Source organism: Prinia subflava (genome assembly GCF_021018805.1).
Source record: "Prinia subflava isolate CZ2003 ecotype Zambia chromosome W unlocalized genomic scaffold, Cam_Psub_1.2 scaffold_22_NEW, whole genome shotgun sequence".
Classification (NCBI taxonomy): domain Eukaryota; kingdom Metazoa; phylum Chordata; class Aves; order Passeriformes; family Cisticolidae; genus Prinia; species Prinia subflava.
The window spans coordinates 8201954-8259310 of NW_026960606.1; the positions used below are offsets into that span (position 1 = coordinate 8201954).

At 44.6% G+C, this 57357-nt stretch overlaps 1 protein-coding gene across 2 annotated transcripts; it reads right to left on the reverse strand.

The window, feature by feature from the left end:
* Positions 1-12359: 12359 nt before the first annotated feature.
* Positions 12360-56745, reverse strand: LOC134564920 (adapter SH3BGRL-like). Of its 2 annotated transcripts, XM_063424214.1 has the most exons (5): positions 56601-56745; positions 55779-55898; positions 20076-20261; positions 17381-17461; positions 12360-14430 (listed from the first exon to the last, which is right to left on the reverse strand). In XM_063424214.1, exons 1-5 carry the CDS (start codon positions 56643-56645, stop codon positions 14398-14400), a joined length of 465 nt encoding a protein of 154 aa, XP_063280284.1. In that variant the 5' UTR covers positions 56646-56745; the 3' UTR covers positions 12360-14397. The 2 variants fall into 2 exon arrangements, with proteins under 2 accessions (XP_063280284.1, XP_063280285.1); XM_063424215.1 differs by lacking the exon at positions 55779-55898.
* Positions 56746-57357: the final 612 nt, after the last annotated feature.

Consider the following 57357-nt stretch of genomic DNA (forward strand, 5'->3'; position numbering starts at 1 on the left):
CTAAAAAGACACTTTAATGACAGCAGCAAGACACAAATCATCATCCAGTGCCATCCCCTGCCATGGGCAGAGATCTACTATCCCAGGTTGCTCCAAGCCCCATCCAACCTGGCCTTGGACACTTCCAGGGATGGGGAAGCCACAGCTTCCCTGGGCAACCTGTGTCAGGGCCTCCCCACCCTCACAGAGAAGAATTTCTTCCTAATGTCCAATCTAACCCTGCCCCCTGTCAGTGGGAAATCATGTTGTGCCTTAGAAATTAGGTTTGGAGTAATTCTGGCCATATAGGTTCAACGAAGTCTGTAAAATTACCTCTCTTTACCTCCTTTTCTCCTGTATTTCATGAAAAACTTCAATTTTTATGCAGGCAAAATGAATGCTATTTTTACTCTCAACAAATTTATATAAAACCCATTTACTATTTAATAGCTGTTCAAAATTACCTGATTTTTAATCACCTTATATGAACAATTTCCGCACAGAAGGTGTGGCTGGGACTCCAGCAGAGTCACTGCCCTCAGTCTTGGCAGGCAGGAACCAGGGCAGATCAAATTCCAAGTAGTTTTAAACCTCACCAAGCTTGCAATTAGTGCCAGCTACAGCTGAAATTTTTGTGCAGCTGTTTCAACAAAACACAGAAATAACAGAGAGAGAGGATGAAATCAAGTCAGGTAATTTGTGTGGAGTGATTAAAAGCAAATCAACTTCCATTTCATACCCAGCAGCCTGATCTATGGAAGGTGTCCCTGCTGATGGAGGGGGAAGAATAAGATGAGCTTTAACATCTCTTCCAACCCAAACCAGTCTGGGATTCTCAGGTGTTTAATGCATCAATATACAAGGAAATCAATGTATTCTCTCAATTAGATCTCACCAAAATGAAATTCCCTTTTATTTACCAAAAGAAAGTCAGAACAAGATAGAACCACAATTATTTCAGAAGCTGAGCACAGATTGCAGTTAAGAGAAACAGCAAGGAAAGGATGTCACAATTTAGAGCTAAATATATACTGAAAAAGAATTTAAAAATTACTCTTATAATATCATTTGTATATGGAAAAAATAAATGTTACCACACTAAATGATAATATATGAACTACGGCTGCATGTAAACAAAGTCCCTTTTTCAACATAGGCTGTGTACTTTGTATGCACATAAACATGACACAGATATTCAGCGGTTTGAAAGGTTTTATGTTGAGATTTTTTGCTAAGCACAGTTGTTGCGGGCACTTTATTTTCCATTTCGAAGGGAATTTCACTCGAACTGCCCAACACTGCCCCTGCTTCAGAGAAACCCCACACATACCGCACCCTCAGCCGGCGCGGCTTAGCGCTGACTGACAGCTGTATTGACTAATAGAAAGGCAGGACGGGCCGGCCTCGGCCACTGAGTGGCCGTTGGTTGCCGCAGCAACGGCACGTGGCGGCGGTGGCGCTGCAGGGCCCAGGCGCCATTGCGCCTCCTCACAGCGGGGCGGGGGCGACTTGGGCAGTTCCTGGCTATGAAATGTGTGTCTGATCCACTTCACTTCGTGTAAACACACCATAACCTACTCTGAGTGCTTCGAAAGGGTTCATGTTATAAATGCCAGGACAATTTATTACCAAATTCAATAATTTGGTTTATTAAAAATTCAAATCACAAAATTTGGAATCAAATCACAGAATTTTAAGCAATTAAAAAAAACCCCACACAAACAGCGATACCTACTTGACAGAGTTTCTCCCGGGAAAAAGAGCCAAGGGTGACCCTTAGACACAGACCCTGGCCGTCTGTGTCTCTAGCTGGGTACACGAATTTGCAGTGTTCGAGGCTTGGTTTTTATACTCTTTATTCTGCCTCTGGCAATATTTCCCCATATTTCCCTTTGTTTCTTGGTTAGCTATTCAAACCCAAATTTGTCTCCGGTCGGATTGAAAAAGAGCTCCCCTCCCAAGTCCATGTGTTAATATTCAGTTTCTATGGATCCTTATAGTTGATGAATGTTCGAGATATGGGTGATATTGCTTGATGGTCTGTGAAGGTGGCTCCCGAGGTGTGAGTTGCTGATACCGGCTCATCTCAACAGGTCCCCTCCCAATACTTGAGAAGGCTGCAAAGTCTTTTGTTCTCTTCTGAATGGAGACGCCTGATTTTCAGGGTGGTCAGTTTCACCATCTGCTGCAGAAACCTCCTAAAACATAGACTTTTACCTGATATAAATTTATACAGCTTTATAATTTTCCAATTTACCATAAGAACATGAATTAATCATCTCACGTTTTTCACAGTTCAGAAAAGAACTGAGGCCACGTGGGGATTACAGTGCTGCTAACATTAGATTCATGATGTGCTGGTTTCCTTTTATTAAGGATTTTGAAATACTGAGCAAATTAAAATGAAGAAATGGCCAAGTTCCTGATGATATCTTCAATAAGCCAACCTGTGAGAGAAGGAATTATAGTATATGTTATGAACGAATTCCCAGTGGGTATGAGGGCTCAAAAAAAAGCTGCCCGTGTTTGCTGCTGTGGCCCTGGGAGGGGGGCAGAGCTGTGTCTCTGGAGCACCAGCCGCCGGGCAGCCATGGCCATGCCGTGCAGCCCTGATGGGCGCAGCCGCTGCTGGCAGGAGCCACGGCCGGGCTCTGGGCAGAGTGGATGGGGGGGAGCACTGGAACCCCCAGCGTTTCCCTGTTGGGAGGGGTTGTGCCATCCCTGTCCTAGCTAGCCCCATAGCGAGACAGCCGCACCATCCCCCCAGAGGAAAATGCAGAGCATCCATTAGCATATTAGAGCTCTGAGCACTCAGAATGCAACCCCCCCTCCTCCCAATTTGTGCCGTGTGATAAATGCCAATAACTCACTTTTTGAAATTTATGAAAATGTAATAAGGAATAAAAATTGGTTACAAAAAAATAGTAATACAAATGTAATAATAATAATAATTCAACAAATTTTCAGAGTCAGGACAAATAATGAGACAATAAGAGCAAAGAAGGTAGCCCGGGACTACCGTCCCCCCTCCCTCCCAGACAAAGGCTGCGAAGGAGAAGGGCAACTTAGAGAGAAATTTTTCTCTTTTCTGCAACCTCCTTATTACTATGCATGTTTTCCCTGGCGTCTGCAAGTCTGGTTTAAGTCTTTTAAGAGGTTGCTTCTGTTGATAAGGGAGCCATAAATTCTTCTTCACTAGAGGATTTCTTGTAACTGTTATCTCTACGAAAAACTTCCTGGTCATCTTTTCTTTCTCTTGAGCTAAAGAAAATACCTTACGCACAAATTTTCTACTAAGACTTAATGTTAAAAACTACATTTACTATATTATTTAAATGTTAATATTGCATAACTTTTCTACCTAGCATATTACATATAGTAAATATCTGCGTAGAGCCACACACAATACGCCTTTTTCACATGCCGTCACCCTGCCTTTTAGAAAAATGGGGGTTTTTCTTTTTTGCAGAGAAACCCCATAGCTGGGGTGAGGCTGCTGTCCCTCAAAAGAGGCTGGCCCCTTCCAGGCTACAGGTAACCCCCACACCCCAGCAAGTTAGAGGATGGAGGAGGGAAGCTGCCCTGAAGGAAAGCTGCCCTGTGACATTCTCCTACCTCATTAAAATGTGAAAAGGAGCGGCTCCTGTCTAAATGGCCATGTCATTGTTCACTGTAACTACCTTTTCCAGCAGGGATACCGTATGCTGCGTATGCTGCATGGGACAAATGCATATGCATTTGTAAATGCAAATAAAACCAACCCGGTGAATCCTGGGAGAGTTTTTTAGAGGAACTGCACCCCAAGATGAAAAACTAGATGCATCAGAGGAGAATTAGAGAGTGCCCTGGCCAAGGAAGGAGTGGACGCACCCCCTGGCCTGGTTTGAAGATTCACCATGACCTATGAGGAGTCTGAATGGAATGGGAACCGGCCAGCTTAAGCGACAGAGACAGACAACAGTAAACTCTCAAGGTTTTTCCCTGAGGGTAAAGAGCTGACTCTGCACTCCAGTGAGAGACCCCTCACTGCTCTGCCCTCTGATGGTTGACCAGAGAGAGCGTCTAGCTGTTCCCATGGAGACAAGGACTCACCACCCACTGGGGGCAGCTGTGTGAAGATCCGCAACAGTACCTGTTCCGTCGGATCACCACAGCAGTGTGAAAAACTCCAGTTGGACTCTGCAATCCTGCTGATGACTTTAATAATGAGCTGATCACTTTAATAAAGAGCTGAATATTAATAAAGGCATATGCCCTGTTCTTTTCAGTATATAAGAATTACATATTGCTATACTGTGTATGTGTATAAATATTTATAAATATATATACAATAATAGAAATAATTACTATATATTCATGTTACAAGATATACAGGGCCAAGTCTGTTACTTCATGAATACAACACATATTTTGTACTAAATATATGTATTTTCCACTAAATATATGTTTTTTGCATACTCAGTACTGTTAGAAATGAGACGCTTGGCCAATTTATCAAGCAGCAATTCAATTTAATACTTGATTAATTAGCATGATAAAGTGTGAGCAAAGACAGCGCGCTGGGTACAGTGGAAGGATTTTCCCTTCCGACTGCACACCGATTGCTGGACTTGCCAGTATTTAATTGACTATATTCATACATATTCATAAGCTTATCTCAGCAGTTTCTATTTCCAATATTTAACATCATCATTCAATACCTATTGTGGTCTATTTTAAATTTCAATATTCCAGGATGTACATCCAGGATATGTATTCCAGGTGGTGGGGTCCAGCTTCCAGATGTGGGGTCCAGCTTCTATTTTCCAGGTCTATCAGTCTTTGATAGTGATGTTCAGTTTTCCTTTTTCAGGAACCATAAATCAGCGAGCTGAAGTCTTTCCTTCCATATCCAGGATGGTTTTTTTACCATTTTGTGAGAAAGCCTTTTTACGTTCTAAAACTACAGTTTAAAATTCTTTAATAAAAAACAAGCTTCTAAAGTTATAATTCAAAGACACTTATTACAGAATAGCTTGAGATTTATAATAGGTAATTGCAAGCAAAGTTTGCTCAAAAACCTCCTTCCATGCTTTACTCGGTTGTTTATTAGAACTCATCTTTATAACTGTCCCATGGCCATGTTCTACAATTACAATTACACAGATTCTTTTTATTTCCCTGACACGAAACACAACTTTGTATTTCACAGTCCCCACTCTGCTTGTATAAATTTTCCTTTATCTTACTTATTCGTGTCTGGGTTTCGAATCTGGCCAAAACTTCAGAAACTTTTCTTTCTCTATCTTTTTCTTCAAATTCATTATTTTAGATATTTTAGATGTTTTAGATGTTTTCTCAGAATGCCCAAATTCCCCTGTAGCTAGTTCAGGGTCTACCGGCATTACAGCGACTTGCATACCTTGAATCACAGAGTGGATAAGCCGAATAAAACATGGAATTAAACAAGGTAAAAACAACAACCCAGTCAATGAACACAATATTATAAATCCTATTTTCTTCTACCAAGCCCCTCCTCCAAACAACTGGTCTCACCATGAAGCTTGAAGGATAGAATTCCATTGTTGAACAGGCATTTGTTTGTTACTTAAATATCCCTCAGGTTTTTGTGGCCACCACCAATTTTAGAGAAATTTGTGGTATACATTTTCCTGCAAGGGGTTTCCCCTACCCTTGTCCTAAAAGCTTTCTCTTTCTTGGCTATGCATTCTTGGCCCATCACTACATTTGTCAATACCCATCCTTTTAGCCGTTCCTCAGGTTTTGTAATTCCTGTTCGGTTCCACTTTAAAATTTTTGCTACTTCTAACCCTTCTCCTTTCCAAGGCCATTGCTCTGTCATTTGGGTCCCACCACAAATCCTAAACTCCTTGTCATCTAAAACTCTCTTCCTTGCTCTTCACAAACACTTAACTGACTTTCATCATAACCACCTTTGTTTATATGGGTGTGACCAGCAAAGGATATGTTGTGACTCCTCTCCATTTCACCGACTGGTGACATTGGTGACACTTGTCAATTGCCGTGGCAGTGCTTACACACATGATCAGGTATATAATGAGAGGTCCAGTATGACATGCCTTTCCACTCCTCCAACCTATTGGGTTGCTGCCAACAGTTGGGATTTTCATCTTCTTGGTGGCAAAGGCAGAGGTCAATCTGGTCTTGCCCTCTATTCTTACCTGTGAATTGTTGCCAGGCCCACTGAAGCTTAGCTCTGTGCCACTCCCTTACTTCAATTTGGTATCTGTCTGGTATCCAGTTGTTGTAATCACACTCAATTCTTTCCAATTTTGCTTTTGTTTCTTCCTGCAGGTCAATCCTAGCTCATGTCCCATGAAGCCAGGTCCCCCACCAATCTTTATCACCCACTCTGATTTATCCTTTTTCTACTGCAGCCTTTAGCATTCTATCTGTCTCTTTCTCTATCCCATCTCTACAATTCCAGCAAAGGGTACTAGGGATCCTCGCCCCCACTAAGTTTGTATACCACAATTTCTGACACTCAATGTACCTGAAACAACCCCAGGGAAAACATTTACAGTTCTGGGTAGGACATTTCACTTGTCTTGGAAGGTTATGATTCTGAAGCCTCAGGTACAAGAGTTTCTGAAACATGTGTCAATCCTTTTTAAGTCCTATTTTCAGTTCTCTAGGAGCAGAAGTGATTTTCCACTGAGGCTCGGCCGGTGCCTCTGTCAGTGTCCCACTGGTCCTTTAATCCGTGATGCGTGGGTCCAGCCTTTCTCTGCAGTTCGGATGGCTGTATCAGTGGTTAAGAGGGTTAAATATGGGCCTTCCCATTTAGGAGATAAGGTCTCCTCTTTGCAGCTTTTAACCAGCACTCAATCACCTGGTTTTATTTTATGTATGCTAAACCTTAGAGGGGTAGATTGAGCCAATATTCCTTTTTTTCTTTTAGCTCTAATACATGTTGTCCAATTGTTTGGATATATTTCTGAATAGTCACATCTTCAACTATTACTGATGTTTGGGGTATCTCCCGGGAATATGGCATTCCATAAAGCATTTCATATGCTGATAGCCCAGTATCTGCATTAGGAAGTGTTCTTATATTAAGCAATGCTAAAGGTAAACATTTTACCCAGGACATTTTTGTTTCAATCATTAATTTGGTTAAATGCTGCTTTATAGTTTGGTTCATCCTTTCTACCCTCCCAGAGCTCTGAGGGTGCCAAAGGGTATGGTATTCCTAGGAAATACCCATGGCTTGTGTTACCCCTTTGATGATGCTAGAGGTAAAATGGGAGCCTTGATCAGAATCAATGACTCAAATAACCCTAAATCGGGGAATAATTTGTTCTAATAGTATTTTAATTACAAATTTGGCAGTGGCTCTTACAGCTGGGTAAGCTTCTACCCAGTGAGTTAGATGATCTACTACTACTAACAGATACTTCTACCTACTGACTTTTGGAAGCTCAGTATAATCCACCTGAACTCTTTCAAAAGGTTCATAGGATATTTTCTTACCCCCCGCTGGGGTTTGCCTCATTACCTTTTTGTTGACCTTCTGACAAGTAACACACCCCTGCGTTACTTGCTTTGCTATTTCAAAAATCCAAATACACTCATAATATTTTAAAAAATGATCACACAAGGCTCTGGTTCTTCAATGAGTATGCTGATGTAATTGGCTCAAAATCTTTTGTGCATCAGCTTTGGGCAAAATTTCCCTCCTATCTAAGAGTACTCATTTTCCTTGTTCTTTCTTAGTATCTAATTTCTTTATAGCTTCTTCCTTTTGGGAGCTATAAAATTTTTTTGCAGTTCTCTTTGAACTTTTGTTATAGTATTCAACTGAATTGTTTCTTTCAATTCAAAAGCTGCCTCTTTTTGCAGCTTGGTCAGCTATGTTATTTCCTCTTGCTAAATAGCTTGTGCTTCTTTGATGACCTTTTACATGTGTAACAGCTATTTTTTCTGGTCCTTTTAATGATTCAAGCACTTTGAATATTAATTCTTGATGGATCAACCATTTCCCTTGGGTATTGATCAAACTTCTCTCTTTCCAAATCTTCCTAAAAGTATGTACAATTCCAGAAGTATACTTTGTATAAATAGTCTCCACTTTGTCTTTTAACAGTTCTAAAGCCCGGTATAATGCATATAACTCACAGGCTTGTGCGGACCTGCTGGAACTTAACCTTCTCCTCTCTACTGTGACGTTTCCTCTCTCCACAATTGCATATCCTGACCTCTGCTTCCTTTCTAACACCTTGGAGGAGCCATGGATGAAATATTTCTCCCCTTCAGATAATTCTATTTCAGTTAAATCGAGTCTTACTTTAGTTTGTAATTCAATTAGCTCTACACAACCACCAATCAGTTCTCCAGTTAACTTCTCATATAAAAATTTTGCTTTTTGACTATACCTTTTTAATTTTGTACAAAAGAATCACCAAGCAAATACCTTAATAGCCTTAACAGCTGTCTTATCTCTCGCTTTGTTCTGGGGGAAGGTAAGACGAGTATGCCCGATACTCATTCGGGGTCCAGTTTCTCTGTTCCATTATTTAACTAATGACCCAAATATTTCATTTTTGCTTCTGCAAATTGCAACTTGGACTTTGAAGCTTTCAAACCTCTTTTTTTTTTTTTCCCAAGAAGTTTAATAGCTTAATTGTGGCTTCTCTTGGGCCCCAGGAATTGATCTAGTCTATCAGACATCCCCATTTCCTTTTTAAAAGCTCTCACATCCCCAGTGTTCAGTGGTACTGATACATATCCAATAGCTGCCCCCCCCCCCTTGGTATCTTACTATCTTACTATCGGTACCTCTCTTAATGGATACAACTGGCCTCTCGTTCTCATCATCACTGTCTTTGCACTTTTCTGCTCGAGCCCTCTCCTTGCTTCTTGCTCTATGTGCAGGTGGTGAATCTGGAGGAGGAGACAGAGCCATAGGGGCTTGAGGTGCTGGGTTAGGTACTTCTGGTGGAGCAGCTGGAGCCATAGGGGCTTGAGGTGCAGGGGGTGCTGGATTAGGCACCTCTGGTGGGGCAGCTGGTTGTGGTAGATAAGGGGGAGGGAGGTTGTGTAAGTGGTCCCATGGATTCTTCTCCTTTTTGGTTTTTAAAGCATACAGGGAAGAAGGCCAGGACCCATGCCATAAAGCAGCATAATTGCTTTCTCCTTGGTTAATCGGGTCCTTTTTATTTACACAGGCATTCAGGGCCTGACAGATCCACCCCTCAGATGACCCGTACATTGGCCAGTACAAATAATCGGGTTGTATCATTTCTTTAGTCCATTCCATCATACAGTATTGTATCATTTTCTCTTTACTTTTTCCTTTCCTGGATTCACATTCATCCTAAAATTTTAACATTAACCCCAGGGGACTGTCCTGTGGTAAAAAGCTCCCTCTTTTCCCAGTACCTTTAGTACTTCTATTTTCCTGTTGGTTTACACCAACCCCTGGGTCCTTGCCTTGGCATTGACCCATCCTAAGAAACGGGCATTCCCCCACATGCCTCGACCACCCTCTTTCTGACTTCAGTAATGAAAGGCCTTCCTATTTTCTCACTTGTCTAGGATTTCTTTATTAAAAAGTCCCTTCAACCAGTACTGCTTCCCGCCTCTGATTTACTATGAAGAAATCCTCCCCAACTATTGCTGCATCCCACCCCAGACCTTTTATATGAAAGAATTCCCTTTTACCTCTACTCGCTTCGTTCCTTCACCTGCCGCTCCCCTTGTGGGGAAAACAGAACCAAGGTTAGAAGAACTCCACAATCACTTCGTGGCCAGGCCACGTCTCACAAACACACCACTCGCACTTTCACACGTGTGTACCTGTTCTTAGCCCACCTAACCAAGCCATACTTACAGCCTCCTTTTCTCTCCTGGGTCTCTGCATGAGTTATTACAGGTGAATTTTACTGCAGTCTTATGCGGGAGCTCAAAGTCCTTTGCTCACAATTTACCTCAAGGATCTCCTTTTCCTTGAAAGATTCCCCAGTCACTCAGGGCCAACTAAGGCAAGAGCCTCCAAGGTGGAGCGCCTCCCCAAGATCAGGGGCCTCCCCCAATGGATTAGAGATGCCTGCATTCTCCAACAAATTGTTAGAAATGAGACGCCTGACATGGCCACTATATCAAGCAGCAATTCAATTTAATAATTGATTAATTAGCATGGTAAAGTGTGAGCAAAGACAGCATGCTGGGTACAGTGGAAGGATTTTCCCTTCCAACTGCACCCAGCGCGCTGTCTTTGCTCACACTTTACCATGCTGATTAATTATTAAATTGAATTGCTGCTTGATATATTGACAGTGTCAAGCATCTCATTTCTAACAGTACTCACCACTGTGCTTACCTGTAGTAATCCAACTATTTCTACTTTGTCACCTCAACTTTTAAAATCATTTTGCTTTTCCATAAGTTTACCAATGCAGTCCAAAATTTTCAATAATAAACTTCAAAACTGTCTTAATGAACCTTTCAATCCAAAACATTTTACCAAGATCACAGACTATGGGTAAGTCACAGAATATTTCTGCAGGAAACCAAATAAAAGGCAAGGACTTGGGAATGATTTATTTGTGCCATGGGATTAGGATCTGAGCAATCTGGTGTAGGGAAAGTTGTCACACATTGTATGCACATGTGTAGATTGGTTTTTAAAGATTTTGAGAAACTATTTTCTTTGAGCTTGACATTAATGAATAACAACAGGGTTTTTAAGATTTTTTAATAAACTGTCTTGGTTTGAAAGACAGATATCTGCTAGGAAGGGGGCAGGACTTCTCTAGAGATGGAGAATTCAAATCCCCTCCCTCTAAATTATTCTAATTTAGAAAATTAAAGGGGCTTTCAGGCAGAGGTATGGGGATAGGAATAACAGTTCTTTACTAGTATATATGACAAAGCAAACAAACAACAACAACTACAGCATTAATAATAAACAGAATCAAGAACGTTGAGGGCTTTCTTTCACAAAAAGCCCGGGGCAGTTTGATCTTGGTGCCCCTGCAGGACTCTGAGAGGCTGAGCTGGAACGGTGGAAAGTCCTGGGCTGGTGGATGAGTTGAGGAGCTCTGCGCTGGTAGCTGGAATGGCAGGGGGTGTCCCGGCAGGGCTGCGCAGTGCAGGGCTACAGAGTAGCAGGAGAGCCTCAAAGCTCCGAAGAAGCAGCAGCGGTGGGGGGAGGGCTGGAGAAAACGAGCTCAGGATTCCCAGGTACACAAGCAGATGATGGTAGATTTCCCAGGATGAGGCAGAGGCAGAGTGATGGCCGTGAACTCTTCCTGCAGCGAGGGGCGCTCGAGTTATTTCTCCCCTCTGAGGGACATTCCCAGAGACTTAAAAACAATAGGTGTAGCCTTGTGCTTCCATGTCCTTCAACTACTCTCTTTGTTCTGGCTAAGTACGGTCATTAGGGTTTCTTAGAAACCTATGGGAAAAAACTCTGTAAGTGAAAAAGAAGCAACTCTAACCCTTAACATAAACCAAGGAAAGAAGTGATTTTTCTGAGTTGCACAAGTGGACTGGATACCCAGGGGAAGTAAATGGGATTCAACTTAGAAATGGCATTCATGGCCATTTTCCCATCCTATGGGCCAGTTCTAAGATTCTACAGAAGGACAAGTGTGAGGGACAAGCAATAATCCCCTTGAGAAGTCATCCTGTGCCTGATGGTGCTTGGCTGTGCTTTAGCTGCTCCAAAGCAGCTTATCCTGTAAAAATTACCAACCACTCTTTAAAAGATCAGGTTACTGGTTTCCTCCAGAGGATGTGAACTGAAGTCTGGAATTTGGGCAGATCCCAGAGCAGGTCAGAGGCAGAGAATGTCATTTCTGTAACTCTACAGATCTTCCAGCTGGCGCAGAACTTCAGCCCATGAAGCAGGAAGGACGTACCTGCTGATCTATCCGGCAAATAGGGAAGGTGTAAATGAAGTTTTAGTTTAAAATTTATCCTGCACTGCCCTGTGGCAACACAAATATAAAATAGCACAGTTCCCTGGTGTGAGCAGCATAAAGCTGATTAATTACAGTTTGTAAATGAGCAGGGGAGGGGTGGGTGAGCTCTGAGTGTGGGAGCAGCTGCTGTGTCCCAGCCACTTCCGACCTGTCCCTGCCCTGGGGAATGAGTGGGAAAGCAGGATAATGAGGGAAATAACGCAAACCTTGACACACTATTTTGGGTAGGTGTATTCTAAATTAAATCCCATTTAGTAATTAAATTCCATTAGCTGCAACAGGTGAGAGATCCAACCCAGCAGACTTCACCCGCAGCAGCAGATCCCTGATGTTCACCTTGTATAAATCCTGAACTTTTAAAAAGCAGTATTTTCATCTGAAAATTTCACTTCTTTCAGCTTCAAACTGTGAACAAAACATGTAAACAAGTAATGGAGTGAGAAAGTGTTCCAAAACAACTTTATTGGAATGATACAGGAATGGTTAACATACAGGTTAAATCCTCAATGCCTGCTTTCTCCATAGGAAAAAAAAAAAAGAAAGAAAAGAATCAATTCAGTTCTTGCACCCATGGAAACAGAAAACCAGCAGAGAGGTAACAGATTCCTAGCACTCCTAAAGTCATGCAAGAGATCTGCATCAAAAAACTCAAGATTTGCACACACAACAAAGATATTTTTGGTATTTTCAGTTTGTGTCGGTTCCTTGTTCCCTGGACAAAGGAATAATTCAGCCTGGCTCACCAGAGCTGCCTTAGGAATGCTGATAGTTTGAATGCTCCCATATGGCAAGAGGGGGACAGACAAGGGCAGTGACTTTGCTTTCTTAAACTTGGCAATTTTCTTGACCGTTGAGAGGGATTGACCTAGTTTCAGAATGTTTTGGGTCGCTGAACTGACAGAATTTGGCAGCAACTTTTAATTACAGCTCCTCCAAAATAATGGCTGTAATTCACCAAACTTGTACCGGAAACACAGCAAACTGGTGTGCATATGGAGACTTGTGTGTCACATCCCACTTTCCTTACCACACTTCCTTTAGTATTCCATAGTTCCCAAAAACGTGAGCAGGAATTTAGACACAGAGAAGGATTCAGCCAATATTAAGAAAGAAAAACAACCTCGTTCCGAAAGATGAAATCATAGTGAACAACCAAAATCTGGTGCTGGATTTAAAACATAACCAAACTTCCATCCCCAAAAGGTCTTAAATTTCACAGAATTGCAGTAATTCCTGACAAAAGCTGTTAATAAAAAAGCACAGTTTTGTGTGTGTTAATCTTTAAGGTAAGGCAGCATCCATTCATCCCTCTGCCTCCTGATGCTGTGCTGCTTTTGTAAGCACAAGCTTCCAACTGCTTCCCAGGCTCCCAAAATGATAAACCAGGAATTAAAATACGGCCTGGAATTACAGGCTCCCTCATGAGCACTGGGAGAACACACAGGTTAATATTGCATGTGGTAAAGTCACCCACACAAGACACTGAGAGATTTGCAATTCCTGTAATAGCTCTATGATATGGCAATAAGAATGGAAATGAAGATTTTAAACCTTAAAAAAAAGAAATCTTGCTTAATTACAATAACTTTTGCTATTCAAACATTTATTTCCTCATTTGAAAAAAAACTATATGAACCTAATAGCTACTTGAGCATGCAGCGAAATGTTTAATGCTCCAAGCAGTGTGCACTGGTATTTTTGTAGAGAAATACCTTAAAGGCTTTCACCCTTACACAGGTAGGGAAAGGCCATTTATAGCTGTTTTGGCTTGTTTGCAACATCGAATCTTGCCCTAGATGTGTCATCGCTCCTGCTTAGGCAGCTGTGAGGGACCCATGTCCATTGCCCTTTTTGTCCTAAGAGCCCACACAGATCACTTAAATGAGAAATACATGGGGTTTGTTGGGGGTTTTATCACCTGTATAGTGTGTAGCAATACAAACCTTAAATATCCATTCTACAGAAGACAAACAACTTTCCAAAGTGACTACAATGGTTAAACTACACGGTACCACCTACAAATTCATTTGAAACCAGGAAAGACACTGAAAATTTACTGTGTAACTCAGCAACATTTTTGAGGCAACTCAGGCACTAAATTAGTATCTGATGAGGTTTTAGATACTGTTTTCCATAGTTTAAATAGTTGGATCTTTAGGTAACACCCATCTGCATTTTTAGTACTAAAATAGTTTCTTTAAGTTTACACAAAATGGACAAATTGCCAGGACAGTTTAAACTAAATGTAACTCATTCATGTCTGCTTTGGCTTCCATCAGAATCCACTCCCGCTCCCTACCCTGAAATCCTCATTTCCATCCTTTGTTCAATTTGTGTTAGGGATAGTGAATGCTGCAAGCACCAATCAAATGTTAGAAATCACATCTACATTTCTTGAAGCAGAGGCAGCTGGACTATTTTATAAAAAGCTGTGGAAATTCCCTTTACAGACATTTAAGGCAGTTGAAATTCATGCTTGTTGCTTGGCCAGTGCTTCAGCCTCCTGAAACAGCAAAAAAGAATTACACGTTAGTAGTTTCTCAGTGTGTTTCCAAAGGCACACTATAAAACAATAACTTGCATTTTTCAATCTTCTTTCAGCCTTTGTAAGGTGATCACAAATAGGAACAGAATGACAACAGAAGAAATGCAAAAGGAATTTCCTTTTGGTTTCTCCAAGTATACTTTTGACTGCAGATTAATTTAATTACCTGCTAGCAGCACCATGACCTACAAGAAGATGAATGAGAGATGAATTCCCAGAGCCCTCAGTGCAGCAACTCAGCAGGGACAGCCTGGTTTATTTGAAAGGACAAAGTTCAACATATGCCATGATGTGTTGGAGTAATTTGCTTTTGTGACTGCACAGAAATACTCAAGATAACATATTCAATATCATTGTTACCATGAGCCAGCATTGCTAAACAAACAAAACACACGAGGAGAAAGGACTAAGAGGGGAATTTCCAAGAAGTCTGTATGATTTTTTTAGGAGGAGACACAGTGGGTGACCCCAGACTGCAGGGCAGGAAGTCCCAGGTGTATCTCCTGTATCTTGGATGTGGTGGCTCACTCTAGTTTTCCTGGCTAACTTCCCTCATCCTGCCTTTGAACTCAGGGTGTGGGAAGAGCCTGGCTTGGAGCTGCCATGCTCCTGGCCTGTGCTCTACTCTGCTGGCCTGTCACGGGTCAGAGAGCAGGGTCGGGATGTCACCAGGGTTCGGGTGTCACCGTGCACCACAGGCCTTGCACAAGGGTATCCCAGCCATCTGCAGTACAAAAGGCAGGTGAGCAATGAAAGGAAGATCAAAAAGAGCTACAAAGCCTGGAAAAAAGCAACGTGTTTGATATTCTCTAAAAGACAAGTGATTTCTTGAATGGTAAGAAAGAGGAGAAGGTTCCCTGGGCTTTGTAACAACTCCCGTAACCAGCCCAGGGCACTGCAGTGGTGGAACCTCTCTGGTTTTTGGGATTTTTTTCAAGACACAGTACTTCTCTTCAGAACAGGCAGTGCAAAGATGGAGAGGATTTCTGGTATTTCCCTCATGCCCAGGAAGGTTGATACAAGTAACCTGCTAACCTATTTTTCTTGGAGGTCAAACTCCATTTCCTTGGGCGTATGCCTGCAAGTTATCTAGGAGAGGCTCAGCTTTCCAGACTTGACACTGTCCCTCTTTCGTATTTTTTCTTATTTCTCCCTCAAGGCCCCTCACTGAGCATCCTCTCAGTCCTTAAATCCTTAATAAAGAAATAATTAAACATAGCTTTTAACTCACAAAATCTTCTCCCTTTAAAATTCACCCATATTGCTTGAAGTAGAGCTTTTAAGATAAACTGAAGGCCAGTCTTTTCCTGAGTTTGTAGATCCAAAGGACAAACCAAACCTCCAGGGCTCAGAAAATAGTTACTTGAATTTACTGTGCTCACTTCTAAGCTAGTCCTGTTTAGCATTAATATCAAACCTTTGTTTTCAGAGTCAAAGAACTTCCCAAATGTCTCCTGATGGCATTGAATGGAGGTTTCCTGCCAAGGTTGCTCCCAGCCTCCTGCCATTTTCTGCAGTTGCCATGTCATTCCCTACAGCATTATGTCCAAGCTACACACAGCTATCCTGGAAACATCAATTTCAGCACCTACAAATCTGTGTACCCTCCTCAGCAGCCCGCAACTGACATGACTGGACATCCTAATTGTGGGAGGGATTCCCAAAGTCAGCCACAGAGCAGGATGCAGGGTCACTTCTGCAAAGGTTGTTTACCATCATCAGCCCAACACAACATGGAAATTCAGCAGAGTACAGCTGTGTTCTATCCCTCCTGCTTAAAATTCACCTTTTCCTCAGGTGAGGACAGAATTGGAGCATCCCTTAGGACAGAAGCAGAGCTCCTGCCAGCCATGCTGGCTGCTCCTGCCAGCCGGCAGGTCTGGGAAGCAGTGACGTTCCCAACGTTACTGAGACAGGTGACCTGATTTGTTATGACAGCAGCTACTCTCTGGTACCACTGCACTTCCCAGGGGAAAGGCACAAGCTTCCCTACATCCCACAGTCTCAGGATTGCTTCCTGGTTCCTTGGCTCCATCCTGCACACTCTGCTGAGCAGTGCAGTGTGGATGTTCCAAGGAACTTCACCAGGACTGTGGTGCTGAGTGCAGCTGGTCTGATGCCAGCAGCGGTAACGCTGGGGTGCAGATCCCAGTCACTGCTCTGTGCAGCTTTGTACGAGGCGGTTTTTCCTCATCACACCATCCCAGTGGAGCTACTGCAGGAAATTTGGCTCCCAAAACTGCTTTAGTCTGCCCCACAACCTGCAGTGCTCACTGCTCATGGGTCACCATGCACCTTTAAAATTAGGTCTCTTAGTGATGTGCACAGCACGACCTTCAACTCGTACACGAGTAAAAGCTGAAAGGGAGCAGCGTGTTTCTCCATTAGAACAGGAAAGCTGGAAGTGACCTGGAGGATCCTGCTGCTGTCAAGTGAAACGTATAAAGCAGGCTTGTCTTATCCTATCAAAATCAAAAGGAGAATTCCAGTCCATTGCATCCACAAAGCAGCAGACCAGTTTGTAATTGGCAAAGGAAAATAAGCTTTGGATAACAAGCCAGAGGAAAAAAATACTCTGAAGCAAGACCATGTTATTTCAGAAACAGTGGGTTTGATTTCAAGAGATTTTCTAGTAGAAAAATCTCATCAAAATTTCACATGAATGAATTTTTTTTACTGAATTGAAAACATTCTTCGATTTTGGGATAATTTTTTTCATCTAGGTTTCTTATGCATTCTTCAGTGCAAATATTAACTACTCTCTTTGAAACTGAAACCTGAGAGCCTCTCGAGACTATCTCCCAGGGAGGTTGATGGGGGCAATGACAGCACATGTACCAGATCCTATTCTGAGCAGAGAAGGAGGAAGTGAAAGCCACATGCTCACTGTGAGGAGGTGCTCACCTACCTTTGACCCAGGAGGTGCAGTCAAGCCCAGGAACGCGTACACGGCGTTGTTCTCCCGCGCCTCAAAGAAAGCACTGTAGTCCTTCACCATGCCAGGAGGGAGAGGGAATAAAAGACAGAGGAGTGAATTGTCAGAAATAATCTCAACTCAGTTTGAGGTGTCACCCAACCCTCACCAAGCAAACTGCTTCCTGTGGCTGAATGCAAAATCCAGCATCAGCTCAGGTTCGTGGTATTAGCACTAAGAGCACACAAACTGGTCTGGCTGGAAAGGGACAAGCTGGGAATTCCTTCTAGGTCCCAAGGAGATGTTGCTGTAAGGTGCTCTAGCCTCTCTCAAAAGGAAAGACTCCACACAAGGCAGGTGTTGTCACTGGTCTGGTGTGGACGTTCCTCCTGAAGCAGCTGAGCCTGGCTGGACCTTGTCATCAGAAACCCTGATGTTCCCAGATGTCATTGCTGATTCCTGATAGGGACGGCAATTGTGCAACTATGGAGTCCAGCTCTTAAATCTGTCAGAAGTTCAACTGAAACTCTTACACTGAGAGTGCACCTTTCCCATCACCATTTCCCACCAAGGATTAGTCTGTGCAAGTGAAGGCAATGGGGTGGCACTGTTCACTCACAGTGCACTACAAATGCCCTAAACACACAGCCACTTCCCAGGAAAATTAAGGTAATAAAATAAATAATTAAAAAGAAATACCAGTTGCCAAACCCCAACTAAAGGAACCCAGTAGTTTTGTGCAAGCTCACTGTTGTCCAAGTTACCATACAATTCCCTCACTCCGACTTCTGAACTCAGCAGGGATCAGTCCAATGACTTTCCTGCTCTCCATTTTTAATTGATGCACATTACCAGCCTCCTCCAGCTTTCCTGGGCAATGTTTAGATGCAGGAGTCCTGGCTGGGAAGCCCAAGGCAGGCAGCAGCTTGGTCTCAGGCTGGAGTCAGGGAGAGCTGTTTTAGGGCATGCTGCTCTGTATTCCTGACTGTCTGGGAGGCAAAAGCCTTAGGAACAGCAACTAAGGGGGGCAGCTCTAAGGAGAGGTTGATGCAGCTAGAACAGAACAAAGTACAGGGACCAGAAGATTCCAGCTGTCTGGACTTCAAGGATATCCAATTATTGCTCCATTTGCACATGAAGCATTCATGTGCTGGTTTGGTAAAAATGTGTGTGATTATGGTAAATCCTCCCTGCAGCCCTTCTGTTGACAGGAATGGGGCTGCTTAATAACAAAGGGATTGTTTATCTTGCTGGTACACAGTCCATGAACCTGCTCTGCAGCATCTCCCAGGACAGGAATTCCTGGGCCTGAGGAGCAGAGCTCATGCCAGCCCACACAGCATCTCCAGTTCCAGCCTCTCTGCTGTGCACAGGCCGGGAAGGCAAATTTGCTCTTTGCTCTGCCAGTTGTGCTGCATCAGATGGAACAAACAGGGGACTTCATGCTTGAGAGGCATCAGATAAAGATAGAAGAGGTTCAGATTCTGGGCACAGAATTAACTTTTACCTTCCTGAAAGTTGAACTGTAGCAGCTCGAATCCAGCAACACAAACTGACCGAATTTCAAAAGTTCAACGTGACATCAACCAAAATTTGGGGATGAAATAAACCCATAGCAAGAACCTTGTAACCAGCCTCTTCTCAGATAACTACTGATCTTTATGTTTGTTACTCCAGACCAACCTTTTTCCATGTCACAACCAGTCAGTAAAATTTTGAGAGCCAAGTGGCACAACAGCTCACTGTGGATATTATTTCAAGTTCTGCTTATATTACAAGCAAGAAAAATTCTTGGCACATTGAGAATAGTTTCTTTCAGTAGACACAGATTTGTCTCACAAAGGTCCAGAACTGGCAGGTCTTGACTTACAGACTGTGCAGTTCAGAACCAGACTTCAAAAGGACCAGAGGAATGCACACTGTGAGCTCTGTTCAGAAGATACTAAGTTTTAAAAATAAAACTAACAGTTAATCTAGTAATCACTCAAGCATGACCTGCTGGGTACAAGTACTGCGAGGCAACTTACTTTTGATCAAGTATTAAAATAATTACAGTAGGATTTGTGTTCGCAACACGAGTTTTAATCTGTCCAAGGCCCTGGAGTAAGTGAAGCACAGCAGCCTTCCTTGTGCAAGCAGCACACAGAGCTGATCCAAGAAGGATCAGGAAACTGATTTATGATCATGGCAGACATCAATTCATATGATCTGGGATTCATACCTACTGGCAAACCCCACAGGGGCAGAACACATCTCTGAACTTGCTATAGAACATAAGGTTGGTGTAAAAGGGCCAGATTTCTGTGAGGTGTTAGTTCACAATCATGGAGAAAATGAGGATTAAAAAAACCTGGGGATTTTTAAAACCATAAAATGGGAAAAAACCCACAGGAAAAGAAAATTATATGTACTGCAAGGTAGGATCCAAATCAAGAGGTCTACATTTTAATCTCTCCAATGGTGTGACTAGAATATTCAAGAATCAATTATTACTAAAAGCCCAAGATGGGGAGAAACGTCTAACATCTCCTACAGCCCTCCCAGTTTGGGCAACTGCAGCTGAGCAAGCCCTGCCTGGCTGTTCACCGCAGTGAAGCACAGCGGTGACAGTGAGGAAGAGGAGTGGGATGAGCACAGGGAGAGATGAAGGTGAGGGGGATGAGCACAGGAGAGCTGGAGCAGCCCTTACCCCGAGGTAGCGGCTGTCGTTGAAGAGCCGGGGGGGCAGGGGGTTCCCGCTCGCTGGCCGACTGTCCTCAGGGACATTCTCCCGCATCCATTTCCGGTTCTCCTCACTAGCTGCGATGTCCTTCTCCTCAAATTCAATTTTGTTGGCTTCCAAGAAGCCTAACACATCTTGCTGCTGCTTTTTAATCTGTCACAAAGGAGGGAGAGAGGGAGATAAGGCAAATGAAATCAGTGAAATAATTTTTGATGCCGCTCTGGGATTCAATGCAGAAACCAGGGGGTGCAAACCAGGTTGAAAGTGGGAGTGGTAAGAAACTTCTTAGAATCAAAAATTATCTTCTGAAGAGTCAGAGCTGAGCCTTGACTTGGCTCCTACAAAACTGAACAGGCGCTGTCCCAACACAAATGTGAGTGTTGTGTACCTTAAAGGTGCCCACCCAAAAGCAGAAGTGTGAGCAGGGCCCTTGTGCTGGAGAGATTCTACAGTTAACTCAGAGGAACGTTGTTTTTTCAGGTGCCGTGGAGTTTGCTGGAGGCACATGAGGTACAAACTGCTTCCTTGTGCCCTTGGAAGCACAGGCTGAACCCCCCATTCCTTCTTGAAGTCCAGACTTTTGTCCACCTTGGTGACAAAAGAGACCTCATCAAGCATTTTTGGTTCACGCTTTGCACACAAACCCCTCTCTCGCTGTGTCCTGGGTGTCAGCAGGGCAGGTACAGTCTCTGGAGAGCTGTGACCCCACATCCCCATCCTAACTCGTGTCAGGGAAGCTGGGTGAGGTCCCACACCTGATGCCTCCCCATCCTTGTGCACTCACACAGCACCCAAGGGAAAAGCAGGATCTGTGTGGCAAGCATGGTGCTGGCTCTGTACGCAGGGAAGGAGGTTTTTATTACTGTCATTAAGAATTACTGATTTCATGACACAGAGATGTTCTGCTTATGCTCTGCTCTCCCTCTGCATGACTTTACCACCACAAAGAAGATTATAACCATGCACATCCTAGCAAACAATTAAAAAAATGGAGTTTAATGGGAAATTTGTTTTCTTCAAATTACCCTCTTCACTGCAAGGCCAGTCCAAAGCCTGGCTTTAGCATAATGAGCTGGGTTCCGCAGGAGCAGCATTTCACAGATGTTGCTGGTGCTAACTCAGGTCAGCCGCAGCTGCCGGAGCAGCCGCTCCATATACGGCCACAGGCAAACCCGGAGCTTCTGGGGTCAGGGACAGCCAGCCCAGAGCCAAATATGGAGCCCGTGCCCCAGCCTGCACAGCCCCACACCCAAGGGCACCCAGCCGGGCCGGGAACGCCAGGAGCAGCAGGGAGTATGAGGAGAGCGCTGCCCTGAGGGATGTGAGCTGGGGAACAGAGCCCGGCAAATCCAAAAGGGAATCTTCAAGCACTCCCTGACTCGGTCTGGAGCTGCTCTATCCATGGCAGGTTCAAGCAGAGCTCGGGAGGGGTGCATCCAGCTCAGCACAGCACAAAGGGACCGACCCTACTCTCCAGACAGAGGGAAATGTACTCCCAGCTCCAGCAGGGAAACTGCCTGCTGAGAAGTCAGTGTAATTCCTCTGACCACATCAGCAAAAGAGGCGCTGGACTCACTGTGTGAGCACCCTGAAACACAAGGCTATTGCTAATTTTCATCACGGCTAAAAATAAATCAAACTGGAGGAGTTAATAGCGCCCCGAGGAAATAATTCATGTAGAGGCTATATAAAAACATTCTCAGCAGACTCAAAGCTCTGGGTAAGAGGTTTCCTTGCCTGCCTCTAACAACAGCAGCAGAAGCAGGGGAAGCTTTTCTCTATTGTGCTCTACAGCTCAGAGGGGAAAAAAAGGGAGCACTTCCTTCATTAACTGTTCTGCAGGGCTAAAATAAGGGAAAGGTCTTTGGAATTATAAACTCTTGTCAGTATGACCTGGTAGTAATTTTTTTTTTCCTGAACCAGTTACATTTTTAATTAACCATGTGAAAAAGGCATATTGTATATGTGGCTCTACGCAGATATTTACTATATGTAATCTGATAGATAGAAAAGTTATACTATATTAACATTAGAATAATGTAGTGAATGTAGTTTTGTAATTAACAATAAGTTATAGTACAATAGAAGCTGTGTATGTGTGTTATATTTTTTTGCTCAAGAAGAAAAATTCCTCAGCAGAGAGATAACATTCACAGAGGCCCCTAAACCTTACAGAGGCCTCTAAACCTTCTAGTGAAGAAGAATTTATGGCCTCTTATCCACAGAACCTAACTTTCTCAAGGACGTATGCTCTCATGTGTTCTTTTAATTAACAGAAAGCTTTTGTGACAAGAAACAGCTGAAAATTACTTGTTTTACGTAAGATATGAATAGTCATAAACTGAAGGCTTAAAAAAGAAGACTTCTCTTTGTTCTGGGCCCTTCTCCTTCCTAGCCTTTGTCTAGGAGGGAGGGGGGACAAAAGCCCGGGCTACCTTCTTTGCTCTTGTTGTCTCATTATTTGTCCTGTCTCTGAAAACTTTTTAAACTTTTATTATTGTATTAATATTTTTGTAACCAATTTTTTATTCTTTATTAAATATTCATAAATTTAAAAAAACGAGTGATTGGCATTTATCACAATTTGGTAGCAGAGGGATGGTTTAAAATACCCCACTGTGGGTGCTGTGAGAGGATTAGAGACCAGGAAGATGCGTCCCGCCTGCATTAGGCGGCCTCGGCTCTGTTCCTCGCAGAGTACCCCGGAAAGGGGTAAGATCCAAGGACAAAGGGAGACAATAAGGCAAAGAGAAGGGAAAGAATTCCCTAAAAACCGCGGTAACCAGCTCCTAACATCAAAGTGTGCACGAAGAATAAAGACCCAAGGACAACGGAGTGGTAAGAATTGCTGGGATTGGGGGGGGCAGCGTTTGGCGCGGAACGGGGGCTGAAAGTGTGTGACTGAGAGGCGGGCTGGGGTAACACCCAGACCTTCCAAGCGAGAGCGGAGTCCCCTATGCTGCAGTTCCGTTGTCCCGCGAGGGAGACGGCCAGTACGGGGACGAAAGTGAATGGTAAAAAGGAGTGAGAGAAACCCCCCCAGGGAAAAGGTAAAGTGTGTGAAAAAGGGGACCCTAAAAAAAAAAAAAAAACAAACAAACTTTTGCTGGGATTGAGAAATAAACCCAAGAGCACCTGGGGTTGGGAAGGGAGAACCCCCAACACTGCCAGATTGAGGGTTTTGATAACCAGCTGGATTGGAGGAAGTAATTCCGAGACATCCAGGGTTATGTTAAATTCTGCAGAATCTATGAAATAAACCCAAGAGCACCTGGGGTTGGGAAGGGAGAACCCCCAACACTGCCAGATTGAGGGTTTTGTGAAGGGCATTGATAACCAGCTGGATTGGAGGAAGCAATTCTGAGACATCCAGGGTTATGTTAAATTCTGCAGAATCTAGGAAATAAACCCAAGAGCACCTGGGGTTGGGAAGGGAGAACCCCCCAACACTGCCAGATTGAGGGTTTGTGAAGGGCATTGTCTGGCCAGGTTAAAGAGTGTAAAAGTGTGTGGAAAGTAAAAGGTACCTTGTAGTTGTGATTGTTTTGTTGTGTGTGAGAGTAAGTGAAAAATAGAGTGGAGTGAATGTGGATGAATGAAAGTATAGAAAGTGTAGATTTTTATTTTTTTAAGCTGTATTATAGTTCCTTAGAGAAGGTAAATTGTATTAAGAAATAGTGTGGGAGAAAGGAGGTAAGTAGTTTTTGTGGGGGAAAAAGGGAAGGTAAACAGAGACAGGGATGGGTAGAATAGAGAAAATTTTGAAAGAAAAGGGATAGAAGTCCAGTGGGGAGAAATCATCAACAGAGATACCACCCTAAGATCGTCCCCTGGGAGCTGCATTGCCGGCTCCGGTGTTGGTGCCTGTCTCAGTCCCTGTGCTTGCCCCAGGTTCTGGCTTGTCGCTTGTTTCTGCCCCAGTTTCCATCCCAGGCAAGAGTCCGCTGTTCGCAGCGGCAGCCCAGCCGGTTTCCCCCCTGCCCCCCTCGCTGTTCGCAGCGGCGGCTCAGTCGGGACCGGCACCCCCCCGGTCCCTCCGCCCGCCGCTTCGGGACCGGCTGCCGCTTCTCTGCAGCGACGGTACCCGGCCACCACCCCGGTCCCTCTCGCTATTTTCCCGCAAAGGCTTTTTCAGCCTCATTCCCAGTATTTTGTTTGTTTGCTAGTTTGTTTTGGCAGCGCTGAGCGTTGCCGCCACTGCCTTGCTTTTGTTGGAAACGGCGAGTACGGTCGCCATGAGCCACATGGGGGGTGGCCACGTGGTGGCTTAGCCGACCATGGAGGTTCCCCCCCCCCCACGGCGGCGGTGGCAGCAGAGCAGCTGGTTCCCTCTCCCTCCTCCCCCCCAGCAGCGGCGGTGAATCCCCCTCCGCTTGCGGCGCGGGGGGGGGGGGGGGGGGGGGGCTTTTCCCTCTCCCCTCCCCCCCTCAGCGGCGGCGAGCCCCCCTCCGCTTGCGGCACGGCGGCGGCAGGGCGGCTGGTTCCTTCTCCTCCCCCCCAGCGGCGGCGGGTTCCCCCCCCACCCCGTTCGCGGCGGCAGCGGAGCGGCTGGCTCCCTCTCCTCCCCTCCTCCCCTTAGCGGCGGCGGGGTTCTCCCCGCGTTCGCGGTAGCGGCGGGGCGGCTGGCTCCCCCTCCTCCCTTCCCTCCCGGCGGCGGTTCCTCCGCTGTCGGCGTGTGGCGGGCTGGTCCGGTCCCTAGCTCCTCAGTAGCGATTCCAGCTCCGGTGGTGCTGGGCGACTGCCGGAGGCGGCTGGACCCGCCAGCATGGGCCATGCGGAAAGCGCGGCCGCATGGAGGAGACCGGAAATTGCTTCCCCTTCGGGAATTCCGGTGGCAGCCCACTCCCTGTTGGGGAAGCCGTTCCCTTGGAAACCGCAGTCAATGCAGATCATCTCAGGAAGAAAGGGAGAGGGGCGGCCGCACAGCCGTGCCATGGAAGAGGGGCTGCCCGGTGGACGCGGCGCCGCCGAGCCGCGCGTGGGATGCGCAGCTCCCTGCCTGCCCCTCCTCCAGCTCGCTTATCAGCGCCCGCAGCTGCCCTTTTCCTTATGACCGAATGACTCGGGTCATAGAAGTTTTAAAGATTTTTTCAGTGTTTCTCATGCGCTGGCCTTCAGTTTCTTTTAAATCGGTAGCCTGTAAAATTCAGACAGCGTGCATGTGTTCTGGGATGTTTTAGGAAGGACTTGTTTTTTTTGAGAGGAAAGGAGACAATGTCTGAAGCTGTGCTTTTTTAAATGACTGCTGCTTGATGTGCTAACATTTTTTTTTTCAAGCGTTTTTCACTTGGTGAGAGAGAGCTTGGCCATGTGAAGTCAGTGTTTAGTGCTTTTTAAGTGTCTCTTCTACAGTTGATGAATGAATGTGTGTGAAAGTTGAAGGAGGAGGAGTGAAGAAAGAGAAGTATTAGTGTTCACTAGATTATTTGCTTAGTCTATGTTATATTTTAGAAGATGCAGACAGGAGGAAGAGTTGGAATTTGTGGAAGGTACAAAAGCAAGAAGAATTTGTTTGGTAGATATTTCAGAGAGGCATGGTGTAAGTAAAGATGTGATGGAGTGCAGGAGCAAGAAAAGACTTTTGCCTGTCATCAGGGATGTGGTGATATAGAAAGATACCAGAATTTAGATAGGAGATGTTTAGTTAGTCCCAGGAACAAGGAGTAATTTGTTAAGATGAGAATTACAAGTGAAATTAGAAATAAGAGTGGCTCCAAAAGATGAAATAATTTGGCAGACCAGGAAGCTAAGGTGCAGCAGAGAATGAAGCTAAAAGGGTCATGTTAATATTAACTCCAAATAAGGAAAATTGAAAATTCCAGAATTTAGTGAAACAGAGGAAAAAGAATTGAAGGAGATAAGAGGTAAACCAGATGAATCAAAGAAACAGAAACTTCTTGAAAGAAGGCAATTACTTAATAAAGTACTTACTAGAAAAATATTAGAAGACATGCATCAGAAAACTCACTGAGGTACCCAAGCTTTGTGTGATTATTTCCTAAGAAACTATGAATACATTGGGATTTGTAGGATAACAGAGAAGATAACTGAAAGATGTATAACTTGTCAAAAGATAAAATAAAAAGATAATGAGGAGAACTACACTGGAAGGTAAGGAATTAGCCTTTAGACCATTTCAAAGTATCCAAGTAGATTTTACAGAACTTCCTCAAGTTCAACGATGGAAATATATATTGGTAATAACAGACCATTTAACTCATTGAGTGGAGGCAGTTCCCACTGCCAAGGCTACTGCTAATGTGGTAAGTAAAACCCTTTTGAAACAAATTATTCCAAGATATGAGATGGTTAATAAAATAGATTCAGACAGAGGAACACACTTTACATCAAAAGTGTTACAACAATTAATTCAAGCTTTGGGGACCCCAGGCCCAGCAGCTCTGGCTCTGTAGGAAAACCCTAGCAGAAGCTGTGAGGCAGCTGCACCAGGACCCCCCTGACCTTAGGCCCCTCTGGGCATTGGAGTCCGGGAAGAGAATGAACTCTTTGTCCCCAAGAAAGAAACCCCAGAAGCCCCAGGGTGTCCTTGGGGAAGTGTTCCTGAGTTTTGCTTCTGTTTGTTATTAATGCTGGGGTTGGTGTTGTTTGTTAACCTGTGTATATACACCAAAAAGGAACTGTTATTACTGTCCCCAGATCTTCGCCTGAGAGGCCCCTAATTTTCAAAATTACAATAATTCAGAGGGAGAGAGTTTGAATTCTTCATTACAAGGGTGGCTCCAGCTTTTCTGTGGCAGATACCTGTCTTTCAGACTAAGACAGGACCATTTTTTTAGTTATCCTATAAAACTTAGGTGTGATATTTATAACAGTATTTTAGCATTGTGCAGCTTGTATTCCAAGATTTTGTTAAAACCTATGATCAATTTAATATGCTGCCATTTCTGTCAGCTATATAGTGCACACACAGATAGATTATGTTGTGCCAAAATGCAATTCAAAGGAATTATAAATTGCACCATATCAAAATTGTTGTGATTAATATCTCTAACTCCAAAATGAGAAAGTCCTTTTCAGGTATTGCTGACTGAGGCGGCGATCCAGATCAGGGAATGAAGATGAATTCACCAGCAGAGCAAAAGGACCTGTGGAAAAGCCTAAGGAGTGGACAATATCACCAGAACCGAGTGATACAAAATTAACTCTTAAACGGGAATGAGTAGTAATGAACTGGGGAGATCCACATGATCCAGGAAACATACGCAGGATCACACCTGACTGGAAACTTAGACTGAGTTTTGCATCAGTGGTTTCAAATACCACCTGAGAAAACTTTAAGACACCTCCAGTACCCTCCATGGGGAGGATACTGCCACCGCAGACAGGAAGATCAGAAATGTTTCGGACAGAAAACCCCTGTAATTTTTGGCCTTAGCCTGTGATTTATATAAAGAGGAGGGTGAATTACAACCTCATATATTGCCAAGCCAAATACCCTGTTTGATTCACCCAAATACTGGACATGCTGGTTGGTTTAAATGTGTTTGAGCTGTGGGAAAAATTGGTACTGTAGTTCACACAAACGACACTCTCGTTGTATGAAGTGTAGAGTGTCACCTGAGCCCCCTATCCAAGCAGAACTTGGAGCTACTGAAATAATAACTTAGTTGTGTGGTTGGGAGTTATTAGTGCCTCTTGAATGGGAGATAGCTGAGAAAAAGTGGGAGACCACCATTAAAGAGTGTCAGAAACGATTTGCCTGGAAATTAGTCAAGAGAAAGTGACAATAGACGAGAGGGCAAGACCAGATTGGCCTCTATAATCGCCACCGAGAAGATCACATACACCTGCTGTGGGCTGCAACCCCATAGGCATGGGAGGTGGGAGTATAAGCCATACTGGACCTCTCCTTTTTCTGTCACTCATTCTCTGTTTCTTCATTTTTGAAATATTAACCAGGCCATGCTATATGGAAAGACACCGAGGCTCCTTCTTTATTTCTCATACTCATGTCAACAGTCACTGTTATAACCCTTCCAAATTGGGAAATTGCATACACAATGAGAAAAAGTATTAGATTGCTGAAAATTTAAGGGGAAGTGAATGTGCAAAAGGGGAGAAATGGATGTGTTTCACCCACATTACTAGAAGTAAAGCAAAGAATTTGGTATACAGGAAAAATCCTTATGTTAGCCTCCCAGAGATTTCTAAATTTTGGGAGAATATGGATGAGCAAAAACTGGATTATTGGAAAGCACCAGGCGGTCTGTTCTGGATATGTGGAAAAAGGCATACCCAAAACTCCCCCCACAAGTGGAAAGAGAGCTGTACTCTGGGAGTAATACAACCAGGATTTTTTCTTTTGCCTGGACCTGAAGGGGATCACTTAGGGATACTAGTTTATGAAGATCTAAAAAAAAAAACAAGAGAGACCTAATTGGAGGATTCCAAAAATGGGGAGATGATGAGTGGCCCCCTGAATGAATACTAGAAACATATGGGCCAGCCACCTGGGCACAGGACGGGAGTTGGGGATATCGAACTCCCATTTATATGTTAAATCGTATCATAAGGCTTCAGGCAGTCGTAGAAATAATAACAAACAAAACTAGTCTGGCAATGGAATTAATATCCAGGCAACAAACTCAAATCAGAGCCGCTGTGTACCAAAACAGATTAGCACTAGATTACCTATTAGCTGAAGAAGGGGGCGTTTGTGAAAAATTCAATACATCAGATTGTTGTTTATAATAGAGATGCTATCCTAGATATAGTCAATGATATCAGAAAAATCGCCCATGTACCAGTTCAGAAGTGGGAATCCGTGCTAAGTACCAGCTGGTGAGATAATGTGCTAGGAGTAGAATGGTGAAAGAAACTAGGTTTTTTCCTCTTATGTGCTACAGCTAGTTTAATATTCTTTCCTTGCTTGATCCCTTGTTTTATTAGATTAATCACTAGTGTAGTTCAAGGTATGCAATTTGTAACCTTAGATCAAAAGATGGATACAACAAAAACGGTGCAAAAGATTATGGTATTAAGGAAACAAAATAGAGTAGAAGACCCCCCTCCAAAAAGCTAGACTGATTTATGAAAAAAATGAACATAGAAGGGATGCAAGAGAGCAGTAAATATCCGCTCGAGCCAATTTATTATAACAAGAAAGAGGAGGGATTGTGAAAAAGGCATATTGTATATGTGGCTCTACGCAGATATTTACTATATGTAATCTGATAGATAGAAAAGTTATACTATATTAACATTAGAATAATGTAGTGAATGTAGTTTTGTAATTAACAATAAGTTATAGTACAATAGAAGCTGTGTATGTGTGTTATATTTTTTTGCTCAAGAAGAAAAATTCCTCAGCAGAGAGATAACATTCACAGAGGCCCCTAAACCTTACAGAGGCCTCTAAACCTTCTAGTGAAGAAGAATTTATGGCCTCTTATCCACAGAACCTAACTTTCTCAAGGACGTATGCTCTCATGTGTTCTTTTAATTAACAGAAAGCTTTTGTGACAAGAAACAGCTGAAAATTACTTGTTTTACGTAAGATATGAATAGTCATAAACTGAAGGCTTAAAAAAGAAGACTTCTCTTTGTTCTGGGCCCTTCTCCTTCCTAGCCTTTGTCTAGGAGGGAGGGGGGACAAAAGCCCGGGCTACCTTCTTTGCTCTTGTTGTCTCATTATTTGTCCTGTCTCTGAAAACTTTTTTTAAACTTTTATTATTGTATTAATATTTTTGTAACCAATTTTTTATTCTTTATTAAATATTCATAAATTTAAAAAAACGAGTGATTGGCGTTTATCACAACCATTTCCTACAATCTCTAAATTTCAGATCCAAATAGTTTTTATTACTCTCAGGTCCTTAACTTGTCCAAAATCCATTGCTTAGTGAGAACACACTTAGAGATGCCCCAAAATTATTAAGGAATTAGAGAAAACCAAGCTTTTACCCACTCTACCATTAACCTGTACACTCTTCCATGTAAAACAAGAGCTCTGAGCTGGACAAGAATCAGCATTTAGATCTCCTGAGAAGTCACTTTAATTTTTTTTAATCATTCTGACAATTAGATTGTCTTAGCCACACACATCCTCACACCCTCCCATCATCTCACAGTAGGACAGTCTCTAGGTAGTTTTTTCAGCTCCAGGAGGTACAACCACATCCCAAACTGATGACTGTGGCTCCAAGGGGTGATCACAACCCTCTCTGCCTATTTTTGAAGAGCTGGTAAAGCTGGAAATGTTTTTTTTTTTCTCCTATAAAAGGCACTGTTGTAAGGCAAGCATGAAGTTTGGTCTCTGTTGCTCTCAGGCCATCTGTAGTCAAGGGAGGTAATTCTCTAGAGAACTCTACAGAAAAGCAAGGATGGTGTTGATGCATGAGGAATATTAGTCTGTGTTAGAAATAAGATGCTTGACACAGCGAATATATCAAGCAGCAATTCAATTTAATAATTGATTAATTAGCATGGTAAAGTGTCAGCAAAGACAGCGCACTGGGTACAGTGGAAGGATTTTCCCTTCCATCTGCACACCGATTGCTGGACTTGCTGGTATTTTATTGGCTATATTCATACATATTCATAAGCTTTTCTCAGCAGTTTCTATTTCCAATTTTTAACATCACTATTCAAGACCTAGAAATTGTAAATCTATGATGGTGATGTTTGGTTCCTGTTCAATTTCTATACTCTGTTGTGGTCCATTTTAGATTTCAATATTCCAGGATGTACATCCAGGATATGTATTCCAGGTGGTGGGGTCCAGCTTCCAGATGTGGGGTCCAGCTTCTATTTTCCAGGTCTATCAATCTTTGATAGTGATGTCCAGTTTCCCTTTTTCCAGAACCATAAATCAGCGAGCTGAAATCCTTCTTTTGTATCCAGGATGTTTTTCACCCTTCTGTGAGAAAGCCTGAGACCATTCTTACTTCCTTCTTTTGTCTAAAAGCCTTTTTACATTCTAAAACTACAGTTTAAAATTCTTTAATACAAAGCAAGCTTCTAAAGTTATAATTCAAAGACACTTATTACAGAATAGCTTGAGATTTATAATAGGTAATTGCAAGCAAAAGATTTATTCAAAAACCTCCTTCCATGCTTTCCTCGGTTGTTTATTAGAACTCATCTTTATAACTGTCCCATGGCCGTGTTCCAGAACAACTACACAGATTTTGTTCATTTACCTGACACAAAACACAACTTTGTATTTCACATCTGGAACCCTAGTTTTCTCCCCAGACAAAAAAAAAGTTGGAAAATTAAGCAGCAATGTTTTCTCCCGGCTCCTCAGACAAGTCCTACAGCCACGGTGATGAGCACTTGCATAAGAGCAGTAAATGCTCCAGAGAAACAGGGCACCAACTGCTGGGCAACAGGGATACTGAGCTGCCAGATCCTGTTATTTTATGGGACTTTATTTAGAAAACTTCCTGAATTTTAGGCAGTGGAATAGTGCTGGGGGGAGGAAGGGCCAAAAATAGAGCAAGAGATCTACTGCTGCTTCAGGGTGTTTTGTCTTACTTGAAAGGGCACACGTTCTCCTCAGGACAGAGCCTGGAGATGGTTCCTGCTGCCCATGTTTGGGAAGGAGCGAGGAGCCTTTCTTCAGGATGCGCCTGTCAACACACAGCACTTGCTTCCCAGAAAACCTCTCCCAGCCGCCTGGGCAGGCATGGACAGTGGTCAGCACCTTCCCAGACCTCGCACCTCGGCCTATGTAATAACTGTTATGTCTGAAGCCATTCTGGCCCATGAAGGGCAGCTCACTGCAGTTGGCAAACATGAAAATCCTTGTTTATTCCAAGTGCTCCTGACACATTGTGCAGGGCCGAGAGCAGCAGCGGAAAGCCAGGAATGTGCCCGGAGTCAGTGCAGGAGCTGGGGAGCTGAGCAGGGCCCTGAGGCTTGGGATCAGCACTGGTGGGGCAGGAGGATTTATGGAGACACAAAAGAACAGAGAAATGCAAGATAAGGATGGATAGATGGCTGTAAGGAAGGGAAGAGGCTGGGGGCAGGAGTGGAGGGAATGAGCAAAATGGATGGATAGAAATCAGGGGAAAATCCTGGTGGGATGGAGAGAGAGGGATGGAAGAAGGGGTGGGAGCAGGTGAAGTCAGTACTGCTGGGAAGAAGGGCTGCATCCTCTGGAGTTCCCCACTGCTCTGCCTGGGAACAAGGATGCCTTCGGAACAGCCCGTCTGGCTCACAGGTGTCTTCACCCCAACCCCAAAAACAGAAACACATCCTGGTTTCTCTGCCTCAACACACACTTGGGAGAAAAACAATTCCTAAGGTGAGTGGAGATATTTTACTTGCTGATGTTCCCAAGATAATACTGAAAGGAACATTTACAAAATAAATCTATTTTCTCTGTGTTTTGGCTTTCAGGGTCTGGTACCAAGACAGAAACAGCTTTATGGCAAGTTATTGGTGGTTAAGCAAAGTCTCACCACACACTGTGATCTTGTGCTACAAAATCCACTGGGTATCAAGATTCCCTTCTTTTCCAGTTACAAGCCAATCATGAAACATTAAGCTTTCAACAGAGCACTGGCACCAAATAACATTATAAAAATGAGTGTAGAATTGTGAACAAGTATTGCCCCTCACTTGAGTACACATCAGAAATTCAATTTATTGTTCTTAGATCTAACTCCCATCAGTGATGTCAGTAACACAAGAGAAACCACATCAAAGCTGCCAAGAGTACCAACAGGTGATGTTTGCCAACAAATCAATCCATCAGAAATAAAATTTTAACCTCAAAGTGGGAATAAACTTTCCAGAAAATGCTGCAACATTTTTGATTCTCCTCCAAATCTTTACTCATTGAAAAAAAAATTTAAAATAACTCAGCTAGAAGATAATAAGCAGAAAGGAGGCAGGGATGATGCTGCAGGACCTTGGTTCAGTGAGCAGGCATTATTCCAGCCACAGCTCCAGCCAGGACTGTGCCAGCTGTTCAAGAGTCAACTTCTCCCAGCACCACCCCACTGCAGGGAAACACTAATTTTAAACACCTTTTGGAACTGGACTTCACAGAAAGGTCTATCTCATTTGGTGTACACAGGCACACACACAGCACAGTCCAGTCCACACTGCTGGCAAAGAAGGGGTTTGGGTTGGGTTTTTTCAGTCTTGGTTTTTTTTTCAGTATATAAATAAATTCCTTGTTGGACAATAAACATGTTTTGGAAATCTATTTATGGACCACTGGAACTCAAGTTTACAGTCTGAGTGCTGCTGTTTTGATCCAACAACAAACTTGCTGACTGCGGCTCTGCTATCTTGGCCCTTGGCACAGGGCTTCTCCACTACTTCTGTGGCTCCTGTGTCCCAACCTAAACACAGGGGAAAAACATAGATTTTATTAATTTCTTTCCCAATGATGGGATTAAATGGCTCATGCTTTATGGTGAGTATTTAAAAGAATTATAGAGAGATTTCTTATGATGTTCCCAGCCATCGTTATACCATCGGTTATATGGCATCAGGACAAAAGGAATGGCCTCAAGTTGCACTAGGGAAGGTTTACATTAGGAATTGGGAAAACATTTTTCATGGAAATGCTTATCAAGCATTAGAACAGGCTGCCCAGAGAAGTGGTGGAGTTACCATCCCATGGAAGTGTTCAAAAAAGGTGTGGATGTGGCACTTGAGGACATGATTTAGTGATGAACATGGGGCTGGGGCTGGGTTGATGGTTGGACTCGATGATCTCAAAGGTCTTTTCAACCATAACAATTCCATGATTCTGTGATTCTCTCCAGCTCCCGCTGCAGGTGTGTCCTGAGCTGCCTCTCCCAACCTCACAGCTGGGATCCAGCACCAGGACAACAGAGAAGCAACACCTTAGAGCAGATCTTACACATTTGATCTTACACATTTCTCAATCCAGTTTCAAGACAACACCACATTTAAAAGGAGATTTTTTTCCATTTCCAATTCCAGCCTTCTGGGTTCCAGATAAGCAAAAGCAACTACAACTTTAAAGCAGTTGTACTGTATGCCAATGATGGTTTTAAAGATGGTTTTAAAGACATTGCTTCATCCTTAGTGGGAGCAAATCTTTAAATCCCAGAAGCAGCTGCTTTGTGCAGGAAGATGAAGTCCAAACTCCAGGTGATGCTACTGGTTTGGCCAGACTTGTAGCCATCAGTTCTCCAGAAGCTTCAGTCTCCTAAAGATGGATAAGCTGAAATGTAAGCAGTGAATGGGAAAAGTGCAGTGCAAGAAATGTTCAGCAAACTCCACTGGCAGCCTGCAGCAGCAAGGTAGAAGCCCCCAGGAAGTGATTTTCCTGGGAGGAATGGGCAGTGTGAGGAATGCCAAGTGCTGCCAAGACAAATTGATTTGTCACAGGGTGTCCTGTGGACTGAGCTGTGGCCACACTACCAAAATCCACTGCCACTTTTTGGAATTAGAGTAAAAAATATTGGGTTTTTTATCTGTCTCACCTAATTTCTCAAATGACCTTGCATTCTTCAGCCTAGCAGCCCAGCCATGGATTTAAATGTCACAGATTCCTGACAGCCCCCTAAGCGCATTCTCCACCCCAGCACATGGCAGCAGGGCTCCTTTCTGAGTAGCCTCAGTCCTGGCCTCCATCACAGTTTTCCTTCTGTCTTGGTTTGAAAGACGGGTATCTGCTCGGAAGGGGGCAGGACCTCCCTAGAGATGGAGAATTCAAATCCCCTCCCTCTAAATTATTCTAATTTAGAAAATTAAAGGGGCTTTCAGGCAGAGGTATGGGGATAGGAATAACAGTTCTTTACTAGTATATATGACAAAGCAAACAAACAACAACAACTACAGCATTAATAATAAACAGAACCAGGAACCTTGAGGGCTTTCTTTCACAAAAAGCCCGGGGCAGTTTGATCTTGGTGCCCCTGCAGGACTCTGAGAGGCTGAGCTGGAACGGTGGAAAGTCCTGGGCTGGTGGATGAGATGAGGAGCTCTGCGCTGGTAGCTGGAATGGCAGGGGGTGTCCCAGCAGGGCTGGGCAGTGCAGGGCTACAGAGTAGCAGGAGAGCCTCAAAGCTCCGAAGAAGCAGCAGCGGTGGGGGGAGGGCTGGAGAAAACGAGCTCAGGATTCCCAGGTACACAAGCAGATGACGGTAGATTTCCCAGGATGAGGCAGAGGCAGAGTGATGGCCGTGAACTCTTCCCGCAGCGAGGGGCAGCTTGACTGTCTTCCCCGATGCTGAGAGCGAGACCCCCTCCCCCAGCTCTGTCTTTTTACCTTTCCCAAAGCTTGAGTTATTTCTCCCCTCTGAGGGACATTCCCAGAGACTTAAAAACAATAGGTGTAGCCTTGTGCTTCCATGTCCTTCAACTACTCCCTTTGTTCTAAGTACTGTCATTAAGGTTTCTTAGAAACTTATGGGAAAAAATTCTGTAAGTGAAAAAGAGGCAAATCTAACCCCCAACACCTTGCTTTTACTCTAATATTCCAGAAGCTATTTTCTTTGTCTACAGTGGTTTTGTTGGTTTCATTTGTATGAATAAGCCAATTTTTTTCCCCCTATATTAGCTTAAAAATCCAATGTGCAAGTTCTGGTGGTGCCACTGTAAATGTGGTCAGAGGGTGGGAAACCTGCAGGCAACTCCAGCAATGACCTGGCTTGATCAGAGCTTTGCCAGGTGTCTCCCAGAAATTCCTGTCTTACTCTTATTTCTCCCTGCCTGGTAGAACGTCTGCTTATTTTTAGTTCTGTGTAATTATTATCAGAGAACTCAAAGCACTTCTTTGTTCTGGTTATTTTAAGCAGAGCATTACATGAATGGTGCCATCGTTGTCTCTCCTGATGGATTCTGGTCTGGAGGGAATGAGACTGAGGACAAACACAGCAAAACCACCATGAACTTACAGGACCTAAATCAAACACAGGAGGCTGGAAAAGTTTGTGCTGGACTTGTGCTGCTCTTTTTTTTTTTCATTTTCCCGAAATTCAGCAGTGTCCAGATGGACTCCATATGTACCCCATATGACTCTCTCCCTGCAGGGTCCTTTGGGAAAGCCCATGGCAATATCCACATGAATCCTGCACAGCAGGGCTGGTTTGATGTGGTCAGACCCCAACAACTTAAAATTGGTTTATTTGGAAATGGTTTTTACCACCAGGCACCCACCGACCCTGGGCTGTGTCAGCATCACCAGTCCAAGACCTGGGGCAGGAGGGAACAGGCTCCAGCTCCCACTGAGAGCAACAACCACATTCCCGCTGCTCACGTATGGGTTTGGAAGACACCTTTTAAAAGCAAGAAAAGGTGAAAGGATGCAAAGGGGCCACCACTCAAGAGCAAGGCTGGGGGAAAATCCAGGCTACCAAAAGGGTTTTGCAATTTAACCTGGAGGTTACATCACCTCTGGCAGCACACATGGGCTGCCTGCAACAGGGCTTTAGCCTGGCATAAGGTACCACCCCACAGACCAGATTTTGGAACACAAGCCAAAAATATAGCTGAAACAAAGGACAAAGTCTGCACTTGCCAAAGCAAGATCACAACTTGCTCCAGAAACCATAGAAAGTTACATAAATGAAAAAGCTGATTCATGAGAACAAAAAAAAAAAAAAGCTTCTCTCATGGATTATAATGCCATTGTAGCTGCATTCATTCAATAACCCAAGGCCTAAAAACTTGTTAAATCCCACACCAACACCCAAGTCCAAAGATCCTTGTGCATGCAACAAGTTTTTTCTTGCTAGAAGAATCAAACAGGAAAGTTAATGTCACCTCCATGTACTAAAGTCCTGGGGAATCAGGATTCTCAAGGGAGCCAAGGGCGCTTAGAGACCAAACTCCCACTCACTTTTATTTACTCTGACACAGATTGCAAAGAGAATAAAATCCCAGGGGGATTTGGCATTTAGTTCCCTTGGGTTGCTTTGGGAAGTTCAGCCAGCAACACCGGCCTGGCTCCTTTGGTTGGCACAGCCCAGCACAGCTGAGCAGGTTCCTAGGTGCCACACTGCCAACTTGCTGTTGGAGTTCAAGGAATTACTTAAGAAAAAATAAGAAACCTTTTCTCTCTTGCTGCAGCAAGGAGGGTTTGAGTTCAGTGTTCCAGCAAAGTTTTTCAGTGTCACTAATTTGGTGTCAGACACGCAGTACAGCAAATTCCACCACACCTCGACTACAGTCAAATTTCAACAAGATACTAAAAGGCCACAAATAGGTCAGAACTGTCTTGCTGCAACATCCAGTGTCTGTTTAGCTATTTTCCTCCTGCAGTGGCCAAAAGCAGATTCCTTTACCCATTTGTCAAGCAGGAGGAGAAGTAACATTTCCTTATTTATATCTCCGCAGCTTCTGGCACACAGCAGCAGCAGCACTGCCTAACGAAGACCCAATGACTTTTTAATGTGTTTTAGGTTTACTTTCCATGAAGGCACCTTAAGGATCAACGTTATTATCACAGCTTAAGGCAAATTCTGCTCTTTACAAATGATACCCAAGCACTGGGGTGTGGATGCTGAAACCTAGGTCAGAGAGAGAAATCAAGCAGCAGCAAAACCTGTGGGAAACCAAGTCACATAACTTTCCCACTCTGGCCGGAGAAATTGTAAGGAAGAACCAAAACAGTCCTTGCAGGTGGTGTTTTGGTCCTTGCAGGTGTTGTTTGCCCAACTTGCTGTTTACTCGCAAGTGTGTTTGAGAGGTGTTTTTCCTGAGTGGCCAATGATGGTGAAGTGTTGGTTTGATGACCAATCATGTCTCATTCGCATCAGAACTGTCTATAAAAAGGATGATGTAAAATAAAGATCGCTCTCTTTGCCTTCTGAGACCGGAGAGTCTATGTGCCATTATTACCGCCATCCCTAATACAATAGCGACATCGGGGAAGTGTGTGGGGGTGAATCCATTCATCCTTTAGCACCTGCCTGTCAAGGACTGTTGTGGTGTTACCAGGATTCTAACAGAGAACATCTTATCAACAACACCTGAAGCCCATGTTTAAAAGTACCATTTAATAAAATTCACATTTTGTTCCAGTAAATGAAAATGGTTCTGTCAGCTGAAAATCCACCTCTTTTCCTACTGAAGCACCAAATTCAGAAGTAAATCTTTCTCTTTTTTTGGCTGCGAGGAAAAGGTGGTGGGGCACAGAAAGGACTCTCCAGGGAATGGTCACAGCCCCAAGGCTGGCAGACCTCCAGGAGTATTTGGACAATGCTCCCAGGCACAGGGGGGGATTGTTGGGGTGTCTGTGCAGGGCCAGGAGTTGGACTTGATCCTTGTGGATCCCTTCCAACTCAGGATATTCCATGATTCCATGAAAAGAAGGGTGGCACAGTGCATTCTCCTTCAACTCTCCTCCTTCCTGGCTGCTCCCCAGCACATTTTCAGTTGCTCATTCAGCATCTCCTGGCCTGTCCAGGCTCCTGACTGCACTGGAAGCATCCAGTTGTTTTGCCCAAGAGCCCAGCTCAGTCTCAAGCCTACCAGAGATGCACAAACTCCTGGGAGTATTCTGGGGGGGCTGTTCAGATCAGATGTATCCTCCTTTAGTCAGGATATCTGTGTCCTCACCACAGCCAGAAATGACATCCCTCTGCTCTCTGCTTAGATGCTTCTGTTCATTCTGTAAAAGGCTTACAGAGGGTCACTACTGCCAAGTCAGTCATTCACAAGTCAGGATACACCAAAGCTATTCCCCACAGCAATCGTGGCCTGCTCTAAGACTGCCTCCCCAAACACAGACTCTGCATGCATCCAGAGACTGCCTTCCTGTTTCTCTGGGATTTTGCCTTCCTTTTTTCCTTTTTTTAAAGTTCTGTGAAAAGTGACAGCAATGCCCAATGGGATTATTTGCCTGGATTTCAAAACCAAACAAACCTCATGCAGCCAAAACTTCCATTTTCAGGGATTTTAATGCAAGATTTTAACACTTAAAATCTCATTCCATCATCAGCCAAAAAAAAGAGATGTTTGCTCATGGGATGGCAGTGAGCCTTTCTACACTGTACTTCCATGCACATAGAACACAAGATCCCCAGCAGCTGGGCAAGGGAGAAGTTAAAACCCAAAAGTCCCTGGAAGTTCTGGCAGCAGTGGAGCTGGTACTAGCAGAGGCATCAAACCTCCCTGCCTACTTTTTGTAGACAACCCAAGAGCCTGAACACAGAAGAACAGTGAATGCAACTGAAGCTTCCAACTGCTGAACACCATGAGGTGTCCCAGATCTGGAGAGGTGTCAGACTTACATTTGTCCCCTCACACAAGGAAGGTTTGATCAGGGACATGGAGGGTGCCTGACTCTTCTTCACTGCTCACACTGGGCTCCAAGCCCAGGGACAGCAGCAGGAGTTTCCCCTCCATTCACATGAGCTCTGCAAACAACCCCACCGGGAGCTGTGTTTGATTAGGAATGAACTTTGCACAGGAAGCAGCTTGAGTCTCTGGGAAGTCTCTGGGCACTGCCTGGCAGCAGCTCCAAGCTCCTACAGCCTGACCCCTCCAACATCCAAAGCCTGCCCATCCTCATGCAGGGGCTCCACACAGGCTGCTCCCAATCCTCACCTCCATCCAGCCGGATCCAGGCAGGATGATTCGGGAGAGATGGTCAGGGAAGCACAGCTCCTTACCAGGACAGTAGACACTCAACCTGCATAAATCAGGGATATGGAAAGAGACCTGCTCCACTAATTCCAAAGGCCTGTCCCTGAGCATGGATTCACCACTTCTTAGAATCACAGACTCACAGAATATCCTAAGTTGGAAGGGACCCTCAGGGATCAAGTCTAGCTCCTGGCCCTGCACAGGACACGCCAACAATCCCATGCTGTGCCTGAGAGTGCTGTCCAAGCAGTCCTGGAGCTCTGGGTCTGTGACCATTCCCTGGGGCACTGTTCTAGTGTCTGACCACCCTCTGGATGAGGAATCTTTTTATAACATCCAGTCTGAACCTTCCCTGACACAGCTCCAGCCATTCCCTGGGGTCCTGTCCCTGGTCAGAGAGCAGAGGTCAGTGCCAGGCTATGCCTTGGCCGGGCTCCATGTACCTCTGAGCCGGGAATCTCTTCCAGTCACACAGCAGTGCTGCTTTGGGGCCCCAGCCCAGCTCACAGCTAATGTGGGGATTCTTGTGCCGTCACAAGCAATGGGAAGAAATGAGCCAGGGAAGGCAGGATTGCCTCTCTCAGCAGCAATAAGGACTGAAAGCAGGGATCAAACCATAGCCTTGGGCCATTCCTGCCGCATGCTTTTGCTTCATTCAGCAGCAGGAATGACTTGCAAATGCAAATATTCACATATCAAAATTAGTTTTTTGACTTTTTTTAATGACTACTGAAGTTATCCAGAATAAACATATCTTGCAAAATCAAGCTTCCAGACCTAGGCTTCCTCTTACTTTCCTTTAGGTGAAGATGTAAAGAAACATTGATGTATGGCAAACCATAGCTTTAACCACCACTGACACTGCCCACGAACCACTGCAGCACCCAGAATTGTCATCGTCCAAAGGGAAATACCACCATTACAGTACTAAATAAATTGACCCTTGGCAATTTTCTAAGTCAGTCTTGTGGCATTTTGTGAGTGCTCCTGATTTAAGGTCACTAGAATTTGATCTTACTCTCCTTGTGTTAACTCCTCCCTTGACCTAAACCCCAAGACTCCTCCCCTGCAAACCTGATAAAACCCCATGACCCAGCCCCTGCAAGCTCCCTGTCTCTCTCTTCATCTTACTCTCCCTCCACGGTCCTGGGGGAAATAAATATGGATTCTCGTGCTTAACAAAACAGAGACTTGTCTCATCTGTTTCCCTGCCAGCAGCTGCGCCTCTCTGGATGCGATGGTCACTGCTGCCCCACGATGCAACAGCATTTGATTTTATAAGCCTGAAAACTGCTCATCTGGCCAAAAATCAACAGAGAGTGAGCTTCCTACTGCGGAATACAGGCTCCATTATCTGTTATGCACTGACAAAGCATAAGCAGCAGCAGAATATGAACTCTTCATTTATTACACACAGTTGTTTTCTGCAGCAGACGTGGAGCTTGGCAGGCTGAGTTTCCCTGGAAGTCTCCACGTGCCTAGTCACAGCATCCAAACTCAGGGCTGGGTTAAATAAAAACAAACAGATCCACTCCTCCCAAAGCCCAGTACCAAACTAACAACTGAACAGCACATGGCTGAGAGTGGCAGGGCCTGGGAGCATTCCCACCCATCAGCTAGCTGTTCTTTGTATTCCTGGGGTCTCCACAGCATCAGCATCTCACTGGACTCTCTTACCTGAGTCACAAAACAGGGAACAGGGAACTTTTGCCGTGTGGAAGAAAAAAAATATATCCTTAAGTCCAAGCTACCTCTGTCACAGACTCCTTGAACAATTTTCTCTTCGCCTCTCAGAGCTCCCTTTCCTGAGCTGTTAATCATCAGGAATGTTATAAATCCATAGCCAATTAAATTAATAAAGAATTTTATTAATAATTTACAAAATAGAATTTAGAAAAAGCCACAAGCAAAAATCAGTGTTGAGCCCGGGGTCGGCACTGGGTGAAATTAGCTTCAGCCTCTATCGCACCGGAGCTCCCCTGTTCACAAATTCAGTCTCTGTGGGGCCAGTTTATATACAGTTTCTTCAGCTGGACAGGGTATTGCCTCATACTTCTTTTGTCCCTTCAACTTCTTTTTCATATTCATGTAATCTTTTCCTCGCTGCCGATCGGTTGAATAGGTTTCCAAGGAGAGATGAATACTTGATTCGATTTCTGGGAACCCTGTATTGGGATGCACACCCTGGATGATGGAGGCTAGATCCATATTGAGTGTTAATCGTGGAGTCGTTGTCAAGTTCATCTCAGTCCAGAGCGGGCGGGCTTATCTCTTCTCGGTCCTTGCCTGAGTTTTGGGCAAGGGAGTTTACAATTCCTGAACATTTTTCTTTATTTCCAAGCCTGAGTGACTTTTACCATATATCTTCCAAAATGCGAATGATTTTGCACCACAGATTACAAACACAAATTATTTCACATATCATATGAACACAAATTATTTCACATCATATATCACAAGGAATTTTTTTTTTTTCTAAGCATTGCTTATTTATTTTCAGGGATCATTTCTGGCTGATTCTACAAAAGGTATCAATACACCTGTGATAAATAACCTGGGATAATTTGTGTTATAGTGTATATAAAATATGATGTAAGATATGTTTTAAAAATAAATGAAGCAAGCAAGCCCAGGCTTGTAGCAAATGCATTTTAGGATGAACAACAGCCACTGCCGGGAATCCAAAGTGGACAATACCCTGTCTGGAAATGGGAGAAACACCGAAATTAACAACAGAAAGGAAGGTGGGCCGAGAGAAGAGAAGATCGTCCCTTCTGGGCAGTGGAACTTTGAAGTGCCCAGCCATCAAGAATTATATGGATCTGGCAGCAATATTGGGAAAGACGCCCCTCTGTTCACAATTTCATCTCCCTATTCAGGCTTTCTGAGAAATGGACTTATTATTCATCTTTCTCTCAGAAGCTCCATTCAGCAGACCGGAATGAAGGAAGGGACTCATGAATATGAAGGAAAAGAAACGGGACAAAGAACTATGGGGGCCACAGGCAAAATAAACTGTATATAAGGGGACCCCTAAACGGACTGAATTCATGAACAGGGGGAACTACAGTGCAAGAGAGGCCATAGTTAAGGTTCACCCAGTGCCAATCCCGGGACTCAACACTGAACTTCCGATTGCTGGCTTGTCCGAAATTTCTGTTTGTTAATTCTTTAATTAATAAAAATTATTTTATTAATTTGGAATTGGCTGAGTATTTATAACACACCACAGCCCAGTCCCACAGACAGGCTTTGCACATGGACTGTAAAGCAATTAACCAAACAGAAAATCGATCTCCAACAAGATAGCGAGGCTCAGTATCACAAGATGCAGACAACCCTCTGACACATCATATATTCCTAAATACTCAACCATTTACCATGTGGCTGAGAAAAGCAGTGGATAGGCCCTGAAGGTGCCACTGGCCGCCTGACTGCTTGCTCTGGAAGCTTTAAAAAGTCCTGATAGTCTGGACCCCACACCCATTGTCAGGTTCTAAACCTGTTTTTTTTTTCAGCCAGCCTCTTTCTGAAAGCCAGAAGAATTGTTTCTCCTTTATCTTTGCCTTCATGGAGATCCCAGGACAGGTCTGTGCAATGCTGTGCAACTTCACCCAGTAAGAACTGACACAAGCAGCCAGGTCTCACCTCAGTGCCCCTGAGACTTCATCCTCCACATCAGACCAGCACACCAAAAATATTTCCAGGGAAGCAGCCTGAGATAGCAACACTGTTGGGGGTGTCCTGGTTTGAGAGGAAATGAGTTTTTCAGGAAGCTGAGGTCAAACCAATCAGTGGTCAGGTTTGAATGTTGGCCCCTTTGGTGGCCACTGAGAGGTTGGACACGCCTCCAAGGACACAAGGGGTTAAAAGCGAGGCCTCCCAGAGGGACTTCCTCTTTCTGGCTCCGCTTTCAGGAGAGGAGCACCTTTTCCCTCCTCCCCTGCCCAGCTGACCAGGCTGGGTGGAGGAGGGGGACCAGGTGGTCAGGCTGAGGTAGGCCTCGTGCCCCGGGGGGGGAAAGAGAGAGAACGGGACTGGAGCTGAGCCAGCCCCATCCAGGATGGAGGGGTGTAGAACTTTGGAGGTGCCTTCCATCCCCCCCATCTCCGTCCCCTCCCCCCTTGTCCCATCTCTCCCCCCCCCCCCCAGGCAGAAGGTGCCGAGCTGCTGCGTGTGGGAGTTGCCGAGCCTGCGAGTGCCTGGGCCTGTGGCCTTGCCGGGAGACAGAAGCTTTTAACTCTTTCTGAGGCAGAAGAAAACAGACATTGATTCTCATGGCTGGTGGTTTCAGAAGAAAGAGAGACAGCCTGGGACTGAGATGATAAAGGACGATGGAAAGGACCCCTCGATGGCAGAGATGAAGAGGAGTGGCTTTTGGGCTGGACTGTTCTTGCATAATGTTAGCCATAGACGGACCCTGAACTCTCCTGAACATAAATAAGACTGTATTTGGGTGGATGCTTTTTGGTTCAAAACCAAAGACTTTGTGGCCTTGTTCTTAGAACCCTCGGCCCCAGGGGTAAATGTGGGGGGGACTGCTTGTCCCAATATGAGAAGATGGCTGGTTTTTGGTACTTGGCCAAGCATCCTTAAAAGAGCCCTATATGCGGTTTGGGTCCATGGACGGTGGTGAGAGCACTGGACATGGAAAGGAGGGTGTCACCCTGGCAGACTTCTCCGGGTGGTGCCATGGGTGACATGGGAACACGGGAGGATGGACCTGTGTTTTCCTGTGGGGGGTCTGTGGTGCAAAAGAGACTCCTCTCTCCCTAGATAAATTGAAGATTGGTTTTTTTTTAAGGGATGATGACTGATGGGGAACCCAGGGTTGTGGAAGGTTTAAGCAAGTAAGATGAGGGTAATGTGCAAGTGTTAACTGTTGAGCATGTAAGGGATGGAAATTGGGGGGAGGAGAAGAAATGTTCTGGGAGGTTTTCATTTCTGTTTCTGGGTGTTTGGGTTTTCTTTTCTTTTCTATTGTCTGTTGTTATGTAGTTTAATAAAGTTGTCTTTCTATTTCAAGTTTTAAGCCTGCTCTGCTCTGTTCTTGACCACATCTCACAGTAGCTCCTTAAGAAAAACATACACTCATGGGTGCACTGGCATTTGGCCAGCGCCAACCCATGACAGGGGGTTAGATTTATTTCTTTTTTTTACTTATAGAATTTTTCCCATAAGTTGCTAGGAAACTAGCTGCTGGGTAGTTGTAGGTACTTAAGCAGAACAAAGGGGCCAGAGGGGAGGAGTTATAGCACCTGGCTACACTTCTTTGGGTCTTTGGGAGTTTCTCTAGGTGGGGGGGGGGAGCTAAGGCGAGGTTTGGGGGCAGGTAAAGGACAGGGTTGGGGGCAGCTTTGCTCTCTTGCTCTGGGCATTGGAGAGAGAACGGCCAGGCTGCTGCTTGCTGCAGGAGTTCGCTGTTACCCCCCCCCGTCTGGTCTTGGAAAATCGACCACCATCTGCTCGTGTGCGCCAGAACCTTGAGCTCACCTCCTCCTGCCCTGCCGGGCTGGCCCTGTCCCACCGCCGCCGTTTCTTCGGCACTGCTTTGAGGCTTTCCACCTCTCTGTGGCCCTGCACAGCCCTGCCCTGCCGGGACATCCCTGCCGCTCCAGCTACCACCGACAGAGCTTTTGATACATCTCATCCACCAGCCCGGGATTTTCCACCGCTCCAGCTTGGTGCACTTGGAGTCCCAAGCGATCAGACTGACCCGGGCTTTGTGAAACCAAAGCTCCTCGAGGTTCTTGGTTCTGTTTATTATTAATGCTGTAGTTGTTGTTTGTTTGCCTTGTTAGACACACTAGTAAAGGACTGTTATTCCTATCCCCATACCTCTGCCTGAAAGCCCCTTTAATTTTCTAAATTATAATAATTTAGAGGGAGGGGATTTGAATTCTCCATTCCAAGGGAGGTCCTGCCCCTCCCTAGCAGATACCTGTCTTTCAAACCAAGACAAACACACACATGGATGCAGTTTGGGGGGGTTTATTGAAACGGCTGCTCCTGTAATTATTTTTCAGAAGCTGTGGATTTCTGCTAGTGATGAGGAGCCCTGTACAGCAGAAGGAAAACAGGTTTGGTTGTGCTTATGTGACGAGCTGAACTCTGGTTAGGAAAGGAGTTAAAAGCAGACATTTCTGCATGAGGCCCATGTGGTTTACAATAAAAGCAAAGTTTATTTCCTGTATGGTTTAGCACGCAGAGGCTAAATTAACCGACAGGAGTAAAAGTTTTACAGCATTAATTGCTGTTTCACTGCCTTTATATTGCCAGGCATTTACTCTTAAAATAGAAGATTACTTTAAGAAGAAATACAACACGGCCTTAGGGATTCAGGTGTTTCTGATGTGTATTACTTTTTATCTTTGAAGAATTCATATACCACAGATCTTAGTTAAGTCTTTTTGCTGACTGCTGTTCTAAAACCAAACCAAGTAATTTTTTGAAGAGAACAAAGCTTTTTTCTTCAACTAAAATACCTAAATATCATAATACAAAGGAAGAGAGAAAGCTATGGATTAAATACAAAATTTCCTCCTCTTTGCAAGAAGAGCCAGGCTGTCTTGAGACAGAACAGCATCCCAAAAGCATCCTGGAGAGGAAAGATTCAGCAGAGCACAGCCCCTATGGGCAGCAGTTTTCTGGCCCAGTAATTAATTGCCCTGGGTGACATTTCAAGTGTGAATCATCCTGAAGGCCCCAGATCCTTCTCTATGTTACTTGGACAAAATATTGTCTAAAAACTGTGTCTCTAAGTGGGAGAAATAAATTGTTTTCACAAGACCTGGCCACACTGCAGTTTCTAACACTTTGGGCAGCTGAAACAATACAGGAGTTGGCCAAGCTCTGCCTGCCATAGCCAGGAAGGCCAGTGCCTGGGGGTTTGGTCTCAGGACTGCTCAGGAGACATTCTTAAGTGACTCTTTCAGGAATTCACAAAATGGAGCATTTTCCAATACAGCGAGGCTGTTCCCATCACCAGGCTGCTCCCACCCGCTGCATCCCTGCAGCCCACAGGGAAGTGCCACCTTCACCCCAGAGCAGGAGCACTAATCTGGATGCTGCCCATGCCTTGGAGCCATGACCTGGAGCCACTTTGCAACTCCCCACTGTCTCTTTTAAGTTTTACAGATCCCTCTTGTCACCATGGTATCTGCTTCATTTTTTTTTCCTAAACCACAAACTTCCATCTGCCTCAGTGCAAGCCAACATCAGCTTATCCCAATCAGAAACTAAGATAAATACACACTGCATTTTATCTTATCAAAGTTTAAGTCCCCAGCTGTTTATTTGCTGTAGGATGGAGTTCTGCAGGCCTGGGCAAACAGCCAAAATGGCTTCATTCCCCTGCTATTCCTCAGTCTCAGCCTAATGCTGATGGCTGGCAGTGGGAGGTGATGGCTCTCCCAGTGCCTTCCAAGCTGCTAGCTTGGGTCTCAGATCATTCCATGGAAGACAGAGCTGTCTGTCCAGCTGCTCCTCAGTTCATCCAAGTATAAATTCCTGAGGGGAGCATTTCCCAAGTTAGTGTTCTGGATTTACTTGGGTCTTTCCACGGCACTCACAACAAACCCCAGACCTCTGCAGGTGAAGGGAGGCTCTCACAGGGACCTCCTGGTACATTTTAATGTGATGGAGGGATATAGAAATTTGGAAGAAGTTTGCTCAGGCACAAAGGTTCCATGGACTGAGCTACCAGAACCAAGGGACTGGTTTATCTGCATTACAGGGTGGACTTTCCAGTTCTTAATCAGGATTACCGGAGCACTAACAAGGAAATTTTCAAACCTGCTCCTTTATATTTCTATTCACATATATTGTATTTCCTGCCTAGGGAAAAACAAAACAAAACAACAACAACAAAAAAAACCCACCATAAACCACCAAACATCTACTAGCCATAAATCAGCTTCACTTGAACTTCATTTCTATCCATATCCAGTGAGAATGTTTTGGGATATATTTTAATTCATTCATGGAATTATTCTGCTTCTTTCCTGCTCTACCAGTTGTTCTGCAGCTGCTGCTTTGGCCAAATACATTTGCAACATGTGCACAGGAATGTCTTGGATAAGCAGCATTAAGTGTTTCCTAAGGAATAAAATCTTGTCCTGCTGTAGTCCATGGCAGAATTCTCAGTGATATAAGCACAGCCAGAGGTTGATCCCATGAGGTGAATACAGATGTGCTGTTTAAACCTGCCTTGCAACAAGTACTCCCATAAAAATGTGGGTTTATGTGAAAACTGTGATTATTTTTCCCAGAGGCTTTGTGTTTGCTGTTTGCATCAGGCTTTTCCAGTTGACTTTGATCTATGCCTAAGGCAGGAGAGGCGTCTGACCACCTACCCTAAACATGGGCTAAACATGCAGTGTGTCAGTATCTGCACAATGATGCTGGTCTTGGAATCACCAAATGCTTGTTTCATATGTAAGAAATGCTGAGACACCAACCCAATATATCCCAAACACATACATATATAATTTTCCACCCAACATTTTCCTGGACAACATGGTCTTAATTTTTTTAATGCAAACTGTTAACATAATTTTGGGAGCAAGGCCAATTTCATTCAAGAAGACAAGAAAGTTTTACTGGGTTGGATCCAACACTTGTCTAGCCCAGTCTCCTGTCTCCACTGGTCACAGATCCCAGGGAAGAGCATGCCAGCAGACTGAGCACAGAGAGCTACACCACATCCAACTTTCTTCCCAGACTCCAGTAATTCACAGTTTTGAGTCAGAGGTGTAGTAGTAGTGTTTAATAGCCCTTAATAGACTTTTCCCCTTAATTTGTCTCACTGCTTCCTGAGCCCATGCACTTTCTGCTGTACACCACATCCTGCGGCAGGGAGCTCCTCCCTGAAATTTGTGTTGTCAAACAAAGCATTTCATTTACTCTGAACCTGCCACCTGCCACTTTCACTTGCTCTCCTCCAGTCATTCCATTAGGAAAAGTTATTAATAATCTCTTCCTATTTGTTCTCCCATGCCTGACGTGATGTTATCACATTTCAGACTTTTTCATCTCTTTCTTTTTGAACTGCAGAATTCACAGAATCATGGAATGGGTTGCCTTGGAAGGAACCTTACAGACCATCCAGTCACACCCCCTGCCATGGGCAAGGACACCTGTTGGAGTCCAGGGCATCCCTCTGGTTGCCCTGGAGGGTCAGGGACCCTGTCAAAGGGGTCTGGGACCCAAGCAGGAGGTTTGGAACCTGTACAGGGGGGTTTGGAATCTGTACAGGGGGGTTGGAAACCTTAACACAGAGTACAAGAGGAATTACAAGTCTCAAGAGTGTGAAATGAATAGTAGTTAGTTTATCACAGGGTGAAAAAGTAGAATTTGGGGTTTTTTAGAATGGAGGCTGAAGAGCCAAGATGGAGGAATCAGGGCATGGACCTGTTCTTCTTCCTTCTTGTTCTTGCCCTCCATCTTCTGCAGTGCTGGGTCACAAGGGACTGGTTTAGAGTAGAGATGACATGGTTAGCATAGGTGATAGGTATTGGCAATTAGTTGTAAATAGAGAATATGTTATGGACCACAGTTGGGCCAGAGGAATGGTACAAAAGGGTTGAGACCGCCTGACCAGGGGGGAGTCGCCACGAGTTCTCTGCCACAGCAGGAACCTTGGCAGAGCACAGAAAGAACTATGAGATAAGAAAGAATAAACAACCTTGGAAAACCTGAAATGGCGACTCCTGACTCTTCTTCTGCTTCTGACGCAAAGTGTTTCAGAGGGCAAAAGACATTTTATCACCGAACCTTGGGGATAAGAACCCAAGAACCTTGCACTGTCCCAGGTTGCTCCAAGCCCCATCCAACCTGGCCTTGGACATTTCCAGGGATGGGGCAGCCACAGCTTCCACCTTATTATCCACAAATTATGCCTTATTTGGTTGTTCCTCTACAGTGATCACCTCACCCTATTTTCTTCCCTTTTCTCACATTCTTATATCATTTAAATGATTCCAGTCTACTAAAAACACACTCACCATACATTTATCCAGTGGGTTTTTTGGGAGGTTTTTTTTGCCCTTTCTCATCCTAAACATTCCTGACATTATGTTTGCTTTTCATGGCCATGAATATGGTATTTTTGTGGAATTACCTAACATGGGTCAAAGACCTTTCTGCTAAACAGTATTTTAACAGAGTTTAAACCTCATTCTTGCATAGGACAACCATTGTTTCTTCCCAGTTTTTCAGCTGGGACAGCAACAGCAAGCTGTTCTTGCACTGTTTGCTTAGAGTCCAGCACAGATCTCTGTGGGAATCTCCTGGTAATTTCTGCAGATTGTAAAAGCTGCCTGTATATTTCCAAATCTTGATTGCTACCTGCTTTCTGTAACTGATGTGCAATTAAATAAGCCAAAAAGAAAATAAATAATAATTTTCACTTATCCCAGAGCAACTTAGTTTCTTTGTGGAAAAAAAAAGATTTTTTAACCTGGTTAACACTTGTCCAAAAGTTTCCAAAAGTCCAAGGATTCAGTACTATGGATCACCCTCCCTCCTATGTTCCAGGTAGCTCAGGTGTGAGGCACAGCTTTCTCCTCTGACACTGCACTGATTCTCCTCCCTGCTCTGTCTCTGTCCACCGTTCCCTGGGAAAGAGGCCAGTGAAGAACAATATCCATTTGTGCAGCACTGGAAGATGGCTCACAGCTCCCAGATTTCCCTGAGATTTTCAAACCACAGCTGCCTTGGGCTCCTCTCTTCACTCCAACACTCCAGCAATCAAACAACAGGTAAAAGTTAAAATTTTACACTCGAGCACCTTTAGAATTTCTAGAGAGGCTGATTCATGCATGGAAACAGGAGAAAAACTGAACTTCAGATCATTAATTAAAGAAATAAATCACCATATCCATGTCTCACAGGCGAAACGAAGTTCAGGAAGGAGCTGTAAGTCAGGGTGTGAAAACAACTTCAGCTGTATCCTTACAGCACAAACCTCAGTCAGGTCAGTTGGATGCTGACCCTTCACATTTTTTTCTGGTGCTTTAAAGCTCAGTCTCACTCTGCTGCCTTTTCAGTGTTAGAAAATGGCCTTAATATTGAGCTGGAGGTGCTGTCACAGGAAGGATGTTCTCCTGGATGGAAGCTTTTTTTCTGGGACAAACAACAGTAGATAAGCATTACAATTAAAGCTCTTTCAGGCTCTATTAAATATATGACCAACAAAAGCATTTAAATTTAATCATAAACTGAAAGTCTCCCGTGTGTACAGCTGGGGTTAAACAAATGGCATTAACACCAAATTTTCATGTTTGAGCAGAGACATTACTGAATAGCAGAATATTGATAAAAGATGTGGATTTGGTTCAGGTTTCCATCTCTCCAATCAGTGCCAGGAACTGAGATTGGTGCTTCCAAGGCTGGGGAGCACAAGGAACAGGCAGAGCTCACCTCCCTTTGGCTATGGCAACGATACATCCTTAGCTCTTGTTTTTGTCATAGAGGGGAATGTTTCAATTCTGTTTTGACCTTGAACAGCTGAATTCTGACAATGTTGGTGTAGTTCCCTTTGTCTCCCCTCTCCCCAATTCCTCCTTTCCTGGAAGGAGTAAGAACAACCTTGAAGAGACTCAAGTCTTGGCACCCTCTGCTCGTTAATGCAGATGCCAATTCACTGACTTCTAGAGGAATTTTGTGAGTGTAACTTTAATGCCCCAGGACAAGGAAAATTCCATGCTAAGTTCTATAAATATTTATTTAAAACGCACAAGCGCTTAGCCCCAACATAACGCTGTGTGGATCCTGTCTTAGAACGTGGTGCAGTTCAGGGTTCAAGGGAAAGCCAGCACAAGCTGACAGCATCCAGCCTCTCCCCAAAATCTGCCTCTTCTCCCCAAGCAGAGACATAATCCTGATGCACCACCTCAGAATAAACACTGTATATAAAACCTGTATATACAACCTAGAAAAATTCTCAGCAAAAAGCCTTTCCTGGCTTTAACTGTGGAATAGAATTTTCCATCTTTCTCCTGCTGTCAGAAACTGGTTTTAGTTAAGCACAATAGAATGGGTTTTTTTTTATTTTGATATATTAAAACTATTGCAACAACTGCAGCCAATTTAATCTCTGGCTCCATTAAAAATTTGAATGCAATATTTTAAGAAAAATATTTGACTTATCTCAAGTTTGGAACAATGACTTTACAAAAAACAATCCAGGAGGCAGATGGAACATATCCGAGCTTGAGCCACATTACAGATTTTGTCTTCCATCCCAAAAGCTCTAACTCAGAACAACTCCTAGCATTTTGAGAGAAACTTTGTTTAGTGAACACTGGGTATCCAAAAAAAGTCCTTCACATGTATTGTTTCTACAAGAGGAATTTAAAAATTAATACCTAGCTTAACAAGCCAATTTTCACCCATGGTATATACATTGCATGAGCTGAGTATCCCCAAAACATACATATACTGAGATTGTTTTTAACTACAGATGCAGCTTATTTTACCATAATATGTGCATTTACCTAAACTTGCATCACAGTACAAGACTATTTACCAAAGATTTTAATCTGTGTTTTTTTCCCACATAAACTGCCCTGCCAGGCAGCCCAAGGAAGTTCATGAGCTGCTCCTGACCATCTGCTGCCGCTGCTCAGGGCTTCCACAGCGAAAACATGACCACAGACATCTGGGCTGGGACAGCATGCTGGGAACCTCGAATGTGGCAGCAGAACAAGGGGCACTTGTGATCCACACTGATAAGGACTGCATGCACAGAGCCACCCTGCTGTGGTTGCATTTCCCCTCAGAGCCACCTCCTACCATGGCCTGGCACCACCACTGCAAAGCCGTTGGACTCAATGAGCTTTGAGGCCTTTTCCAACCGGAACGATTCTCTTGATTCCATGAAACCTCATAGCAGCCAAACAACACAAACATAAAGCACACACATTCTGCTCATTCTCAGTAAGGGTGGCATTATTTGCATTTATTGTGACCATCTGAGAAAAAAGGCTCTGGGGGGATTTAAATGCAAAATATAATTTTTTAATACAATTCCACCTCTCCATGTATTACTTCCCTGGGATTCAAACTTCAGAAGGATGAAGCAGCCTCTCCAGTCTTCCCAAAGCCCTGAGCTGTTAAACAGGGACAAGAGCTGGTGGTTACACATGCTCTCATCATTTCCAACAGCTCTTATCCAGAGCTGTTCTCCCCTGGAATGCTCCAGGAAGCACTTGCCACTGGTTATATGTCTCCAGTAGCGCCAGCAAGTTCTCTGGTGCTTTACTGGGAAAAGAGAAGAGTAATTGCAAGCAAATGTTCACTCTCCAGACCATGGCCCACTTTCCTCTTCGTTTCTTGGGAGGGGGGGAGGAGAAGACCTAGATCCTTTCCCAAGCAAGAAGACAACACAAGAAAAATATGAACTCCCCACATCCTTAAATTTGTGAATGAAAAATAAATTAAAATTTCCTCTCTAAAACCATCCCTAAACAGCAGCAGGTCTGTGTAATATGGGACTCTGACTCCAACTCTGGAGATCATCTCTTCTTTCTGCCGTGTCTGCAGTCGCAGTAGGAGGCAAGGAAAGAAAACCACTCACACAACCATCAAAACAAGGGAAGAGGGCAGAGCTGGGAGAGATGGAAATGTGGGATGTAGATCACAAAGACGAAGCACTTGGCTCCAAGGAGCATCTGGACACCAGACATTTGATGTGGCAGTTTCCACAGCCCCCAGCACTGGCAGTGGCACAGGGCAGAGCTCAGCCCACCACAACCAGTGCTGGCACTTCAGATCCACAGACACAGCCTCCAGTTTCAGCCATACCCCTGGAACTGCAGGGGGGTGTTGGATGAACAAATACAATTCTCTCAAAGTCCCTACTCAAGACCTGTGCAGTTGTTGGCAACAAATGCACACTCCTAAGACCAAGAAGAATTTAAGCAGCTGGTTCCCTTCCACATGAGAGCAATAAAATGGGCAATCCAGCTGCCTTCAGGAAGAAAGGGATTCTGGTGGTGGGCACCTTTTGCCCCAAGATCAACAAAATACCAAAATCCTGTGGAGAAAATCACACACTGGATTTGTGTTGTTCAGCTTCTTCCCTCCTTGTATCCTTTTCTACCAGGAGCAAGAGTCTAATGACGCTTAAGCCTCTCTTCCTTTCACCTCCTGAAGGATTTGAATGAGAGGTTGCAGTGAAACCTCTCTCTCAGCCAGCACAGTCCTTGTTCCTGCAATGCTCCCACGCTTCCAAATGTGGCATTTGCATCTCATTTCTGTCCGTAGCCTCTACTACTGTCCCAGGCTGAGGAACACTGCTCACCTCAACTGTCTGCCATGCAGGAAGGCTCCTGCACAGCAGCTCCACATGCACATTCCATGTGGGTGTCCCAACCTCATCTTTGTAATTACAATCCCCGAGCATCCCTGCCCAACCCACAACTCACCAGCACAGCATCCACGGTGTGGAAGATTAAAGACAAGGGGCCACTTCCCAAGCAAGATTTTCAAACACAGCAGGAAACTGGTGCTGGAACTACCACATTATGGAATGAAATTCAAATAGGCCAGACAAGATGTCAATCATCATACTTTCCAGAAACCCCTTGAAACACACTCATAAAATGTCCTTGCTTAGACATGAGCTTCACACAGTTTTTTTTCCTCACAGATACATCATACTGAATATAAACATTATAGAGAAAAGTGCCTTGGGGAAACATTTTATACACTGTGATGTGGCAAATTATACCATATAACAAAGCAGGACTTTGCCAATAATAGACCACAAAATTTGGGCACCCTCCAAGACTCACAGCCCCAGGGCGTGAGGTATGAAGCAACTTCAACCCTTTTTCTTCAGTGGGAGACACTTTCCAGTCTCACAAAAGCTTCTTCAGCTTACAGAAATGGGGCAGGAGGAGGAGATATGATACTTATTTCTGGTTTGCTTCTACTCAGGCAAATTAGCCTTTTAAAATCCAAAATAACACAGTGCTGGGTGTCACTACAGTACAAAGATGACTTAGCAGGAGGGAGAGCCCTTCCCAGGCTGATGTTACCCAGTTCAGTCACTTTCCTGCAAACAGCTTTGTCTCTGTTCCATCTCTCTGTAGCAATCTTCTCTGATGTGGATTTTCCATTCCTGGAGCAGGTTATTTCAAATTCAGCACACAGAAAGGCTTCTCTAGGCCTCCAAGCAAAGCCTGTCTCACCAATGGTTTCAAGAGCCACAGAAACAACTCATTCCCATTCCCTCCAAAGAGGTGCCTCTCTGTCTTACTTTAGATTGAAACATTGATTAAAATTCTTATACTGGAAAGAAAACATCACCCAGGGAGGTGCTGGGCTGGTCCTGCCAACAGAAACACCCTCGATATATGCAGGAATCTAAAAACATGCAAGTCTTGCTCATTACCACAAGATCCCTTGAGCTGCTCCAGCTTTAGACACAAGCATGAGTGTATGTGTGTATATATATAGATAAATGTACACGTCATAAAACTGGCAATTATGTGCACATTACACTCGAATTCCCCCCAAAAATAGACTACACCAATGCTACATTCAAATTCCACAGGCAGGGATGCACAAAGGAGCCTGAAAGACAGCAGTTAGTCAGACTGGAGCTTTGTAACATTTACAACCCACACAAGGACCAGACAGCACTGTAGAAAACGCTAAGCTAATAATTAAAAACCTAGTTTGAAACCAGAAAAACACAGTTGGGATTGAGATCCGTGCTTGCATCCCTGGAGCTCAGTATCACCAGACAGAAATCAATAGGTGCCATGAAGAGGGCGATGATACAAATCTATAGCAACTGAAGCAGTCAACTTGAAACCTATTAACAGCTGCAACAGAAAGAAAGGATTATTTTTCCAATCTGCTGCTTTCCTTCCAGATGATTGTTCTGTACGAACCCAGCAAAAATCCCTTTGGATCCCTTTTCTGAATGAACTACTCAGGATTTCAAGACCCTCCCCAGATCAGCATGAAATGATGCTCTTCTTTTCACCATCAGCACCGGCACTGTCAGTGCTGGCATCAAGTTTAATAAAAATGACCTGGGAAGGGAGGGACAGCAGGGACACCTGAGGCACAGGCTCCTGTGCCATCTGCAGCCCATCACCCCAAGCTTACCAACTGGTATTTGATCGCCGAAGCCCACAGACCAGTGGCTGCACCCAAGCAAAGAAAGAGAATGCAGTGAGAGCTTGTTTTTATCTTCTGTACATCACTGTCCTCCCAAAGTCTGGGGACCTGAAGCACGAACAATGACAGGAAAAGGTCATCATACAGCCACAGCTCAGACTCTATCTCCTCGTAGTAAAAGTCACTGATCATTAACTGCAATAGCTAGCATTTTCTGAGTACTTGGCATTTTGTAGTTCTCCAGCACATCCATACCAAGTGCAACCAAATCCCCCGGATTTCAGCCTCGGAGCATCTCCCACATGGATCAAACAGAAATCAGATGATCCTGAGGACACAGAGCTACACCTGAACCTAGGCACAAATCCCGCTATTTCTGTGTATCTCTTTATTTTCCCTTTGAAAAACACAGTCCGAGCTCTGCCTACAACACACTGGGGCTACGAAAAGCAAAATCCAGTATTCCCAACAGGGCAAGAACCAGAGGCTACTGGGACAGCGGCCACACACGCCTGCCACAATCAACGAGGAATAAACTCATCAAAACCGAATGACGGACGACACATTTAGAATTTAACTTCAAGAACAACAACAACAACAACAAAAATGGGGTGGCTCTGCCTTCCCAGCACAGAGCGAGGGGTGCGGGATCACCGAGGAAATGCCGCTTTCCGTCGGGGGCAGCCGCAGCACCGCCCGCACAGTGCCGGGCGCCGTGAGGGGACCGCGGCTGCCCCGTCCTCTCCCCACGCTGCCCGGCCACCCCCCGCGTCCCCCGCCCGGCACAAGTTTCCCCCGGAGGCCGCTTACCGCCGTGGAACCAGAGGAAGAGGCGATGTAGACCTTGATGACCATGCTGGGAGCGGCGAGATGCGGAGCCGGGCGGGCGGTGGGTGTGTGAGGGCGGCTGAGGCGCGGGCTGGGGCTCGGGCTCGAGCTGAGGTTGGGGCGGGAGGGCGGGAGCGGGGAGGGGGTGGGAGCGTTCGCCCCGCCTCGCTCCGCAGCTACTGCCGCCCGAGCCCGGAAGAGCGGAAAATGGTTTTTTAAAAATTAAATAAATAAATAATGAAAAAATATAAAGGGAGGGGTGAAGAAGAAATAAAAATAAAGGGGAGAGGAGGAGCGTTCTCGACGAGCCGTGCGAGACGTGCGGGGGAGGGAGTGGGGGAGTCATGGCGGCGGGGCCGCGCCGGGGGGACGGGGGAGGCTCGGGCCGCTTAATTCAGGGCGGGGGTGAGACCGGCAGGGGGAACCGGAGGACACCGGGGCGGGAGACAGAGAGAGGGAGGGAACCAAGCGTGGGGGGTCGCCATGGTAGCGGCTGGTTCCCCTCAGTGCCGGCTCCCCCCAGCACCAGGTCCCCTCATGGCCGCTTGTTAGAAATGAGACGCTTGACACGGCCAATATATCAAGCAGCAATTTAATAATTAATTAATTAACGTGGTAAAGTGTGAGCAAAGACAGCACGCTGGGTACAGTGGTAGGGGTTTTCCCTTCCGACTGCACACTGATTGCTGGACTTGCTGGTATTTTATTTGCAATATTCATACATATTCATAAACTTTCT

Excerpts from the sequence above, each read along its gene's own strand:
- LOC134564920 (XM_063424214.1), bottom strand. The coding sequence starts at position 56,645 with ATGGTCATCAAGGTCTACATCGCCTCTTCCTCTGGTTCCACGGCG. Across the intron at positions 55,899-56,600 it reads CTTCCTCTGGTTCCACGGCG|GTCCCCAGACTTTGGGAGGA; the intron begins GTAAGCGGCCTC and ends TTCGTGCTTCAG. Across the intron at positions 20,262-55,778 it reads CGGCGATCAAATACCAGTTG|ATTAAAAAGCAGCAGCAAGA; the intron begins GTAAGCTTGGGG and ends CCTTTGTGACAG.